Source organism: Camelus dromedarius, chromosome 12 (genome assembly GCF_036321535.1).
Source record: "Camelus dromedarius isolate mCamDro1 chromosome 12, mCamDro1.pat, whole genome shotgun sequence".
Classification (NCBI taxonomy): domain Eukaryota; kingdom Metazoa; phylum Chordata; class Mammalia; order Artiodactyla; family Camelidae; genus Camelus; species Camelus dromedarius.
The window spans coordinates 6,230,106-6,298,029 of NC_087447.1; the positions used below are offsets into that span (position 1 = coordinate 6,230,106).

A 67,924-nucleotide genomic window follows, 5' to 3' on the forward strand; every position below is an offset into this window, starting at 1 on the left:
AAGAGCCCGGCCCAAGGGTTCCGGGCCCACCTGTCACAGGTACTGCCGCGCCCAAGGGGGAGGTGGAAAGAGAAGAGAAGAGCCCAGAGTGAGGATAGCAAGCAGCACGTACCACAGAGCTGTGCCGGGCAGGCCCCAGGACCAGAGCCACCAGAGGCAAGACCGGGCAATCGGCATGGGCAGGAGCTCCAGGAAGGGCATCATGAAGGAGCAGGGAGTCTCCATGACCTCGCAGAGTGCCAGCAGCACTCCGGCACTACCAGGGCTGAGGGGGGCGGCTGTGGCCCTGCCCAGCCCCCGCCTAAGCACACCAGGCCTGTGTGACAGCAATCACAGCACAAGGGTCAAGGCTCAGGGGACTCCGAGGTGACCCTGGACCCATCCAGGATAACTTCAGAAACAAAGTATGGCCAGAACCTTCAAGGACAGCCCACACGATCAACTAGGCCTGGGCTTCAGATAGGCACCCTCCCAGGAAGCAGCCTGTAACGCAGACTGGGCCCAGCTCTGGCCATCCTGCGACCTTCGGGGGTGGGGGCGCCGCTCACACTTCCCAGAACTTGCATGGAACTCTCATCCCTACTAACAACTATCATATTTTCTGACTAATCATCTAATTGCTCTATTTTTATTTTTGGTTTCCCTTTTATCCTTCTACCGTTCTCAGATGTAGCTAATAAACAGAAACGTACCCAGAACATACAGTCAATGCCTGAATCACCATCACACAGGTCAAGAAATGGAAACTGCCATTCCCAGCCCCAAAAGTTCCCACACAGCACACCTGCCTCCCTCCCCAAAGCCAATCACTACCAACTTTTCTTTTTTTCTTCTTAAAAAATTTTTGGGGGAGGTAATTATGTTCATTCACTCCTCTTTTTTTTTTTTTTTTAATGGCAGTACCAGGGATTGAACCCAGGACCTCATGCATGCTAAGCACGTGCTCTACCGCTGAGCTGTACCCTCCCCGCTTCTTTTTCTTTACTATTGAATGTTGGCTCAGATACTGGTGCAGGCGCGCGAGTGTCCCCATCACAGCCCCAGGAACAGAATTGCTGGCTCACAGGGTGGGTCTTTAGTTTTACTGGAAAACACCCAACTGTTTTCTCCAACTGTTTACACCAAATAACACTCCCACCAGCCGGGTATCAGTTCCTGTTGCTCCATTTTATCATCAGCACTTGGTATTGTGAGACTTCAAAATTTTTGCCAGTCTTGTGAGTGTGTAATGGCATGTTTGTGTTTCTGACCACTACTGTGATTGAGCACATTTTGACGTGTTTTCACCATCTGGGTGTTCCTCTATGGCTGCCCTTCAGCTCTTTTTTAGGCACTTTCCTGTTGTGCTGTCTTGACTGCAGTTGTGAATATGCTCTGGACACAGCCCTTCATCATTTACGTGTGCTGCAAATACCCTTCCCCACCTTGGGTCAGTCTCCTTCCTCTCTTTACGGGATCCTTAGATGAACAAAGTTTCTATAATGAAGTTAAATTTACTAACTTTTTCTTAATTTTTCCTTACTGTGAGATCATGAAAATCTTCTCATCCCAGTTCTAATATTCATTATCCATCATCTCTCTCCTTGCCAGACTAGTCCCTCTGAGGAAAATTCTGTAACCGAGTAGGTTTTCAACGATGCTAGCATTGCATCTGATTCTTACAATAACCTCATTTTCCAGGTGGGGAAACAGAGTCTCAGAGAAGCCAACTGACACGACCAAGGAACACAGTACTCTCAGGTACGTGTTTCCATGTCATGTTTTGAGAGTCAGTGTGAGTACTTAGTATTAAGTCCATGGTCGTGACATTCAGCCTCTCTGAGCCTCTAGTTTCCTCACCGATAAAAGAGAAAACAATTACTTGTTATTGCGGAAAAAAAGAAAAAGCTTGCAAAGATCTTAGCAGTGGGCCTGGTTCATACAGGTGTTTGACAAAGAGCACAACGAAAATGTACCAAATTAAAGGGTAACTCACTCAACACTCCACCCCCAGTTATGACGCCCATGTTCTTCCTGCCTCCCTAAGAAAACAGGGCAGACTGCAAGAGTCCTGCCCACTCCTCCCAGAGGCCAGGAGGTACCTGCCAATGATGACTGACAGGCAAATCCCTACCCACATCCAGTCCATCCTCTTCCTGGTAGCTCTGACTCCCACTGACTTTTCCACCAGGTGCTGCCTAGCCCAGCTGTTGACCACACTGACATTTGGAACACCACAGCTCATCTGGATCCCAGGATATGGTCAACCCACATTCTCTCCCACACTATTCAGAGATTGAGACACTCCAAGCACCCGCCTAAGGCCCATGTGGCCAAGGTGGCTGCCCTTTGAGGAGGCTGCCAGTTTCGATCTGCACTGATAAGGAGTGACAAACCTGGTCAGTCCCGGAGAAACAGGCAACTCCCAGCCCACCTGCTTTCCACGCACAAGACCCAGTTATGAAGGCCACTAACTTTATTGATTTAAAAAATTTTACAAGGACAGTGACTGTTCTGCCAAACAGAGGACCAAATGGCATAAAACAGACCAGAGGTGAGGGTGGGTGTGAAGAAAGGGGCCAGGAATCCACTCAGAAAAGCTGGTAATTGCTGACATGAAATTGGCAAGGAGAGAAGGAAAATGCATGCAAGAGTGAGAATTACAAAAAAGTTGAAATGGTGAGGGGAGAGAACTCCCAAAAGACCCTGGAGTACATCGGAGGTGTGGACGACAACAGCAATCTTTTCCTTTGTAAAGACGGAGGAGTAGTCCTCACTTGGCTGCAAACTCTGGAGACTCAATGCTGGGGCTAGGGATCGGGGTCTCCCCAGAGAGCATCACAAGAAGGCGTCGCACCACTCTCGAAGACACCCGAAGCAGTCCCGAGACTGCTTGGCGTTGGCACCGCATGTGTCCTTCAGCCATTCTCGGAAGAGGTCTTCATCTTTCTTTAGAACCAGAAACTGGCCAAGGACCACATAGGCCTGCAAAACAGAGTAAAGGGCGTGCTGCTAAGTGCTCTATGGGACTAAGAACACAAAGGCCACTTCTGTACTATTCAAAGTACATGCACCTAGGAGGCAGGGCAGGCTCTGGCTAGCTCTTCCGATTACCCACCACTGTCAGCCCCCAAAAGATACACTTACTCTCAAACTGCCAGGAAATATGGTAGTCTGCCACCCCCAGGCCTCCCCAGCTGCATGCAGCCTCCCTGCACCTTGTCAAAGCCTCTTTCCTCCAGCTTCTTGCCCAGGACTTCACCAATCCCGGCCAGGCTTCCCACTGGTTTTTCCCCCATGGGCTCTGCCACGAAGTCTCGGTGCTTCTGGGAGGTTGTCATCTTGATCTGGGAATCCCAAGAAAAAGTAGATTAGAGCTGAACACCTAGGAACTTTCAAAGGCCCAGTGGCAACTCACAGTAAGAGGAAACTAGACCCGTCATTATGGAGACTTACTCGATTCCCCCCACTTCACAGATGAGAAAACTGACTAGGGAAGAGTCTTTTTATTACTCTTCAAGACAGAAATGTCTCCCACTTCCTGCGGGAGCTGGCTTTTGGCACCGCCCCAAAGAAAAAACTATCTAGCCCTAACAGGTGGCGAACGCGGGGCAATCCCAGGGTTGGTCAATACCCAGGGCCCGCCCAGAAACTGTCACTCCTCTGTGACCTTGGCTGGGCAAAGGCAGCACTGACTCTGCCTGGCACCGCTAGCCGGCCTGAAAAGCAAAGGGAGTCTCTCCATCCCATCCGCCCCACGGGCTGCACACGGAGAGAAGGCCCTGAGCGCGCACACTCGACGCTCCAGCCCGCGGGGTCCAAGCCTGGGCTCCCGCCGCGCCCCACGCCGCCGGCCCCACCCTCAACGTGCCGTACACCGTCCCCGCCCCCTCCCTGCACCGCTGCGCCCCTCCCCGCGGCCAAGCTCTCTCCGAGGGCGCATCTTCTTGCCCGCCGCAGCGCTTGCGGCCCCTCTCCTCCCCTCCTCCCCGCGCCTCCTCTGGACTCCAGCCTAGGCTCCGCTCCGCGGCTCGCGCTCACCCGCAGCTCCGACTCTCCTAACGGCTTCTCCCGCCACCCGGCTGCTCCCACCGATACCTCAGCCCACTAGAACTTTCTTCCACTTCCGCTTCCGGGTCGCCTCAAGAGCCGCTTTAAAAAAACTACTATGGGCACTTCTAGCCTCATAGAGTCATAGAGATGAGGCACCCCGGACCTCGTGTGCACCCTTAATAGGCACTCCTTTCCGGGCACTTCGCGGGAAGCCTGACTGCCTTCTGTGGCCTCGTTTCTCGGGAAGCATTTCCGGTCTCAGGGAGCAGAGGCCTGGGAGGTGAAAACATTATTGCTCGGCTGAACGGCATCCGGAACTTAAGGACTTAGCCGTGGCCGACCTGGCGGTGGGAAGAGTTAGAGGAACGGACAAGGGGAGAGGCGTGGCCGGGAGGCTTCCGGAAGACCGCCGGAAGTACGCTGTCCGACTCCAGCCGACCCGCGCCGTCCGCATCGCTGTCGGGCTCCTAAGAATTAGGGGGATCCCGAGGTGCCGGAGGCCTGAGTTCCAGCCGACTCCACCGTCGTGACCGCTGCCAAAGTCTTTCTTCTGTGCTTTCATTGGCTCAGGTGCGAAGAGAGTCGTGGACGAGCCGCTTGCATCTTCCAGCCTGGAGAACGGCAGCGCCTGTTGGGGTCTAGGGCCAGAGAGTAAGTGTGGGTTTCTCTTTGAGCGTCTTTCCTCCAGGATAGGGAGGAAGGAGGGCAGGGGTCGGCAACTAGAGATGAGACTTCTGAGTCGTCTTTGGAAACCATTAGTTTTCTGAGTACGCATCAGTCTTGGTCTTCTCAGTACCCAATTCAGAAACATAACAGATGCCAAAGACCAAACCGACCTACCCTGACCTTTAATTAACATATTCCTGATTTGGCTCCCTTAATTGGTTTCTGTGTGTGTTGATAGACTGAGCATCTCTGTTGCGTTACACATGGGATGTACAAGCATGCTGAGGAAGAAACGGTTTATCTCCATCAAGTAGTTGCCGGAATGACGTATTTTTTCTAGGACATATATTTAGTTTTTATGGTTATGCCTGTTCTTAATGATGACGCGAGTTATTTTTAGGTACCATACAGTGTGCTAAGTGCTTTGCTTAGAATTATTTCCTTCTAATAAGAATGTTCTGAGTTGGCTATTTTTCTCTGAAATCTAGAGAAATGAACAGCCAGGAAATAGCCAAGGTAGGATTTCAGAGCCCATGTTCTTAACCAAGACTGTGCCACTTCTCAGTAAAAGACCTCTCTTCGTCTTTAAAAGTCCTGGGTTCTGAGCCTGCCATCCAAGAAACTCAAGAGGAGGAGTTGACAGACTGCATCCCTCACCACCCTGAGACAGGACCCAACATGTCTCAGGCCACCAAGAGGAAGCACGTGGTGAAGGAGGTGCTGGGGGAGCACATGGTGCCCTCTGACCAGCAGCAGATCGTGAGGGTGAGTGGCATTGGGGAAGAGCTTCTCAGCCCCCACCCGCCTTGGACCTCTGGGGTGGGGGTAAGGTGCAGTACAGCTCACCAGGTTTTGGAGCTGGCTGACGAGGCTGACTGGTTCTTGTTCTCTCCTGGCCCAGGTACTCAGGACCCCAGGCAACAATTTGCATGAAGTAGAGACAGCCCAGGGGCAGCGCTTCCTGGTGAGCATGCCCTCCAAATACCGGAAGAACATCTGGATCAAGAGAGGTGAGATAGGCAGCCCTTTGGGGAACAGAACTGTTTCCCATGGTCTTGCCTTTCCCCAACTGCAAGCAGACTGTGCCTTTTCTCCTTTCTACCTGCAGGGGACTTCCTCATAGTTGACCCTATTGAAGAGGGAGAGAAGGTGAAGGCTGAGATCTCCTTTGTGCTCTGCAAAGACCATGTGCGCTCTCTGCAGAAGGACGGGCTCTGGTAAGGTCATTGGCTGCCTGACTTCAAAGGGGTTTACTTCCTCACTGTGGAATTAGGGGAGGGAGGATCATGGCATCCCAGGCAGGGACAGCTGGAAACAGCTTTTTTGCTGAGAGATTTCTCTGTCCTTTGTGACCCCAACTCTTCTCTTGGCACAGGCCTGAGGCCTTCTCCCAAGTGGCTGAGAAACACAGCAACAACAGGAACAGGTGAGGAGCAAGTCATGGGGGAGGGGAGACAGAAAATGGGGCTTCAGGCTTTGGTGTCTTGAGAGGAAGTAGAGCCTTCCTTTCTTCCTACATAGGGTCTCTGGTGAGAGCTTCTAAATATGTGATTATGAGTTGGCTTGAAAGTCAAATCCCCTGGTTTAAAGTTCTGGCTTTGCCAGTTATAACTGAGTGACTTCTAGCAGGTTAATCTCTTAAGCCTGGATTTTATCACCTATAAAATGGGAGCTTTGTGAGGATTAATGTGGCTAATGCTTGTAAAACTGTTTAGTATAGTACCTGGTAAATAATGTGGGTCCATTAACTGTTAGTTGGTCATAGTAGATTCATTATTTTTAGGATCAGTAGCTCTAGCAAACTTTTGAGATAGAGGTGGGAGCTAGTATTTAGCCTGTTTTCCTTGGCCAAGTTTTCCTGCTGTTTTGCCCTGATTCTCTCCCTGTCTGATTCACTAAGTCCTAACTGCTTGGCCATATGGTCTTCCTTTTAGTGAGGCTCCTTGATTGCAGATCTGATTTTCCCAGAGGGCATATAGCTAACTCTGCCCTTTTCCCCCATGCAGACAGACTCAGCCAGAACTCCCAGCTGAGCCACAGTCATCAGGAGAAGAGTCTAGCTCTGAAGATGATTCCGACCTTTTTGTTAACACCAACCGTAGACAGTGTCATGAGAGTGAGGAGGAGAGTGAAGAGGAGGAGGCAGCCTGAGACCCCGGGACCCACTTCTGCTCTTGCTCAGAGACTAGTCTGTGGCTTCTCTGAGCTTGGACATTCCCAGGGTGCTCGACCAACCTTTCCCCCTGGATGGGGACAAGGCAGGGCCCCTCTCTGAACTGACTTTGACATAGGAGAATTAAACCCCTGGTGGGAGGTGACTTATGCTGGTGTTGGAGTGGCTCTTTGGAAGGAGGAGGGACATGTGATAAAGGTAAAAACTGCTCCTGGGTGGAGACCTCATGGGCAGGTGGGCTGAGTGAGCAGGCAACGGGGAATAACTGGAATCTTTCCCAGTTTCCCAGGTTCTCCCTCTCTCACTGGGCATTCAGTAAGTGCCAGGCCCTGTGCCATGCCTCTTTGCATGTATTTAGTAACGGGGAGCAGTCCCACTTCATTGCCTGCTTGCAATTAATACTGATTCAGGCATTCACGACCACAGTGGGTCTTAGTGCCCACCTGCCTCTAAGAGACACTCAGGACGAATTTTGTAGTGTCTCGTACGCTGCTTCCCTGCCTTTCTAGTCACCTGTCACTGCAGGAGTGCCTACCTCCATGCTGCTGTGTACATTCTGGGGTTGGTGGCCTCCTTGTGGCTACTCAGTCTCACTCCTCAGCCCTCTTGCAAATCACATCCCACTTCTCCTGTGAAGCTGGTTATACCTTTGTATGTTCTCCCTCATCTTTGCTGGCATTGACCTTTTAGTCACTGCTCAGACATTGAAGTTTACTTCCTAGCTCGGAGTCTTCTACCCCGGCTTCCGTCATTGTGTTCTGCATCCCATGAATGGGCCTGTCCGACACTGTGGGCCCCTAGTTCCTTGATATCCCATCACTAATGCCCTTGTCCTCTATTCCGGGCCTGTTGCCTACATCCCTAGGCACTCCTGGACCTTTGACATCACTAGAAAGTGTAGCACCATTTGAGTTCAAATACCTGCACAGTCACCACCTCCCCTCCTGGCTTTCTTGCTTCCTTGCTCAACTACCTCCTCTGTAAAAACTCTTTTATCTTCATCCTCCAGCCCTGCCATATTCTCACCACCATTCTCCTATCGTCACTTCCCTTCTGGTGCAGCATTCAATCCCACAGTCTACACCCCACACTCCCTTTCCCCCTTCATTGTATTCATCTAGGAAAAACCTAGCCCTGGCCAACCCAATCATTCCCCTCTGTTCCCAAGTAACTGTTAGAGAAAACAACTAACCTAGCTCACTAGTTTTACCTTAAATTCATAGTTACAAACCTCAGATGGACTCTCAGCACTGCCTAGCAGATCTCCTCTGGGATGTCATATTTGAAAACTGCTGTCTTGTCTCCCAGCTCCCCCTTCCCCTGCTGGATTCTGACCACAGCTCATACTTCATTAAGGAATAGTAGCCATTGGAGGGAACTCTCGCCTCCCAATTACCAGCCCTACAAATGTGCTCATGGGTCCTCCTGTCCTTGTACTGCCCGTGGTAATCCAGGGGGACCGAAGCCTTTCCTCCTGTGCTTTGGAGCCTGTCTCTTTGCTTAAGGACTTTCTGTGAGTTTTGGATTTTTGCCATGCTCTCTGCTGAATGTGATAGCATCAAATGAGCCGTAGAATCTCCCATCTGAAAAACAGAGAAACCTGTCGCTCATCCCACGTCCTTTCCAACTATCACTTAATTTACCTGCTTCTCATTCACTTTTTCTTATGTTTGCTTAGTGTGGTTTTAAATATATACATGTATGTGTATGTGTATATGCGTGTATACATGTGTACAGAGATGTACATGCATACGTATGTGTGCAAAAGTAATCAGATGAAGGGGGAGGGTATAGCTCAGTGCCTAGCATGCACAAGGTCCTGGGTTCAATCCCCGGTACCTCCATTAAATAAATAAATAAACCTAATTATCTCCCCCCAAAAAGAGAACAAAAAATACCCCACTAAAAACTTAAAAAAAAAAAAAAAGCCGAACTTCTTAAAAAATTAATCAGATGAGGTAAAGATACATATGTGGGTATATCTATCTTGAGCTTGTCTGAAGTTTATTTTTTAAGGGAGATGGCTAACATTTTTTTCCTAAAGGGATAGCCTCTTGTCCCTATACCATTTATTGAATGAGTCATTCTTTTGTCACAGATTTTAAATACCTTTTTAAAATAAATGAAATTCCTGCACACATATGGATCTCTTTGGAATCTGGCCCGTTGATCTACGTGCACATATCATGTTTTATAGCAGGGTTGGTATCTCATTCTCCCTCACCCTTGCCCCACTGTTCCTTGAAATTTTCATATTTTCTCTTACATAAGAACTTTAGAATGAACTTGTCAATTTTCAGTTAAGAGTTCTGTTGAGTTTTCCATTGGCATGGTTTTAAACCTCATGGTTTGATTTAGACAGAGGTGATTAACAGTTTTGAATCTTCCTATCCAGGAATGATTTGCATGTGTGCTTTTTTAAGATGTTGTCTTCATATGGTCTTTCACATTTCTAGCTCAGTGTAGTCAGTCTAAAGGTGTTCAGAGTTATTTGTTGCTATGAATGGGCTCTTTTTTTTTTTTTTAATGTGTGTGTGTGTGTGTGTGTGTGTGTGTGTGTATTTTTTTATTATTATCATTTTTTAATGGTGGTACTGGGGATTGAACCCAGGACCTCATGCATGCCAAACATGCACTCTGCCACTGAGCTCTACCCTCCCTGTGAATGCGCTTTTTTGAAATTACATTTCCAACCATCACTGCCGTGTAGGAAAGCTGTCCATCTGTGTGTGCTCACCTATTTGATCTAACTGAGTTCTCATTAATTCTAATAGTTCTCTTGGCTTTCTGGATAGGGTCAAATCATATCCTATTGGTTGCAGTTTTATCCTGTCCTTTACATTTATTTTCCTTGTGAATTATGGAGGCCAGGACCTCTGGTATAATGTGAAATGCACCTGGTTTGTTCCTCTCTTAGAATGATTTTCATGTTTCATCATGAAATAAGATTCTGCTTTAGGTTTCTGGTAGATAAACTTCATTAGGCTGAAGATGTTTCCTTCTATGCCCAACTTCGTGTTTTTTCCCTTTATTCAACATTGATGAATTTTGACATCTATTGAGATAGTCAAAAGATTTCGTTTATATTATTGCAGGGTGTTACTTACATTATTAGGTTTCCTGATGTTGAATCATCTTTGCATTCTGATATAAACTCTGTTTAGTTTTATAGTATACTATTTCTTTAAGATTTTTATATCTATCCCTGGGCCGATTTCATTTTTTAATGATCTCCCTGTCCCATTTTGACAACAGCATTGTGCTAGCCTTGTAGAATGGGTTTGGCAACATTTAATCTTCCTTTGGACTTGAATAATTTATAGAAAAGGAGTTGTTTCTCAAGTTTTCTATCCTTGAGTCAATTTTGGTAATTCATACTTTTTTAGAATAATATATTTTATGTATATTTAAGCTTTTTTGGGTAAAACGTGCATAATATATGTATCATTTGGGACTGCCTTACTTAGGAGTGACAGAAATGTAACTCATACTAGCAGAAGCAAGCAGGGGCTCGTTGGCCTGAGGCCTCAGAGCAGGGCCAGCTCGGTGTCGTCAGGGCCCTCAGTGATTTCCTGGATCGCCTCTGCTCCTCTTGGTTGATAGTCCCTTTCTCCCTGTAGGTTCTTCAGGAAGCTCCAGTTCATACTCAGTCCTTACAGACGGGGTTACTTCTTCAAGGATCCATGCATTTCAGGGAGGACAGACTAGTCTTACTCAGGTCACTTGACCTCTCCTGAGTGACTGCTGTGGCCAGGGCTGAGTAGGGGAATATGGGGAGGCAAGATAACCACCCTGATCCTTGACATGTGCTCTCCGTGGAATAGAGAGGTTCTTTTACCCAAAAAAGGGGGCACGGGGTGAGAGCAGGTAAAACCAACAAACGTTTGTCCTGTGTTCTGGGCATTTTATTTTCTTTGAGTAGCTTTGCAATATGTCCACTTTGTTAGCCTTTTCCTTCTGTTTCTTTGGGGTTATTTGCTCATTCTGACTCCTTGGGTTGTATGTTTAGTTAATTTGTCTTGTTTTTTTAATATATTTAGGGCTTAAAATGTTCCTTTAAGTACTCCTTTGTTTGCCAGTTTATTGGATGTGTCTGTGTGATTTTGGGGGCATTGTATTAGTTTTTTTTTCCCCAGCTCTCTGTGATTTTAATAATCTTTTTTTCTCCCTAAAAACCTTTTAATCTCTGCTTCCTCTCATCAGCCATTTAGCTCCTGTGGGTCATAGCTAGGAATTCTGATGGTGAAAACTTGAGTAGATAAATCCACAGAAAAATTAAAAGGCGGTCAGAGATCTTTCCTTTAAAAGGGAATCAAACACAGATGTTTTTATAATTAAATTCAATTAAGCCCTGGAGAAACAACTCCTTTTCTAGAAATTATTCAAGCCCAAAGAAAAAGATTAAGTGTCTCCGAACCCATTCTACAAGAGTCCTTGTATTCTGCATGCTGTTACCGTTTGTCATTCTCCAACGTTGAATTCCACCTCTACTCTCCCAACTTAGTAGTGGAATCCAGCTGTATATGATTAGAGCTCCCAGAATGAGCTGTGCTCAAGAGCCCTTTTTCCCCAAAGCCGTGGCCAGTCCATGTGATTGATTGACTCCTACTGCAGTTAGGTTTGAGACTTGTGGCCTGTCAAACTCTGCATCTCTGTCACTTTAGGGCCAACCTTTACAGCCAAGTGGTTTCCACCGGAGCTTTCCCCCTGCAGCCCAGCTCACTTTCCTCCCTTGCCATCTGCCACCCATGGCACTCTGAGTGAGCCACAGGGTTTTTCTCCTTTAATCTGTAAATGTGGTGAGATACCGTGACACAGTTTCTCATGTTAAGACATCCTCGCGTTGCTGGAATCAAAAAGTCGTGATGTATTTTTCAATATATTGCTGGATTTGGTTTTCTGACGTTTGGGGGGATTTTGGCATCCAGGCTCATAAGTGAAATGGTTTAAGCTTTTCCTTTCCTGTCTGGTTTTTTTTTTTTTTTTTTTTTTTTGAGGGAGGTAATTAGGTTTATTTATTTATTTATTTATTTAAATGGAGGTACTGGGGATTGAACCCAGGACCTTGTGCATGCTAAGCATGTGCTCTACCACTGAGCTATACCTTCCCCCTCCTGTCTGGTTTTTTGTTTTGCTTTTTGTCAAGGTTATGCTAATCTCATAAAATGAGGTGGAGATGTTCTCTCTCTTTATTTTCATTACAAGTGTCTGTATAAGATTGGAATTTTGCATTTCTAAACCTTTTGGTAAAACTTATAAAACCTGCTGTGCCTGGCATTTTGCCCATGGGTGGGTAGAGTTCTACTTCAGATTTTTATTGATAATAGGTCGCTCAAGTTTCAGTTCTTGAGTCAGTTATATTTTCAAGGATGTATGTATTTTTAAAAATTTTTTAATAGACTTTATTCTTTTAGAGCAGTTTCAGGTTCACAAAAGAATTGAGCAGAAAATACAGAGTTTGCATATAGCCCTCCCGACCCACACATATATACTCCCCTACCCTCAACATCCCTCATCAGTGTGCCATATTTGTTACAATTGATGAACCAACATGGGCACATTATTATCAACCAAAGTCCACAGTTTACATTAGGGTTCACTCTTGATGTACATTCTGTGGGCTTTGACAAATGCATAATGACATACAGCCACCACTATAGTGTCATACAGAATCATTTCATATCATTTTTTTTTACTGCATATATATTTTTAAATTTATGTATATGTACTGTTCGTTGTCTCTAAGAATGTTTAGAGCTTTAGCTTTTTAAATTTAGTTATCAAAGGAATAAAGCCAACCACAAAATAAGAATTAACTCAAAAAATACATACACCCTGCTATTAACAGCAACATTATTTATAATTGCCAAGATATGGAAGCATCCTAAGTGCACATCAGTAGCTGAATAGATAATGGAGATGCAGCATATGTGTATATGTAATGACATGCAACTCACCCATAAAAAAGAGGGATATTTTGTCATTTGCAGCCCTTCACTGTTTTTGTTTTTTCACTTCAAAAACTAGAATTTTATAACTGGCAGAGACATTTCCATTACATCAAAAACAACAAAATGCCTAGAAGTAAACTTAACCAAGGAGGTTACCTATTCTCTGAAAACTGAAATGACACAAAGAAATGGAAAGATTTCTTGTGCTCTTGGATGGAAGAATCAACACTATCAAAATGGCCACGCTACCCAAAGCAATCCACAGATCCAGTGCAACCCCTATCGAAATACTCGCAACGTTCCTCACAGAACTAGAACAAACAATTCCAAAATTTATAAGGAACCACAAAAGACCCTGAACAGCCAAAGCAATCTTTTGTAGGTCTCTTATTTTCTCTTTCTTCTTTTTGTTAGCTTTTCTTAAGGTTTGATGACTAGAAAAGTTCCTGTAACATTTGTAGTAAAGCTGGTTTGGTGGTGCTGAAATCTTTTAGTTTTTGTTTATCTGTGAAGCTTTTGATTTCTCCATCAAGTCTGAATGAGAGCCTTGCTGGATAGAGTATTCTTGGTTGTAAGTTTCTCCCTTGCATCACTTTAAATATATCGTGCCACTCTCTTCTGGCCTGTAGAGTTTCTGCTGAAAAATCAGCTGATAACCTTATGGGAGTTCCCTTGTAGGTCATTCGTTGCTTGTCTCTTGCTAATTTTAATATTTTCTCCTTATCCTTAATTGTTGTCAATTTGATGACTATGTGCCTTGATGTGTTCCTCTTTGGGCTGATTCTGTGTGGTACTCTGCACTTCCAGGACTGGGGTGACTGTTTCCTTTCCCAAGTTGGGGAAGATTATCTCTCCAAAATTTTTCTCAGGTCCTTTCTCTCTCTCTTCTCTTTCTGGGACCCCTATAATGTGAATATTAGAGTGCTAAGGCAGTATATTTTTATATTTTCTTAATGTATCTATGGCACATAGTTATTTGTAGAATTGCCTGGTGTTTGTAGTCTTGGCTGTATTAAAGTACCATCCCCCTTTGTTGTATCTAATATTTTTCATTTGTGCTTTCTCTTTTTTTATCCTGTAGATCCTGGCCGAAGTTCACTTGTTACTCTCTTCACAGCCGCAGCTTTTTGTTGTCATTCCCCATTTTTAGCTTTCTTCTGTTTCATTAATTTCTGCTTACCATATTTCTCCTTTACTTACACTTCCTTTGGGTTCATTCTGTGGTTTTTTTTTTCCCTTACTCTTTTTGTTTGGTCCATAACTCATTAATTTGCAGCTCCCTTACCTCAAACTAGTTAGGGGATTTTCAAATCTGAAGAAAGGGTGAAAGGATTATAAAACAAGTATCTGTATACCCTTCAAAAGGGTCACTCATTTATAACATTTTGCCACATTCTGTTTGTACACACAACACACATAGTTTTTACACTTAGTTGTTACATCTCTTTGACCTCTTTTAATTTAGAACTTACTCCTTAGCCCTTTTTTGGTTTATTTTTTATAAAATGGACTTTTTAACCAGTTCAGGCCATTATAAAATTATAAACATGTCCTGAGTTTGGATTTGTGTGATTGTATTTATATGCTTAGATTTGGGTTAAACAGTTCTATCAAAAATAACCTAGAGCTTTAACTGCAAAGATAACCTAGAGCTTTAACTGCGTGGCCAGGTATAGAGCTGATATTCGCTTATTGCAGATCACAGGGCACGTGAGGCAGGACGTCCAGCTATTGGTGATGCTAGCTTTGATCACCTGGTTAAAGGGATGGCTTCCGTATCATTTCCCTATAGAGGGTACCATTTTCTCTTTGTAATTAGGTAATCTGTGGAATAGCTTACCTTGTAAGGCTAAAATTTCCCTTTATGCAGCTTTGTAAGTTATTTATATGTCGTTAGTTTTTTGAAGTATGTTGAAATACACATAAAATTTACCACCTTAATCATTTGTAAGTGTGCAGTTCAGTAGTAGTAAGTACATTGACATTCTTGTGCAACCAACTGTCTGGTTTTCATACCCATTAACAACTCCCAATTTGCCCTTCCTCCAGGCCCCGACAGCCATCATTCTACTTTGTTACTATGAGTGTGACTAGATACCTCAGATAAGTGAGCTCATACAATATTTGTCTTTTAGTGACTGGCTTGTTTATTTCACTTTGTATGCTGTTCTCAGAGTTCATCCATGTTGTAGCATATGCCATGAAGTTTCAGGCTGAATAATACTCCATGGTGTGTGTATGCCGCATTTTGTTTATCCATTCATCTGTTGATGGACTCTTGGACTCCTTCCACCTTTTACCTGTTGTGACTAATGCTCCTGTGAACATAGGTGTACAATATCTCTGAGACCTTGCTTTTAGTTCTTTTGGATATATACCCAGGAGTGGAATTGCTGGATCACACAGTAATTCTGTTTTTAATTTTTCAGGGAAGCACCACCATACTATTTTCCGTGGTGGCTGCACCAGTATACATTGCCCACCATTGGTGCACAAAGGGTTCCAGTTTCTTCACATCCTTGTCAACACATTATTTTCTGTTTGTTTGATACCCATCCTGATAGATGTGAAGTATCTAGTATTTTAATTATAGTTTAGTTTCGAGTGTTTTCTAGTTTCCATCATGATGCCTTTTTTGGTCCATAAATTATTGTATTTAAATATTTCATTGGTTATTTTTAATGACAGCACCTTCAAACTCACCACAACAAAACAAAAATGAGGACTTGACAGTAACCCAAGCCACCCTCCCATGCTATGCCCACCTCCCAGTTTCTATTCTCCCACCCAAGGTAACCGTCTCCTTGAATTCCATATGCCCTTGTTTTCCTTTCATATGGTTTTCTTGTTATTTTTTTAAATTTATTTAATTTTATTTTAATGGAGTTACTGGGGATTGAACCCAGGACCTCTTGTGTGGTAAGCATGTGCTCTACCACTGAGCTATTTCCCTCCCCCTATAAAGTTATTTTTAATTTTAAGGAAAATGATAACATGCTGAATGGCGTATTTGGGGGCTGACTTATTTAATACTACATTACTGTGGTTCTCCTTATTGCTATAGAATGCTTAGTTCATTTGTTCTGACTCTAATATTTCCTGTGAGACTATATCAAATTTATCCATTCACTTTTCTGATGACCTTTGGGTTCTTCCCATACTTCTATTGTTGTGAACATTCTTGTACATGTCTTTGCACATGTGGGAGGGTCTTTTTGAGACGCTTCCTACTCATAGAACTTCTGTGTCACAGCTTTAGGCAGTGCCAACAGATGTTTCCCGAAGTGGTTGCAACAACTGACATTAACCAGCAGTAGATCCTTAAGGTAGATTTAATGAATTCTTCCTGTAGTCTGTCAATTTTTGCTTAATCTGTTTTGAGTTTATGTTACTAAGTGCAACTTGTTTGAAATGGATCTCTTTTTGTGAATGGAACCCTTTGTTAAGGAATGACTAAAAGACATCCCTTTTATCTTAGTTTGTTTCATTTCATGCTAACATAGCTACCCCAGATTTCTTCTGGTTAGTGTTTTGGCCTGATAATTGTCTTCCATTTTTTCTCCAGTTTTATTGAGAAATAATTGACTTCCATCACTGTATAAAGTTTAAGGAGTACAGCACGATCGTTTGATTTACTTATGTTGTGAAGTGATTTCCTCAGAGTTCAGCTAATCTCCATCTTATATAGACACAACAAAAAGAAAAAAAAGGAAGAAAAGAAAGGGAAAAATTTTTTTCCTAGTGATGAGAACTCTTAGGATTGACTCTCTCAACACCTTCCCTGAGCATCTGTTGCACGGCAGTTAGCTGTCATCATCCTGTTGTACTGTACACCCCCAGCACCTAGACCTGCGCGTGGGTGCCTTCTGACCATCTTCCTCCAGTTTCCTCTTCTCTGACTCCCCGTCTTACATCCTTTTACTTTCAATCTGTGCATGTCTTCATGGTTTAGAAGTGTCTCTAGGAGTATCTGGATTATTATTATTTTTTTAATGAAGGTGCTGGGGATTTAACCTAGGACCCTGTGAATGCTAAGCATACACTGTACCATGAGATGTACCCACCCCCAGCCTCCGTATCTGGATTCTTAAAAATAGAATCACTATTTTTCCTTTAACTGATAATATTTATTAACTCATTGTAATAATTGATATTTTGGGACCCATCTGTCATAATTTTTTAATTTTAATATATTTAATATCCAAAATACTGTCATTTCAACATATAACATTATTAATTAGATATTTAACATTCTCTTTTTTCATTCTAAGTCACTGAAATATGCTATGTATTTTTTAACATTTTTTATTGAGTTATAGTCATTTTACAATGTTGTGTCAAATTCCACCATAGAGCACAATTTTTCAGTTATACATGAATATACATATATTCATTGTCACATTTTTTTCCTCTGTGAGCTACCATAAGATCTTGTATGTATTTCCCTGTGCTATACAGTATAATCTTGTTTATCTATTCTACATTTTGAAATCCCAGTCTGTCCCTTTCCACCCTCCGTCCCCTTGGCAACCACAAGTTTGTATTCTATGTCTATGAGTCTGTTTGTTTTGTATTTATGGGGTTTTTTTGTTGTTGTTTTTTTTTTTTAGATTCCACATATGAGCAATCTCATATGGTATTTTTCTTTCTCTTTCTGGCTTACTTCACTTACAGTGACATTCTCCAGGAGCATCCATGTTGCTGTAAATGGCGTTATGTTGTTGGTTTTTATGGCTGAATAGTATTCCATTGTATAAATATACCAAAATATGGTATATGTTTTAACTTACAGCATACCTCAGTTCAGACACAAAATTTTCATCAGAAATAATTTGATCTATATTTAGATTTTATGAAATTTACAGTTGAAAAATAGATTTACATACCCAAATTATTCTAAACATACCTAGAAGTTTGCTAGTAACTGAATCAAGTACAGACTTTTTTCCTTTAAATACTTATATACACATTTATAAAACTGGCTCATCTTTTTTAGAATAATCGATTTGACTTCGAATTAAAGACATGTCTGCTTGAAAACTATATCCAACTTAAATTCACTAACTCTAATTCAGAAGGGTATTGCAAAATCGAAAAGCCACACTAGATCTATCAATAGCAACAAAAAGTTCTTCAAAATTTTCTTGTAGTTTTTACAGCCAGTTTACATGCACTGTCAATTAAAATCTTCTACATATTGACTTAAATTATAAAAATGTAAAAAAAAATTATAAAAATGTGTAACATCAACATTGACTTATAAAGTTTCCATTTCAATATAAATTGTCATACCTGTTAGCTACCACCTGTCATATTTGAATGACAGTTTCAAATAGATATAAAATTCTAGATTCTAAATTATTTTCCTTATACTTAGAAAATACTACTTCATTGTCTTTTTGCCTCCAGTGTTGCTGTTGAAAAATCTGATGTTGGTATGATTCTTGTTCCTTTGTATGTGATAGACTTTTTCTCTGTGTAAGCTTTACCTCTGATCTTCTTAAAGTTCTATATGATGTACGTAAGCGTGCGTTCTTTCTTTTTTCTCTGTGGCACTCTGGGCTTTTTTGATCCAATGTGCTTCATGTTTGTATTATTCCAGGAAATTTATTGTCCATTATTTCTTGAGATATTTTCTCCCTACATATTTATATTCCTCTCTAGAATTCCTATTATTCACATTAGCACTTTTACTTTTATCTTCCATATCTCAGCTTTTCTTTTACATTTTTTATTTCTTCAGTCCTTCTTAGGTTTTCTCAGTCTGTCCTTCTAATTGACTGATTCCTAAACTGTACCCCTGCAGTTGTATATCCCGTTTAATGTATTCTTTATTTCAGCTCACGCTGAGGTCTCTAGCAGGTTTAAACTACATGGGATCATACTGGACATTCCCTTTGTAGGAAACTCTGGGAACCAGTGTCTAACTCACTCCAGCAATAGCACCCTAGAGGCAAGGCAGCTGGGGTCCTTTGCCATCAACTCCCATTATCAATCTTTGGTGGAGGGCTGCTCCTGGGAGTGTTAGCGTCTGACTGCCCACGTGTGTAGACCAGGCTTTAGTGGCCAGGGAAAGTCTTCAGGCAAAGAGTAGCAGGTGTTGGCCATTGAAATCTGGCCAGCACGCACGAGTCTGTTATGTGCTCGAGAGGATACGTGTGGGATTCTACAGAGTGTTCACCTCTCAGCAGCAGGAAGAAGACCATAAATGCAAAAGCCCTGGGGCCAGTGATACTGGAAGAATATAATTTCCAAAGCTGAGACTAATTCCACGGGGTCTGAAGGCTGTGTGGCTGAGTGTCAGGACTTGGTTTACACCTTCCTTATATTCCTGTTGCAGGACTCCTGAACACTGGTCTCTTGTCTCGTGGCCCAGTACAAAGGCTTTAGTAAAATTATTAAATGTGGAGTATGGTGCCTTCATTGTACAGATTGGTGTAGGGCCTCTTGTATTTGGAGAAAAAGGCCAGCAATTTGTCCTTAGTAGTTGCCCAGGTGTCCCCCAAGGAAGTTCCTTGGCTGGCAAGACCCTGGATTTTGTCTTCATTCAAGGTCCAACCATCTCTGCTTACCTCTGTCTGAGGAGCATGCAAGGCAGTGCGGACAGTTTCCTCAGCAGGAACCACTGTCAGAATATCATCGATGGAAAGGAAAGCTGGGACAGCAGCAGTGCTCACGTGTTGACGTGTGATGCATTGATGACATGCTGCGGGAGAATCCAGAATCCCTGTGGGATGTGTAAAGGCACATTGCCTACCTCGCCTGGTGACGAGGAATAAAGCATTGGCAATGTCCAAGGCTGTCTCCCAAGTGGCAGCAATTTTTTCAGTTATTGTTAGGATAGAATCTGATGACACTACAATATCCACTTCATTACGAACCTTTGCTAGTTCACAATGAGGTGCTAAGCACCAGGAACCTTTGTTACCAGCCAGTCCAGGTTGTTAAGCATGGAGGTCGTGCTGGGCATCACTCATCAGTTTTCATTAATTCTTGTATGAGAAGAGTAGTCTTGGGGTATGCATGCCATATGGTTCAAACTGCACGACCTTGGCCGATGTGAGAGGTGTAATCAGTTCCTGGCTCTGTACTCAGTCAACATTCACAGGAGCTACCAGCAGGGGTCACAATAAGCATGTCCAACTTACAAGTCACCAACTTGCCCTGGGCTGCAACCATCCACCCAGATTATACAATCCAGTAACACAACAGCCTGTCTAACCTAAGGGTCCGAGGGCCCCAGCGGCAAGTGTGACTGATCGGCCACTGGTAACAAGTTCCACAACCCAAGGGAGGATTAACTTACCGAGGTGCTGTCAGTCCCTCAACCCTCCAGCACATACAAACAGGAGTTTGTGCTCAGGAGCACTTGGAGAGTGGTGGGGAGCCTTCTTTCAAAGTACCCAAAGCAGGGCATGGGGGATCTCACTCCGCAGTGTCTGTGAGCCTGTCTTATCAGTCCTGTTTACCATCCATAGCCACACATAGCTTTGCAGGAGGGGGCCTCTGCAAGGAGGTCCTCCCCTTTTTTGGTTTCCCCTTCTGCCCAGGGCTGACAAGTCAGACACATTTTGGCACCCCCACTCCCCCGCTGTCTGTCCCCTCCCCACCCCTACGAGGGAGCATATATTGACACAAGAGGATATTTTGCTTCTCTTAGTGTCCCCTAGAGCAGGTGTACAGAGGAGGGAAAGGGCAGGGGTCTGGAGAAAGGCAGGTAATGCGTGTCTGCGCTGGGCAGGGGCACATTAAGTCTGGAAGGTACGGGGCCTGGAATGCCAAAGGGATTCTATTGAGAGGTTTTGATGAGATGGGAGAATCTGGTGCATCAAGAGTGAGAGAAGGGAAGGTGGGTGTCGTGGGAAGGGCCAGGACCCCGCTGGGCGGGAGCGGAGACCCTGAGTGAGGCTGACTCCGACTTCCCAGGGTGTCGGGGCCTCAGAGACATGGCCATGGGGGAGCGACTCTGACTCGCACCACAGCCCTGTGAGCGAGGACAGCCATCTCCATCCCACACCAAGATGAAGACATTCAGACCAACAGAACATGGGAGTTTATCACCAACAGACAGAACTTCTAGAAGATGAACTTCCAAAAAATGAAAATGACCCAGAGGAGAGATTTGAGAGGAAGAAAGAACAAGGAACAAGTTCATTAATGATGATGTCGAATTTGAGGGTGGTTCTTAAAAAGTCAAGTCAAGGTCCTGGAGAAGAAAAACTGGCTTCCAGGATATGAACTGAGGGGACGGGCACCTTAATTCAGGCAGCTCTGGAGAAGGCAGGGACCCTGCCCTGGCTGGGAAGGGCAGGTTCTGGGTCCCATGGGGATGAACTGGACCATCAGCTGACAAGAGCCACAAGCTGTGTAAGTCTGCTTGAAGGAATTTAGCAGACTGGGCAGGGGTTGGGCACAGCTCAGAGGGACAAAGACTATCTGAGCAAGGAGGGGAACCCTCTTGCCCCTGCTTAGCTTGCAAGCCATGCTTGCTTTGGACAATCCAGTCTTCAGGCTGAGGTTCCTACACCACGCCCAGGAGAAAGGGCCTCCTTGGGGACTGGGCAGGAGGAATAAAGTGACAGGGAGTGGAGAAGGGTTCCTGGGTGGGCCCTGGTGCTTTAGTGAAGGTGCTATATGGGCTGGTGGCAGAAAGGCAGAGGTATGGGTAAATTAAAGCTGGGCACCTGGAGCCCTTTTGAAGGCCACATATCACATGGAAGGGCATGAGCTGGACTCCCATCCCCTCTGCATCTGGCAGTGTCCATGGTTGATGGCTCCTCACCCAACAGACCCTCAGGGACCCAGGCAGCCTGTCTGGCCCTGCTCCTCATCCTCTTGCCCACCACTGCTGATGCTCAGTAAATATTTGTTGAAGAAATGAAAGAATGTTCTCAACTCTGCTTTACCCCAGCCCTGGTCAGAGATCACATGCTCCATTCTGCAGAGAACACTGAGTCAGTAGTAATCCACCTGAGGTCAGATGCCTTGTAAATGGAAAAGCTGTCCTGATGAGTTAGTGCCCCAGCCGACTCACCCCCAGGCCCTCACTGGCCCTCACACCAGGTGGTGCCAGGTGTGGAGGCATCATTGCCCCCAGTTCCCGAGGGCCAAGGGAAGTGCTGCTGGTGGGGCCCCACCTCCTCCATGGGTTCTGCCTGCCCTAGGGGCTCAGGCCTCAAAGATTTGGTGGCTCCCAGCCCCTCCCACCTCCTGGGGGCTGAACTGACTCTTTGCTCCCTCCCAGCCCTTCAGGTGAGCAAGCCCAGCCTGGGAGGGGGCCAGCGTACATGAGGGCAGGAAAGGGCAAGCACAGGGTCTAGGGTCAGAGGCCACGGGGATGGGAGGGAAAGCAGTCGGGTCAACCAGGGAGGCTTTCTGGAGGAGGCACCTAAGAGTCCCTGGACGCCCCTCCTAGTCCTTGGTTCATCATTTACTATCTTAGTCACAGGATCAGGGAGTTAAGAGGCACCCTGGGCCAATCCTGGTCAGTGTGACCCTGATCCACTGTTGCTTTAGACAAAGTCTTGGTCATTTCTGGCTCTGATGATGGCCGACAGCCTCCTAACAGGCCACAGAGGGTGAGGTGTGAGCTTTGACAAGAGCTCAGCCAGGGCTGGCGCTCCCAGGCCAGGGACACTGGACTGCCTGTCCACAACACCGGATGTGCCTTATAGGCTTCCAGGAGAATGTACTGAGATCCCCCAAATCCTAGACACCCCACGGGCACCCTCCATGAGGACTCTGAGAAAGCAGCTCAGTGTGTGGTGACGGGGCTTGGTGGGTCTGCCATGTAAAAACTGTCCGTAAAAGCAGTCGGTTAAGGCAAACTTGCTTACATTTTTCCCACTCTGAGGTTATTTTAATCCATTCTTTTCATTCTTCTTTTTGTCGTTTCATTTTTTTTTTTAAAGAAATCTGTGAACCATCTGGAGTACATTCGGGTGAAGGTGGGGGACAGACGCCAGTTCTGTCCGACTCCCGTGGGAGCCCCTTATCACCTCTCCCTTGACTGAGGGTCTTGCTCGCCCCTCACAGAGTTCGCTCTGAGGGGGATCTCACTTTCCCGGCTGAACTGGACAAGTCTCCTGGGAGGCGCTCCAAGGACCTCCCAGCCTCTCTCTCCACACACACCAAGGTGGTGTAGGAGTGAGGGGCAGGCCTGCGCTGACCACAGTCCCTGCCCCGCCTGTCCTGGCACCTGGGAGAGACCAGGGTAACTGAGTCTCTAAAACACCTTCCACTTCTTACCTGAGCCAGCCTGGCAGAGGATAAGGTGCGACGTTCCAGAGTTGGCCAGGACCAGTGCAACCACACCAGGGGTGGCTGGAAGGCTGCCTTAGAGGATCCAGGCTAGTTCTCTCCCTGCATCTCTGTTATTTGTGTCACTTATGACCAGGTCTCCCATGTCAGAGGCCAGACTCTAAATCGCCTCTGAGGGGGTCTTACTCACCTTTGAATTCCAGGTGAATGAATAAATGACTGAGCTCATTCAATCTTCACAAGATATCCTATGAAGCAGTGGTATTTTGATCATACAAATAGAACTAAAGCTCAGAGAGGTTCGGTGTCTCACCTAAGGTCACACAGCAGACAATGGAGTCTGGCTGAGGGCAGTGTTGCTGATGCTCCTCCTGGCACCCTTCCTCCCAGGTCTAACCCTGGAATCTGCACCATGACCAGGGAGGAAAAAATAAGGAGGGAACTTTATTTAATATTAAAGTTGGGGAGGGGATCAGAAGGGAGGTCAGCTTCACTTGGTAATGGTGTTCCTGTGGAGAGAAGAGGGGCATGAGGCTGGAAAGTGAGTGTGGGCCTCCCCCTCCCCTAGCCCCCGCTGTCCCCCACCACCCCACTCACGCGTTCATGCTCTTGCCGCTGCCGCTGAGCACAATGTACGGCGTCTTCTGGGCCTTTTGCTTCTCCTGGAGCAGAGCCACAGTGCCCAGGGGAGTGTCACTGGAGCTCATCTTCTTCAGAAGCTGCGGGGTTGGGGCCAGTCAGCACGGGCAGGAGCAAGCCCCAGCACCTCAGCCGCCCCCAGTACATCGGAGCCCACCCCCAGGTCCCCTCGGGCACCCACCGCCTCCTCATCCAGCTTCTTCATCCGCCGCTCCGTCTTCATCTTGCCTGAGCCCTTTCCATGGAAGCGGTGGGACAGCTGCCGGAAAGCCTGCGACACGGGGCAAACTGTCAGAGCCGCCCAAGCCCAAATGGGCTGGGGGGGCGGCGGCTCACCCCACCCAGTGCCAGCCTGCAGAGGTGTGGTTAGGAAGGGGACAGAAGGAGGCGACCGACCCTGACACCCTCTGGGGTCCCCAGCACAGTGGGAGAGACAGACAGAGTCAGGGCACCTGGGCTGGGGCTGGAAGGAGGCGGGCAGCGGACCCTGGGAGTGTGCGGGGAAAGGCGCTGGTGGGTGGAAGACAGAAAAGGTGAGAGAGCAGGCCGTCAAGGGGGCAGGCGGGCAAAGGAACCAAGGTGCCCGTCTGGCCCTCCCACCAGGCCTGTGAAGGGGACTGCTGGGCCCACAGAGAAACGGACACCACCCGGCCCTCCAGCCCAGACCCCGTGGTGCAGCTCTGCCTCACGGCCCCACCTCAGAGAGACCCACTCACCTCCTTGGGGGTGAGTTTCCGGCCCGTCTCGTCCACATACTCGATCTTAACATCGGGCTTGTAGCCGTCCTTCTCCTTGAAGTCCTGGGTGAAGCCGCGGTACTCCTCCCGCCGGCTGTACTTGTCATCGATGGCCCTGGCCCGAGACAGACAGGGCCTCAGTGCGAGCCACCGCCCACCCTGCCCGGGCCCCAGGAAGTGCAGCCCCGCCGAAAGCAGACCCCAGCCACGCTCACATCTTGTCCTCGATGCAGTACACGGCCGACGGCAGGGACTTATTGGGCGCCTTCACCCGGGCCACCTTCTGTACCGTCGTCTCCAGCAGCCCTGGGGAGAGGGGGCTGTGAGACTCCAGGCTGCCCACCCCTCAGAGAGGCCTGGCCCAGGGCAGGCCTGACCCCCAGCAGCACAGCGGGCACTGTGGGACCCTCGCATCCATGCTGTGGGAGTGGACGGACATGGGGCCCACTGTGCAGACAAAGGAAACAGAGACTCAAGAGAAGGCAGGCCCTTGTCAAGAACCACTGGCCAACTAAATGGCAGGGCTGGGGTCCTAATGCCAAGGCCTCTCTGTGCCGCAGCCGGGGCTGTTTCTACTCCCCACGTTTCTCCCTGAAGGACACACCAGGCCTCAAAGGGCTGATACTGCATTGTGGGGGTATACGAGCACCAGCATTGAAAATGGAGTGATGCCGCACGGAAAGGCCAGCCGCTACTGTGACAGCCCCAGAACCAGGGCGCCGGAGAGGGAGCAGCTCACAGAATCAGGAATGAGGAAGAGGCAGCAGAGGGACCTGCCTCACCGGCCTGGCCTGCCACAGTACCCAGGCTGTGGCAGGGCCCATGGCTGCCCCGAGTCCCTTACCTTTGTTCTGACACAGGAGCAGGGCAGCTGCCAGCCCTCTATTCACGATGGGCTCCTCGTCCAGGATGGTGGTGGAGGAGGCGGAGAACTGAGGGGCACACAGTGAAGGGGTGGTAAATGGGTCACAGGGGCGCTTTTCACCCCCACTGCCCTCTAGTCTGAGCACCCACCCCCACTGCACACAACTGCGGTCCTTTCCACACACCAGGCCGTGTGCCACGAGACGCCTCATTTAATCCTCATGATAACCCTATGAGGTTTATATGCCTCATTTACACACGGGGCGACCGAGGCTCTGAGACGTGGAGACCCCACGGCTAGGAAGACACCGAGCTGGGGCTGCTGCCCAAACAGCAGGGTCTCCTGCTCTTGAATCCTCCAGCTCCAGCCCAGGTCCCACTGCCTCTCACATCTTGCTGCTGCTTCTCCTCATCCAGGTTGACCGTGCTCCAGCCAATGTTCTCCTCCCCGTCGGATTCCGAGCCACCATTGGCCGAACGCTCCTCATCCCGCTCGAAGTCCTAGTGGACAGAAGACCAGGCTCAGCCCAGGCAGCCCAGCCAGCCTGCCCCACCGAGCACAGAGGCTTGTCCCTGAGGACCAGCCAGGCTGACACTGCTGCCCACAAAGTGTCCCCCGGCAAGAGCAGAGCAGACCAGGGGAGCGTGAGGGGGAGGGCTGCCCGGGGACCCACCATGAGCTCCTCCTGCTCCTCCCGGTTGCCGGCCAGCCCGTAGGTGGGGATCTCCCCCAGGGTGCGGCAGAACTCCGAAGTGGCGTTGAACACGATGGCCCCCTTCCGCTCCGGATCCTCCTCCTCCTCCCAGCCCCGCTGGCGAGACTCCAGCCTCTTCACGATTTCCACCACCTGGGGGAGGGAGCTGCTGTGGGCAAACCCAGAAGTCTCTGGGGTGGAGCCAGAGAGACCCAGGAACCAGAGACCCTCCCTGGTGGCAGTAAGATAAGCCATTCCCACTGCCACAGCTCCGACCAGTCCCTATTTCCTCCCTGACCCCACTCTGCTCTCCGCTCTGTGCCTGCATTGGTCTCACTGGCTCGCTTCTCTGCTCCAAAGCCATCAAGGGCTCCCTACTGCCCTTTGAATATCCAAAATCCCACACAGCCCTTCATGACCAGGCCTGTGCTGACCCTTCTCCAAAGCCCCTCCTCACTCCCACAGCCTCACACGTCTTCCTCCAGGGCCTAGTGCACAGCAAGACAGTGCCTCTCCCACCACTCCTCTGCCATCCACTGGTCACCACACAAACTCCAGTCTCAGAACTCAGCGTAAACATCCCTTCTCCTGGAACTCCTTCCCTGAGGCTGCAGTCAGCTGTTCTATGGAACTTCTACCTGCTTCCAGCACTGAATCCATCACCCACCCACCCTCTGCCTTCTCTCCCATCACAGCTGACGCCCGGCTTGCTCCTACCTCAGGCCACCCTTCTGTGGGCAAGGCTCCAAGGGCCCTCAAAACTCTGCTCCTGACATTACCCCCACCTGACTGCGCTGTCCCCTCTACTGTGTCACTCACATCAGCACACAGGGATGACCTAGGATCTCCTCTCTTTTAAAAACTCCTCTTTCAACACTGCAGCCCAACCTCTCTCCCCCAGACAGCAAACTCTTCAGAAAAGTTTTTAGCCACCATGCCCACTTTTAAGCACCCCTTTTCCTTCCATCTTATTATATTACATTTATTTTTTAATGAACGTCATATACATAAGAGGCTTACTTATAACATATGCATACGTTTTAAAAAGTAACCACCCCCAAACACTCACGTACGCATCACCTGGTTGAGAAACATTATTAACACCCTTTCGGGCCCCAAGTGTCTCCTCCCACATATTTGTGGTCATGATTCACTGGCTTTCCTTTATAGTTTTGCCACATACAGACCTATCCACCAACAGTCTGTTACTTTGTTGTGCATTTTTTAAACATTATGTAATCTGAACCATTCTGTATGATTCCTCTATGATTTGTTTTTTAAAAAAAATAGATAATTTTAAGATTAATTTTGACATGAGTGGCTATAGTTCATCAGTTCTTCACTACAGAATCATCTTCCGTGACACGACCATACACCAATCTAGTTTTCTAGTGCACCAAGGATGGACTTTTCCTGTTACTATAAGTAACACAGCTAAAGCAATCTGATGCCAGATTCCCAGCACGCACGGGTGAACGTTTCTCTGGGGCAGACTCAGAGAGACAAATATCTTCTCCTTTTGGCCCGTCTTTTTACATTCCTCGTCTTTTTACAAAAAACTTAAGGTTTTAATTTCTAGGTAGTTAAATGTTCGTTTTCTTCTTCATGGTTTACGTTTTACATTTATAGCCTAAGGAATCTTTTTCTTGAAATAAGCCGGTCACAAAGAGACAAATACTCCATGATCTCACTGACGGGAGGTCCCTAGGGTAGGCAAGGTCACAGAGACAGACAGTGGAAGGGTGGCTGCTAGAGGCTGAGGGAAGGGAGAACGGGGAGTTAGTGTTCAGTGAGGACAGAGTTTCAGTTTTACAAGATGAAGAGGGTTATGGGGATGGTTGGTGGTGATGGCTGCACAAGATGATATATATTTAGTACCACAGAACCACACTTAAAAATGGTTAAGACAGTAAATCTCATGTGTATTTTAACACAATTTAAAAAAAAAGAATCTTTCTCTACCACAAAACCATAAACATAGTTTTTTTACTTTGTTCTCAAATATTAAAGTTTTACTTTTAAATTCTATCTGTAAATGAATTTTGCATAAGGTATGACGTACAAACCCAATTTCACATTTTTCCAAATAGAGAACCAATTGTCCAAATACCACTTACTGCCCTGAGTACTCTTCACACTGGGAGACCACCTGTCCTGCCTCAGGAGTCTGTTTCTGGGTCCCTCTATTTGATCTTGGCCCCATGAGTTCATTCTTATGACAATATCACACCACCTTAATTACAACTTTATAAAAAGACTTTGTAACCGTTACAGCAAATACCACCACCTAATTATTCCAGTGTCTTGGCTATTTTGGGGTCCTTTGATCTTCCAAGTAAATTTTAGAATCACCTTGCCAGGCTTCACAAAAATCCCTCCTGGATTTTTACTGGAATTGCATTTGATCTATAAATTAATTTGAGGAGACAGACATCTTCACAAAATTAGTCTTATCCATTAACATGGATGTTATAGACTGAACTATGTCCTCCCAAAATTCGTATATTGAAGCCTGCTTCTCCAATGTCACTGTATTTGGAGACAGGGCCTTTAAGGAACTATTAAAGGTCAAATGAGGTCATAAGGGTATGTTGGTGTCCTTGTAAGGAGAGACACTAGGGAGTAACACACAAAGGCCACGTGAGGACACAGAGGGAAGGTGGCCATTGCGAGCCAAGAAGAGAGTCCTCAAGAGAAACCAGACCTGCCAACACCTTGATCTTGGACTTCCAGCCTCCAGAACTGTTAGGATAAATTGCTGTTTTTAAGCCACCCAGTCTGCAGGATTTTGCTGTGGTAGCCCTTGATAACTAAAACAATATGTCTTGTTCAATGCCTTTCAAAAATGGACTATAATTTTTCCAACACAGATCTTGCACATCAATCATTCCTTTTTATATTGTTGCTATACTGATTATTCCTTATTTATATTGCTTTTTATTGCTACTATTTCATTATCTATGTTGCTTTCATAAATAGTGTCTTTTTAAAAATGACATTCCTATCTCTATGTTGCTGGTATACAGAAACACCATGAACTTTTATCTATTAATCTTGTGTCTAGCAACCTTGTTAAAGCCTAGGTCTGGCCCCCATTTCCCACCTGCCCACAGAGCCTGCTGGGAGCATCAGTGACGTCCACACTGTCCGATCCAAAGGGCAGTTCCCGTCTTCCTGTTCTGCAAACTGCCTGAAGCAGGCGTCCCAGCTGCTCTCACCCTCCCCTCCTGACCTGCTTCACACCATCTCCTCTTTACCCTCCTCAATTGCTCTCTGTCTCAGGCTCCTCTCAGAGGCCCCCCCTTCTCTCCTTGATCTACACGAACTCTCCTGATTCCATCTAGTCCTCTGCCTTTGAATCCCATCTACATGCTGACTTCTGTTTCTCTCTCCCCAGAAGTTCAAATCCATACATCTACTGGCTACTCAATATCAATCATTCCAAAAAGGAGGGAACTCAAACCCAACTCAAACAAAACCGAACACTTGATTTTCTTCCCCAAACCCAGCCCTCCCCTCGCCTTTCCCATCTCAGTACCTGGCCCGGCCAGCAGGAAGCTTTTTAAGACTCAGAAGTCACCCTTATCTTTGGATCCACTCACCTCCCACGTGCAAGCACTGTCAATTCCACCCCCAATTATATTCCAACTACAACCATTTCCTCCTGTCTCATGATCACCCTCTCTTGAGTGCATGACCATAGCAGCTTCTTCTAACTGATCTCCTTCCTTCCGCCTGTAACCTGTTTACTCTTTCTTTGTACTGTGGCCAAAATGATCTTTGAAAAAAGAACTCAGATCAAAGCCCTCTGATGGCTAAATCTTTCCCTCGACAGCAAGGCTCTACCTTCCCTGGGCTCTTGACTGCCGGTGCGTCCTGCCCCCTCTCTCCTCTCACCGGCCCCTCCGCTCCCTCCTGAGTGGCCAGGGCTCCGGGCATTCTCTCATCTCTGAGCTGCACCCCGGACACCGCAAGACTCCTTCATTCAGCTCTCAGGTCAGTTATCACCTCCTCCGGTAGGTTTTCCAGCGCCTCAATTTAAAGCAGGAGCACTCCCTCACCCTACTCCCTCTCCATCATCCTTCCGTGTTCAACTGCACATTGGTACCGCTACGCGAGTCATGCTCTTATCTCCTCTTGTCTCCACTGGAACAGAAAGAAGTCCCTTGAGGACAGGGACGTCTGTGCCTCTGGGTGCTACAGTGCAGTGGGTGCTTAATAAACATCTTAATGAACAAGCAGGGACTCTTCCACTGCAGGTGGGGCTCTGTGGAGGTACCTTGCTCCCCACCACACCCAGCAGGCACACCTCTTCCTCCTCAGTCCTGTCATTTCCCCACCTCCTCCCCTCTCCCCTTCTCTCACTAAGGATCTCAGCACCAGCCTGCCGTTTTTCTCTCCATTTCCACTCCTGTCTTCACTCCCGGTGACCTCCTGATCTCACCTCTAAGGACCGTTTTCAACTGCTCCCTCCAGGGGTGATACTCCTGCCCTGATGGATCATCGCCCAATGGCCATGGCCCCTTCAAGGCCTCGCCTCCATGCACACGCATTCACACTGCTCCATCCTGTCTTTCCAGCTCACTTGCTCCATTAAACTCAATCCAATAATTCTTCACCCTCATCGAGGCTTCAGTCCACATCTTCATAGCCTTCCCTCCCCTGAGTATGTCTCTCATCACCAAGCTTGGATTCTACATATCAGCATAGTCCCTCCTTCACAAACACTAACTGCCTTGCCCCTCTCTCCCTAGAGAAGCCAATCTTGATTAACCCCAACTGTCATCTACTAAGTTGACTAGATGGAACAGCTGAACAGATGAGAGAAATCATTATTCCATAAAAGTGCTCACCTGACCCACTTCAGAATCATAACCACTTATCACAAATGGGGAGTCCCCACAAATCTGCAGTGAGCAGTCAACACTGCCCAGCAGGCCTCCTCCCCTCCTTTGGTGTGCCTGGTGTCCACTCTCCAAAAATGTCCCACCCCTCCTCAAACCCTACAGCCCTCCCCCAACCACCTGCCACCTCTGCCACCTTCTCACTGAAAAACAGAAACAGTGAGACAGGAGCTCCACTTGCCAGTTACCTGCACCTGCTGTCCCCTCCCCCACCTTCCCTCCTGAAATCAACACCACCAACATGACCTGGCTTCTCTCGCAGGCCACCCTCCACTTGTACACCAGGTCCCAACCCTGCTTGCTTCTTAAAGACTTGCTCCTGAACATATCTCCTTTCCACCGTGGATTTCTATCTCTCTTTCTCCTGGATCGACATCAAACATACTCCAGAATCTCTATCACTGAAAAAAGCTCCTTCGAGTGTGTGCAACTTGATTAGATACTGATTAAAACAAAATAAAAACTAAAAAGACGTTTTGGGGGATAACTGGGAAACTGTTACATGGATGGCTATTTCACAGCATTTAGGGAATTTTTAAAGCCATAAGGGAACGTCCTTATGTTCAGAGATGAAGTACTTAGGGGTGAAGTCATATGTCAGCAACTTAGATCCAGTGTATCAGAAAAAAAAAGAGAGAAAGACAGAAAGCACTGTGATGAAATACTTACAATTACTGAATCTAAGAGGAGGCATGAAAGTGTTCACTGTAATATTCTTTCAGCTTTTCTGCATGTAAATGACGTGGGGTGTGGGGTGCGGTTCAGATATGTGTAAAACTTTCCTGGGTGATGCCAACATGTGGCCAGGCTGAGAACCACTGGGCCACAAAACCTTTACAGTCCTTTCAGCCATAAACTCTATGGTTCTCGAATACAATTTTTTTAAAATATTAATGCTATTAATCATTAACTATGAAAAAGAAAAACCTCCCTCAACTTGATCCCCTCTCAGCTACTGCCCCATTTCCCCGTCCTCTTTAGAGTGGGAGGGGGGCAAACTGTAGCCCACCGCCTGCTCTTACAAAGTTTTACTGGAACACAGTCACACCCATTGGCTACAACAGCAGAGCACCTGGGTAGCTCTGAGACTGTAAGCCTCAAATATTTACTCTCCGGCTCTTTAACAAAAAGTTTGCCTACTCCTGCTCTAAAGAAGTATCCACCTCCCTCCCTTTTTTTTAAATTGAAGTACAGTCAGTTACACTGTGTCAATTTCTGGTACATAGCAAGTCCCGGCTCTCACTTCCCCAACTCCCATCTCTTTTCAGTCCTCTCCAAGCTACTGTCTCCACCATGGCATGGTCTCCGCCAGGCCAAATCAGCCCTGCCTCTCAGTAGTGTTAGACGCCACCCTCCCTCTCCCTGACGCCCCTCCTTGGCCCTGGGATGCCCCCAGGAGCCTCCTCCTCAGGGGCTGCTCTTCTCTGACTCCTCTGCAGAAGCACCCGCCTCTACTCTACCCAACACGGTGGGCTCCCCGGGGTCCCTGCCGCAGCCCCTCTCTCCAGCCCTACTCTCCCCCTAGTGGGAGGTGAAGGGTTACCAGTGTGGACTCTGGAGTCACGCTGTTCAAATCCCAGCTCTGCCACTTACCAGTCACGTAACCTTGGGCAACTTGCCTAACGCCTCTGTGCCTCAGTTTCCTCATCTGTAAAATGGAGATAACAGAACCTTCCTCATAGGGTGTTGTTGTGAGGATTAAATGAATCAGTATACAAAGCACGTAAGCAGTGCCTGGCACACGTGAGTGCCCTGTGAGGGCCAGTGACGATCATGGCCTCAAGGCCCAGTACTGACTTCTCCACCTCACCTCACCATCCCCTCACTCTGCTCCAGCCTCCCTGCTCCTCAAACACCCTAACGTCATTTCTCAAAAGACATGTGCTGTCCCCACGACCTGAATGTCTGCCTACCTTACCTCCACTCCTGAGTCCGTGCAAGATTAGCTCCTTTGTGTTGCTTCAGTCTCAGCTCAAATGTCACCCCTTGAAAGGTCTTCCCTGAATAACCAATCTAAGAGACCCTCCAGTTACTCTCGCTGGGTTGTCTGTGCAGCTCTAACCACAATCAGAAATTACTCTGTTTGCTTGTGTTCACAAGTTCACTGCTATTTCTGCCCCCATGAAAGGCAGCTCCGTGAGCATAGGGCCCCTGGCAGTCATGTTCCCCAGTGACTCCCCAACCCTAGAAATAGCCTCACTCACAGCAGGCACACAACACGTGGTCCAGAAGGAAAGAAGAGAGGGGAAGACCCAACCATTAAAACAACCCACAGTAAAAACACTGCAGAAACCTAAAAACCTACCAATAACACGATGTGAAACAAAAACAGAGGGTGCAAATTGGAATGTGGGTGCTGCCAACAACAGCAGAGGAGCACGTGTTCCTAAGGACAGATCCCCGCAGACACACCTGTCCCCAAAGGCCACAGCCCCTACTCGCGCCTGTGCCCAGCCCCTGGGGCCCCTTACCTTCTCGCCACTGTCCCGCAGCTGCTGTAGCTGGCGCAGCCGGCGCCCCTTCTCCAGCTGCTTCTGCAGCTCCAGCTCCGCCTCGTCCTCCTCCAGCACCTCTGGGGACCCTGATTGTGGTGCTCCGCCCTCCTCTGGTGGAAACACGGGAGACGCCTGCTCAGATGGTCTCCTTGGCCCCTGGGATCCGTCCCTGCCCCTTCCGCCCACCCTCAGCTGCCTGGGGCCCCCTCACCCTCATCACTGATGTCCATATTCTCCACTCGGGTGTCATCGGACTGCGGGGGCTGTGGCACGGGCTCCTTCTCCTCCTCTTCCTGGGCCTCCTCGTCAGCCTCGGGCACTCGGCGCCGGCCCCGGCCCCGTAGTCTGGATGAAGAGGCCTCTCTGTGAGAAATGACCCTGGGCCGGGCCAGCCCCACACACCGCCCCTGTGTCCAAGCCCACCTGGAGCCGAAGTCCCCATCTTGAGTTTGGTCCCCAAGAGGCAGCAGGTCGTCAGCCCGCACTACCACCTCCTTCTCCTTCTTGCGGATCTTCTTCACCCTCCGCTTGGTCTTTTTAAAGGTCACCTGAAGGGAGGAGAGAGAAGAGATGTGGGGGTGGGAAGAGGGGAAGGCGGACAGCCGCAGTCCACGAGCACGAACACTTTAGTGTCTCTCTGCGCCAGCGCCGTCCCAAGTGCTTCACATACATGAAAAAGACGTGAGGCTGAGCAATTATCATCCCACCAGTGTGATGGGGACAACTGAGGCACAGGGCTGTTAAGTTCCTTGTCCAAAGTCACCCAGCTCCTAAACAGGAGAGCTGGGACTGGAATCCCGGGAGTCTGGCTCCAAGTCCTGCTCTTCACCACTTAGCAGGCAACTCCCTGAGCCAGCTGTCCACCCGCATGTTCAGTCCTCCAAAATGCAACATCCACATATAGCTATAAACTCACCACCTACCAAATGACCACCAATCCTTACAAGAGTCCTCAAGAGGTGGCTCCTGCCACCCCTCTTTCAGATGAAGAACCTCAGGCTCATAGTTAAATGACTCACCCAAGGCACAAGCTGGCTATGTGGCAGAGCCTGGATGGACACCAACTCAGGGCCACCTGGCTCACAGTCTCTGTTCTGTCTACACTGACTGCCTCCCCACAGCACATCCCCACCCAGGGCTTTCAACTACTGTTCAATCCCAAGAGCCAAGCACCACGTGATCACTTGACCTCCTCCTTAGCGCATTCAGGTAGCACGTGACCTCTGAGGGGAGGAAGGATCGTGACACCAATCACAGGGTCTCAGGGCTCACCATCTCCTCAGGCGTGAGGTACTCAGAGGCGAGCCGGGGCCCAGCTGTGCTCAGGGACTGAGCCTGCAGCCGCAGCTTGGCCCGGATCTCTTCCAGTTCCCGTTCCCGGAGGCCATCGGCAGTGCCACCCTGCTCCAAACGGAAGGAATGTGGCCGCTCGCCCTCCAGCTCCTCGTCGTACTTGGACAGGATAGAGCGAGGTTTTTGCTGCAAGGCAAAAGGTCCATGTTGGGACCCAGCTCGGCTCCTGAAATGCCACAGAGTCGCCCCTCCTCACAGCTCCCCCGCCAACACCCTCCGCTCCGGCGCCCACACTGCCCGGCCTGCCTGCGCCAAGTCATCCACGCTCTCGTCCTCTGCGTACGGCAAGTAGTCAGGCTTCTTCTTGCGCAGCTCCACATTCTTCTCCGCCCGCTCCTTATCCAGCAGGTTCACGTTCACCAGCACATCCTCCTCCTCCTGCAGCACTCCTAGGGGCAGGGCAGAGGCAGCAGCCGTTCACATTAGCCCTCAACTCTGCAGCGCCTGTGCCCTCAACCAGGCTGCCCCGGTTCAACCCACCTTTGTCCTTGAGCGTGAGGATCACAGTCTCCCCCTCTCGGAAGGAGTCAATGGCGTGCTCCACAGTGAGGCCCTGCAGGTCCCGAGCACTGTATAGGTCCTAGAAGGGAGGCAGAAGGTCCAGCCAAGTCAGGAGCCCCACCCACCTGGCCCTGGGATCCCCCCAGCACCAAGGACAGAAGCCCCCCAGCTGCTCCAGCTGCCTCACCTGCCGCCTGTGCCCAAACTCCTCCTCCACTAGGGTGCTGACACCAAACTCTTGGTCCATCTCCTCCAGCAGCTTGGCCTATGGGACAGGGAGGGAGGTGACCTATGACGTCAAGCTATCCAAGATCACCAGAAGGCGCGGGGCTTTACCAAGTGGGAATGCAAAAGAACTGGCCTTGCAGGCAAGCTGCTGAGAATCCTGCAGAGGTGCCACTGACCACAAGATCTTACCTCTCTGAGCCCAGTCTCACCTCCCAAGGGTCAGTCTCCTGCCTCACTGGCCAGCCAGGCCACCGGAGGCACTGAGCAACATCCCACCCACCCAGAACCTCACCCTCTTCTCTGCCAAGTCCTTCTCCTTCTGCAGCTGCCGGCTCCTCTCGATCCAGGCTGCAGTGTCATCCAGCCAAGGGTCATCCTCCCCCAGAGTCTTTATCTTCCTGAAGAGAGAAGAGAGAAGAGAGAAGAGAGTGACCTTCTGCAGAGCCAGCTCCTGCTCCCCTACCCCATCTCCAGAGTCCCTGGGCACCTTCTTGGGCCCTCCCCTGGGCTGCCCTGCAGGGACCACTCACCCCAGTTTTTGGTTCAGGAGGCGCTTCTCTTTGGCAGCCGCCAGCTTCTCTCGTAGCTCCTCTCGCTGTCGCAAGGCCATGGGGTTGATGACATCGGCTGTCACGGGCTCCTCCTTGGTGCCCGCCTCTGGAAGGGAGGCCCAGACGTGAGGCTATGCCCGCCCATGGCTGGTGGGGAGAGGAGGGAGCCACTCACACTGCCCTCTTCTGGCTCAGGGAGCCAGAAGGGGCCAGGAGTGGGGGAGAGTCCTTCACCTCCCAATTCCTACATGATCCCACACTCCCATGTCACCCCCACAGCATGACGGGACCCTCCACGCCTTCCAAAGCCCCTCTGATCATACTTAAAAAAAAAAAACAACAAAAAAACTAACAGCAACCACCTGCACAGCCCAGATCAGTCTACAGCACTGTGCACATCTCTTGGCCCACCTAATGCCACCTCACAGTCAGCGTGAGGAGGCGACGACAACTGTTCAAACAAAGAACGAGTTGAGTCCCGGACCCACATCAGCAAAGAGGGCCCCGTGCCTACCAGCCAGCGTGCGCACACACACACACGACTAACTGGTGCTGAACCTGCTCTTGAACCCCACTTTCTTCAAAGACCCCTTCAAATGCTCTCCCTCCCTGTATTCGCAGCCCCACACTTACCCTTCTTGACGGCATTGACCTCCAAGGGTTTCAGCCCCAACTTTGCCCGGAGTTTACTGAGGACGAGAGATACAAGTATTAGGAGCTGTAAAAAAAAAATGGGAGCACGAAATGCATTTTTGGAGAGACCAGGGGTGAAAACAGGATAGGACTAAGTGGTCCCAAGGGTCCCAAACACAGGGCCTGATTCAGGCTGACCAGGACAATGGGAAGGGCGCTGGCCTCCATGAGGCCCGGCCTGCCCCAAACCTGTGAAATGCTCTCTTTTCTCTTGAGCCTTAGTGTCCTCTTCTGTAACTCAAATGGTTGGCTGAAATGATTTATATGGCACTTCCAGTTCCAATCAGAACACTTTACTGTGTGAGAGCCTCCCCAGACAGCTGCCCCAGAAGCTGCCCGTCTCCAAAGGAAAAAACAGAAACCTAAAGGAAATAGTACTTACTTGGTTTCCTCGATGCTGAGTGACGAGGCATCTCCTGAGCTAGTTTTGGAGCTGGCAGCTGGAACAAGAAGAAGCAGAGCTCAGGAGCTGAACATAGGGCAGAGAAGCCACATCCTTGACTCCAGCTGTAGTGCCAAAGATGAGGGCCGCTCACATGCACCTAGGCCTGTGGGGACACCAGCCCGCAGCAGGCTTCCCCCACCCTGAGGCTCCCTCTACCCATGCCCCAGTCTCTGAGAATGGCACCTCTACACACCTTCCTTTCCTGATCCACTTTCCTTTTCTGCCACCTCTCCACTTTCGCACATTCTGTGTTTTCCACCTGCACTGCCCTCTCTGGCTTCACTCTGATTAACAAAATCCTATCCAAATGCAACAATCAAATGCCACTTCCTTCATGGAGTTCTGCTGGATTATTGATCAGAATGAACTGCTCTCCCCTGAACTCCAAAGCATGGTCACAGTCACTTCTGGATCTGTTTCTTCTCACAGGGCAGGGATCGTGTCAGCAGCATGACTGTGTCCTCTGTATAATTCATGCAGTCAAGAAACACACTTATTTGTGCCTGCTTCATGATAGGTTTTGAAGACACAGAGATATAGGAGCATTTGTGACCTCCTCCACTCACCTTACAAATACCAAATAACTTCACTAAACACCACAGACAGCAGCCAGACACGACCAGATGGAGCTCCCCTAGCCAGTTGCCACCATGTACTCTTTCTTCCAGCACACTCACCTCACAAGCTACCTCTCCCCCTTTTATCCCACCTGGACCCTGTATCCCAACCCCTCCAGGAACTCTCCAAGGTCACCAGCCTCCTTTCTAAATCCAATGGATACTTTTCAGCTTTGGTTTTGCCTGATCTCCCATGGTGTGTGACCCTGTTGATCATTCCACAGATCCCATGACACACAGTCAATGGGTTTCCTGCTTTGGGGGATATCCTATCTCCTTTTCTGTAGCATCTGGCTCTACCTACTACTAAAAGATTGTCATTTCTCAGGTTCTACTCCCAACCCTGGCTTCTCACTCCTCACTCTCTCAGGGGACTTCATTTGCCACCTAAATACTCATGACTCCCAAATTCCTCTATCCAGCCCAAATTCTGGGTTTCTCCATGCACATCAAATGCAACAATCTCCCCAAAACTGAATTCATCTTCTCCTTCCCAAAATTTGCTTCTCTTCCAAACGCCTCAATTTCAGTAGACCACAGTACCACCCACCTGGTCACTTAAACCAAAATTCAAAGAGGCATCCTCTATTCTTCTTCTCCTTCCCACCCTCATCCAAATGCTAAGTTCTGTTACTTCCTCCTCCAAAACACCTCTCCCATCTGTCCGCATCTCTCCATCCCGTTGCTGCTGCATTGGTGCAAGGCCACCATCAGCCCTCACCTCACCTCCAGTGTTGACTGTCCTTGACCCAGTTCTCAACACAGTGATCTTTGCAAAACATGAATATGACCACCTCACTCCCCAGCTCAAATTCATAACTCCCCACTATTACCACAAGTAAATTTCTTAACAGGGCCAGCAGGGCCCTTTGTGTTGGATCCCTGCCTATTACAGCGTTCCATCTCTACTATGAACTCTACACAACTTGCCCAATACTGGGTTTCTTCTTGTCTCTGCACATGCTGGTATCACTTCATTCATTCATTCAATGCATTGACTGAGAGCCTATGATACGCCAATTGAGGAAAACAGAGAGTATCTCCATCTTCACGGAACTTTAGCAGAGAAAGACACTCTTTAATCCCACATAGCCGTAGAAAAACCGTTTAATAAATGCTAATGAAGACAGCCTAGGGATGCCTCGACCTGGCGAGCTTGGCCTCAGTACCCAGGGCCCACCACCCCGGGACCTCCCGTCGCCACGCCACCCGCACAGGCCCCACCCCTCACCGGCCTCATAGCCGTCATCTCGCTTCTCCCGCTTCACGCGCCGTTCAGAGGGCTCTGTCTGGCTGCGCTCCCGCCCGTGCGTGCCGCTGCGGGCCTCAGCTTCGGTCCCGCGCCGCCCGCCCCCGCGCTCGCCTCCACGCTCCCGGCTTCGCTTCCGTCTTTCGCCGCCACTGCTACTGCCGCCTCCACTCCGGTGCTTGTGTTTTTTGTGCTCCCGGTGCCGAGGCAGCTGCTCAGTGGTGCCCCCGGTGCTGGCCGCTGCCGTAGTCCCGGCCGCCTCCTTCTCCCCGCGGTGCTTCTTTGACGACCCCATGGTGGTCAGTCCACCCTGAGCCCGGCCGCCGCCGAGCCCCGACGACGCAAAATGGGAACACTTCCGGGTCGCCCGCAGCCGCGGTCGTATTGCCGGAAACCAAGAGAGGCTGCTTCCGTCGTTTGCTTCGGAGGCGGCCCCAAAGGCTCATGGGAAGGCCGGGATCGGAGCCCGACTGCGCATTCGCGGCCGCCTCGGGCAGGGTGGCCGTCTTTGAGCAGGTGGTCCAATTGCGCATGCGCTTCTCAAGGTTCGCGGCCCCGGTCTGAGAAAGACCGCATGATAAGAGCTTTAAGGACCTAGGGGCCACCTAAGCCAGCATCCCCGGAGGTGGAAGCCCCTTCTAGCCTCCCTCCGCCTGCACACCCTCAGCCACCGGAAGCTCGCTGCCTGATTGACTTTGTGTGGGCAGCGCCCACCGCTCCAATAGGCTCCCTCCTAGTGGACTCCCTGCGGTCCTGGCTTCATCAGGTGTTGGACGACGTAGCATGTCTTTCCCTGAGACTCCCAGCTCCACATCCCGGCCTCCTCCCAAACCCTACTAGTACTGCCAGCGAACGGTGACTTCCCATGTTCCCTGGATTGGATTTTTTAACCTGAGCTCTGTAAACTGCTAAGGAGCTCCAGCTGAGCTTCTGCGTGTCTGTGAACCCCTTGAAATTGAATGCAAAATCTGGCACATCCGTGTGTGTGAGCTGCTTTTTTTTTTCATCCTTGAGGAGACGGGCTCTAACTAGAAGTTACTTAACATTAAAAGCTCAGTTTACACAATCCCTCCTGACACCCCCACCTCAGAGTTGCTCGATCTAGCAGCCCATCTGTTATAGTGTGATCAGGCACCCATTTAAAGGTTTGTCCCCCTCCCACGCAGGACTGGGAATTCCCAAAGGCAGAAGCCATTCTGTCCTATAAACTTGAATTTCTAGGACCCAGCATTTCTAGGAGTTGCAGCTGTTGCTCTTAGAGATGCCCCCTCTTCAGGAACAGAGGCAGGGCCTTGTGTGCTGGGAGGGGGCAGCCAGAACAGCCAAAGTTCTTGGGGGATGTGGGGACAAGCTAAGCATGCTGCCTACACACCTGCCACCGCCTACTCCCAACCCGCATCACAGCCTCTTCCCACCACACCAGAAATCCCACACTGTATTTTCCACAAAGCATTTAATTTTTATCTCGTGGACTGGGCTCTGGGTCTGGGCTTTGGGTGGAGTGCCTGTCCGGCTGGCTGCTGGTGGGTTCTGTCTTTAGGGGGCTCTGAGAAGAGTGCACCATTCTTGCCCCCACTGACCCATGGCTCCCTTGAAGATGAAGACACAGATAGAGGCCACTGGGCTATGCAGCTCCCCACCCACCCCTGCCCCCATGCCCAAGGAGACCTGGGCTGTAGGAAGGGAAACGCCAACATCACTGACGTCGTGGGTTCAAATCTGGCTCCTATGCTGTGTGACCCTTGGCAAGTGACTTTTCCTCCTGAGCCTCGTAACCCCTGCTCTGCACCACCATGTGTGAAGTGACCAGTATGGCACCAGCCATGATGGGGGCTTGGTGTGTGGCCGCTCAGGTGGCTGTAGGTTCCCAGACTGGCTCTGCTGCTTATTCATCCTAAGGCCTTGGGCAAGATCCTACCCCTCAGGTCCTTAGTTTCCTCTTTGGAAATAGGGAAAATAACCCCGGCCCAGCCTTCCTTGGGTGGTGGAGGACAGGACCTGGGGAAGGCCCTGCTGACTGCTAAAGCTAGACAGAGTCCTCTAGGTCAGAGAGTGGACGGGGCAAGCCTGAAGCCCAGATCCAGGTGGATCGATGTGGCTGCCCATGGAGTCTTTCCCAGGACAGCAAGACAGCTGGATGAGACCCTGTGGGGCAGAGTGCTGGCGACTCTGCCCTTCCTCCCTATAGTTGGGCCTTACCTGAGTTTCTTGGGGGTACCCTCAGTTTCCCCCTTTCCTGCCTGAGCCAGCAGCTGCTTCTCATCCAGTCCCAGTGCCGACAGCACCTGGGAGAAGCGCCGGGTCACAGTAAGCCGGGCATTGACCTGAAGAGAGAGAAGAGGGGTTCCCTGCTTCACCAGGGCTGCCCAGGTCACGGTGAGGCTCTGATTACTGCAGGGGTCCCAGGGCTTCCAGGTAGGCAGCAACCTGGGGGCCCCAACTCAGGGGATCCACTCCCACCTCATCTCCCTACCCACTCAGCCAGTGAGAAGCTCTGTCCTCAGGGAGGCTGCATGCTTGCCCAGGTGCTCGCCTCACCTGCATGGCCTGCTGGAACAGGTAGGGCCGGGCCTGCACCCTGTGCCGGATGCCTTGCAGCTCTGCCTGGTACTCAGCAAAGCGCTGTCGCTCCTGGCGCCTGTGGGGAGACAGGCCTCTGGGCAGCTAACCATGGACATGAGCCATCCCCCCTCCTGAGCCTACTCAGCCTCACTACCTCCTTCCCGAGCTTTGCAAAACCATTCCCTTCCCGTCCTTTGCTAGGACTCCTCTGAGGCCGAGGGGGTGGGAATTATTTGCCCCATTTTACCCATGACACACCTGAGGCTCAGGAGGGTGGAGGGGCTTGTTCAAGATTGCACAGCTGGGAAGTGAGGGCCTGAGCCCAAGTCTGCAGGCTGTGCTCCTCCCAAGGGAGCTGGGGATGGGGCAGCACTGGCTTCTGAGCAACAGGACATCTGCTTGCACAGACTCTCCCCTCCCCACGTCCACCCCTCACCTGCCTACACTGCGCCCTTGAGGAGGGAGCTGTGGCTGTTGGCTGTGACTCTGGGCAAGGCCCCATTCTGGGCTCTTGGGTTCAGTTTTCTTCCCTGTGCTCTAGCCGGGATTGGACAAGCTTGCCAGCATTGTCCGTGGTTCTTATAATCAGATAGCTTAGAAAACGGGACAGAGGAACTAAAGAAATGTGTTGCAAACAAAAGAACACATCCCAGAAAGATCCAGTTTCCACTGAGGAAGCACAATCCCATTTACAAAAACCCAGGTTGTGCGCTTGTCAGGAATCTCCTCAACAAGCTGCATGTCCTTGCAGGGGCCCTCTGGCCACATCAAACACGGGACTGGGCATCCTGTGCAGCACACGAGAGAGGCCGAGGGGTATGGTGGCAGCACCCCCAGACAGGACAGGAGGGGAGAGGCAGACGAGACTCCGAGACTTGTGCTGGGCACTCTGGCAAGTGTGCTGGGCCCCATGAAAACACACAAGCTTGCTGGGCCAGGCCTCTTATCGATGTGCCAGGGAAGGAACCTTCCTCCATTCAAGAAAAAGATGGCGGTGGTTATAGCTCAGTGGTAGAGTGTGTGCTTAGCAGGCATGAGGTCCTGGGTTCAATCCCCAGTACCTCCATTAAATAAATAAATAAACCTAATTACCTCCCTCAGTCAAAAATTTTTTTTAAAAAAATAAAGAAAAAGATGGACTTGAAAATGAACAGAAGTCACTGCAAAAAGGAGCCTTCACTGTTCCAGAGGGAATTTCCAGCAGATACGAGTAGGGGGAGGGGGAAACATGAGCTGCATTCAGTCTCTGGCTTGCCGTGAGGTCATGCACATTTTTCCTGCTTGGTTCTAGATGCTATTTCTGTTAGAATTGAGAGGAAGCCCATGTCTTGGAACCCAGGCGAGAAAGGAAGCAGTATCTGTGGATGTCAGCCTTGTCCATTATCCCTGAATAAAAGGCAGGCACATTGCCTCCCTATCACAGGGCGATCTTTTTTGTGCCCGCCCTCGTGGGCAGGGAAGAGTCTCCAGTGCAGCTCAAACAGAGCAGAGTTCACACGCTGGAAGAGCTGAGGGACCCCCGTGGGAAATATCTGCTCCCAAGTAGAAAATGAAAGGAGTGTGTTGGAAACACTCCTCTCGCTGACATCTGGAGTCTGACCCTACACTTCCTGCCTTGTGAAAAAACAATGGACTTGAGATCCAGCAGGGAGAAGGCATCTTTCTGGTCACTGACCTAGGATTCCTTTAAACACACTTGACCTCTCAAACCTTGGTTTCCTCATCTGCAAAGTTGAGGGTGCTAAGGCTGAGCCTCAGAGAGCAGACGATCAGAACCCCACTGAGTCCTCAGTGGCCTCACTGCAGGGCAGGAACACTCTTGTCTCTTGGCTGCTTTGACCAAGTGCTTCTCTGCAGATGAAAGGGCTGCCTTGGTGCCATCTGCACCCAGTAGGTGCTCAGTGTCCGTGGCGTCAGTGATCATATTTTATTTACCTGTTTCACTAGCTTGGGGGAAGATGCTGGTGCACTTTATCTGAAGGTTGGGTATTTGAGCACTCTGAGGCAGCATAGCACGGTGGCTGCCTGGCTGCCTGGGTTGGAATTCCAGCTTTGCCCCTCACCTGTGACCTTTGACAGATTCTTTAAGTTCTCTGAGCCTGCATTTCCTCATCTATAAAATGGTGGGAGTGGTGATAATACCTAATTCATGCACCTCTTGTGAGTCTATAAAAGATTTGCTTTTAAATATGAGTTTGCTTTTTTTTTAATGATCAAAATATAGGAAGCAAATGAAACGGATGACTCTTCACCTGTCTGTGAACATGGCTGCCTCCAGGAGCGCGATCCTAGGCAATATTCACACTCTCTGTGGACTGTTTCTGTAATATCTGAATTTTTACAGTAAGCACGCCTGGCCTTTGAAATCAGAAAAGTAAGATTTGAAAGTGTGGTAATGCCTGTAGAGCATTTCAACCTTAAGCCTTGACAGCTGCAGGGATTGTTATTATTATGAATGACCTTAGCCCTGCCCCTTCTCCTCCGTGCCTCAGTGTCTCCATCTGTAAGGTAGTCTGGCCTGCCTGCCTCTGGGCCGGCAGCACTGTGGGAAGGTGAGGGCGGGGTCTCCTTGGTCCTTCAATCTGACACCTGGCACTGCCTCCCTGCCCTCTCTCCACCAGGCTCCCTGCAGCCCCGGGCTTCCTACCTCAGCTCCTCCAGCTTGCGCTGGGCAGCCCCCGGCCCCCGGCTCCCTCTGGGTGCGTAGACTGCCAGGCAGCGAGCCACCTGCTGCTGCACCTGCTGCTCCCGGGCCCTCCGCAGCTCGGCCTGCTGCCGCTCCTCCTGCTGCTGCCGCTCCCAGGCCCACAGCAGGCTTCTTGGGTGGGGAGAGGAGAGGAAGAGGGATGGGAGACTTTTGCAGGGTGCAGGAACCTCGTGGAGGGCCAGGGGCAGGGAGGGGAATGTGGGGACATGAAGGGAGGGCTTGCTGCAGCCCCAAGAGCCAGGATCCTGGGGAATGGGGTTTGTCACGGAAGTCAGACAGGATGGGGGCTGCCTGTGGGGACTCAGCCCTCCAGCATACCTCAAGACCTTTCTCTACTCTTCCTGGAAGTCTCCTGCCTACCCCAGGCAGCGGTGTGCCCCAGCTTGGAACGTCCTCAGCCTTGTGGAGCTCAGTGCACACATCCAGGACCTCACCTGTATCACCACTTATATCGCCTCCTTGAAGGGAGAGGCCAGATCATCTCTGTGACCCCCTTGTCAGGTAGGAGCTAGGATAATGCCTCTTGGTTTGAGGGACAAACAGATGGATGAATGGATAGGCAAGAGAAACAAATGGTCGTGGGATCTACGGGTGGATGAAGGGATGGATGATTGGTGTGGATGGTTGAAGAGACAGCACCTCGATCCACCTGGAACATTCTTCCCCCAGATCTCAAGACCAGCTCCTTCTTGTCCATCAGTCTTTGCTCAAAGGTCATGGAAAGGGAGACCTCAGCACCCCATCTACCTCCCAGGGATTGTCCATCTCTAGCTATCTTGTTCATTTCTTTATTAATTATCCTTCTTCCCAAGTAGAATGTAACCCTCATGAGAGCAGGAAGCCTTGTCTGTCTCCTTCACCACCAATGTATCCCCAGCACCTACAACAGCGCCTGACATAGACAGAAACTCTATATTGGGGAGTTCACACATAATTGAATCACGGTTAAAAGATGGACAGATAGACAAAGGGCTAGATGCAGACATTCACTCAGCCTATATTCATTGAGCACCAACTATGTGCTGGGTCCTGTTAGGGCAAGGGGAGGGGCTATGATCAAAAAGATCTACCACCTTCCCTTGGGGAACCCTCAGTCTGTATATAGGGGTGGATATACAGCCCAGCACCCCAGTGCAATATGATCTGGCAGGACCTCTGAGGGAGGTGAGCACAGAGGAGAGCTTCCTGGAGGGGCACTGGACTTGGGAGTTGAAAGACAAATCTGTCAGCTGGGTGAATGTTGGGGGCAGTCCTGGGAGAGTAGGGAGAGCCCGGGGCATTCTGGTCACTCTGACCAGCTGGTGTGGGAGACAGGAGCCTCCTGACCAAGGAACCCGGGCTTTGTCCCAAGGCCAGGGAAGCATGGAAAGATCTCAAGCAGGGATGACAGGATAAGGTGCTATCAGATTGCTGAATGCCTTCTCACCTACTACTTCTAACAGGTCACCAAGGTCCACTGAACCAGCCTCTAAATACCTTTTAAATAAATCACCCTCTCTTCACTCACATGGCCACCTGATTCAGGCCATTATAGTCCGTCAGCTGACACTGCCAACAGCCCCCACCCCCAGTCATCTTCCCCCTCTGCTCCCACTGTCTCTTGTTCAAGCCCCAAGCAGAGTAATGATCTAACTCTTCTGCCATCATTGCTGTTTTGCCCATCTGTCGTCTTTTCCAGGAGACCTTGAGCTTCTTAGAGCAGAAACCAAGTCTTTTTACCTTTATATCGTGAGAACCTATGAGCAGATACCTGATACATGTTGCAGTAATCACTTAGCTAATAGATTAATGGATGGATAGAAGATGGGAAATTAATGGAAAGTGGCTTGTGTCAATAAATGGCCAAGCAGACGGATGGATGGATGGATGGATGGATGGATGGACAGATGGACAGACGGACGGATGCATGGACAGATGATTGGATGATCAGAAAGACTGGTGAGTGGACAAAGGAAAGAATGAATGAGAGGACGAAAGACTGAGTCTCTTGGGGAACTAGCTCCTTCTCTACTCCCTGCACTTCACTCCCACCCTCCTTCTCCATTTTACCTGGTGGCCTCCTGTCGTTTGTGGAAGGTGCGGTTAGGAAAGTTGGCAAACAGGAAAGTCTCGTCACCTCTCAAGGCCTGGGCCTTCCTACTGCGGCCGGAGCCCTGAACGACTGCCCGTAAAGCCTCCCAGGGCTGCTTCTCGGTGCCTGTCCGCAGAGGGATGAGTCAGGGCGCCCACTCTCTCCTGGCCCATCGGGCAGTCCCACCCCGCACCTAGAGCCCAGGCAGCCCTGTCTGAACACCTGGCCCGGGTCACTGGCTTTGTGGGGAACCCGGGCACGGAGCCCCCGACTCACCACAGTCCAACTCCTGCTGTAACTGCCTCTGCAGCTTCTCCAGGTCCCATGGCCTCTCCAGTTCCTTGGCCCTTGACTTCCTTCTCTGCGGCCCCTGCAGGTTGTTGGAGCTGGAGCTGCTCCCCTCGCACTGCAGCTCACTCTCGTCTGAGGCCATCTCACTGGAATTCCGCCCCTTTCTTCGAGAAGCAGCCCTCTGTCTGTGGGGGGCTCTGGGCTCCCCCTCCTCGGACTCCTCAGTACCTGGGGCTTCTGGCTCAGTGGCCTCCTCAGACCCCAATCCCGAGCCGGACCTCTTCCCGGGTGGCTGCCGGCCACACTCCCCAGGCGGCTCTAGCACTTGGCTCTTCCCCTTGCCAGGAGGGATGGGGATGCAGCTGCAGACGCTGAACTGTCTCCTCTCCAGGTTTGGCACCTCTGTCTTCCAGCAGAAGCCATGGGCCTCCGGGAGGTTGGCCGTGGACTTGGGCCTGGACTTGTGCTGCTGGACCGCTGGAGGCACAGGCAGTGCCTGGTGGCCAGGGGCCGAGGTGGAGCCAGGCTGAAGCGGAGCCCGGCCATCCATGGTAGCACTCTCCCAGGCCCACTGGAAAGGGAAGGAGGGCTTCCGAGGTGGAGAAGGGAGGAGACTGAGGAGGGAGAGGGCAGGGCAGGGTTAGCTTCCAGTGCCAGCCCCCAGGGGGCCTGACCCCCGCATCCCTCCCGCCCCACAGCTGCTTACTCCTCAGCCTCAGCGGAGCCTTGCCCTTTCTTGTTCCGGCCCCTGAGCCTCCGGTCCTTCTTTGCTGTCTCCCCTGCACTCCGAGACCTCTGCTGCTGGCCCTGAATTGCACCATCACTGCTCCCGAGACTATCCTGGGCAAAGACAGGAGAGAAGGCCTGAGCTCTGAGCAGCCTCCTGGACCACCTCACACCTCCCCCAGGGGATCCTCCTCTTCTGAGCACCCTGGCTGGCCCCTCAGGGCCCTTGTTACCACCAAAACTGACTGATCAACCTGAATTATCAGCATTAGAATAGCAACAGCTGCTATTTACTGAGCACCTCCTGGGTTAACTCATTTCACCTCCCCAGGGACCCTATGAGCTAGTTACTCGCTATCACCTCCAACAGGCGGATGAGAAAACTGGGGCTCAGAGAGGTGAAATCACTTGACTAAGGTCATACAGCCAGTAAGTGGAGCCAGGACTTGAACGCGTTGAGTCTGTCCCAAGAGCCCAGATTTGTCACCATTGCACTGTACTGCTTTTGGGCCCTGGATAGCTCCTTTGAATGCCCCATAGGGCCCTGGACTTGCTAAGCCAAGGTGGGAAAAACTCATTATTTTTCTTGAAACCATGATCCTCCTGCAGTGTTTCCAAAATTGCTCCATTAAAAGCCTGGGACATCCCGGGGCATCTTTATCCTCTATCCTTTAGGCCTCCCTATATTCCCTGCCCACCTCAGGCCTCCCTGTCGCTCATCTGGGCCTCAGCTCCAGTCTCATGGCTTCCCAAGGGCTTCTCTCAGCCCTGGCCTCCCCTACCCCAGAGAGCCAGCCTGCCTCTGGGCAGTTGGCAGTGTCCTCCTCCCACCCCCAGAACCTCCCTCACCTGCTCAGCTTGCTGGATGCTTGACAGAAGCTTGAGCAGACCTACAGCCGTCCCTGGAGCCTGGAGCCGTGTGTCTTCCCCTGGTCTCCCCAATGTGGTCCTGACCAACGGTTGATGGGTGTTCAGCATATTGGTGTCCTGCCCCATACTCCACCCCCATCTGCCAGCCTTGGAACTGCCCACCCCACCATCTCTATGGCAACCAGTCCTCAGCCAGTCTCAAGGGCTCCAGCAAAAAGCAGGCCAGGAAGATTAGCTGAGGCCAACTTTCTTGGGTTGGGGGTGGGGGGAGTTCAGCAGGATGCAGAGGAACAGTCCAGGCCTGGGAGTGCAGAGACCCAGGGCCAAGTCCTGCCTCTGATCCTGACTCATGGGACTCCTGCTGACCTCTGCCCTCTGCCCTCACTTGGCCTGTGTTTCTCCATCTGTCAAAGGGATCTCAGGACTCTCCATCTCAAAGGGCCTTCACATTCTATGAAGATTGCCAGGTGGTGCCTGAGGCTTCCCTCTCCCTCCACCTGCCTCCTGGACACCCCTCAGTCTCTTCTGTGGCCAAGGAGGGTTCAAACTGAACTCTCACAAGATCTTGTTCAAACCACTTACACTCCCAGACCTAGACACAGCAGGAAGGGCCAAGAAGTTGAACACTATGCCCAGGAGCAAGACAGCAGGCAAACCAAAGCCTGGAGGAGGTTCTGGAGGAAGTCAGAGTATTCAAATCTTATCTCAAACCTCTAAGCATTGCCAAAAAGCCTTGACCTCATAAATCCGCATGGGATGCCTGGAGCTGACCACTCCGACCAACATACAGGGACATGGTGCTGAGTGGAGGCCCTGGAGAGGAAGTAGCCTGGCGTGGCCTGTCACCAGCTCTTTGATATTGGGCAAGTCACTTCCCAAGACTGGAATCACAGTCTCATCCCAGAGGTTTGTCACAAGGATTAAATGAAATCACAAAGGTAACACAACTTGGTAAATGTTTGTTAAAACTGCTAATGATAACAGACCGTCACTGGGAGGCAGCAGAGCACGATGGTTAAGAGCCCAGAGGAAGCTCTGGGGTTCGAATCCCAGCTCCCCCACTTGTCACGTACCTGCTTGGTGCCTCTGTTTCCTCATGGGCAATGTGGGGAGGGTTATAATAGGGTATACCTCCTAGGGTAAGGATTAGATCAGTTACTACACACATACCCGGCACATTTCCACAACGGCTGTATGAGTTGTTATTAATTAGCCAACAGTGCAGCCCCAATGAGACCAGTCTTGGAAGTAAATCCCAGGAGATGCCCTAGGGGCACGTTTTTCTCAGCACTCTGTTTCTGTGGACCCTCGTCTGCTCACAGACTCCATCCCACTAGCATCTCCGCCGTGAGCAGTCAGTGTAACAGCCTAAATACCCCAGGTGAAGATCTTTTGCCACTGGAAATAGGTCAACTCCATTCTTTCTGGTCGGCTGCCATCCCCACCCATCCACCTCCTCTGCTGAATGTCACCCAGGGGGCCCCAGGTGGAGGGCACGTGTGTAGTCTGTGCTAGTTTCAGACAGCAAGTCCCCTCCAGACCCCAACCCAGTTGATTTCCTGGACAAACTCTGGGCTGCTTTCTTTCTCAGCAGAGGGCAATTCTGGGTTCTTAGGTCAATATTTTCATGAGGTGCGTACAGACCTTCTCTTCTCCAGTCACACTCACTCTTCCAGTGAGCTCATCCAGTTGGGCAGACTTAAAGGCCATCTGTCACCTTCCAGCTCTGCCCAAGTTTACATATCTCAACCCTGACCTCTCCCACTAAGTCCAGACTCACAGCCAATGGCTCATCGACATTTTCACATGGATGATGAGTAAGCATCTCAATTAATCTGACATGTAGAAAATCAGACTCGCTGTCTGTCCTGTCAAAGTCAAGGCCATATCCATCCTTACCGCTGCTCAGACCAAAATCCTGAACCCCCATCTCTCTCATACTCCACACCCCGTGCACTTGCAAACCCTGCTGGTGCCGCTTTCGTGCAGAATCCAGCCACCTCTTCCCTCCCCCACCATTAACAGGCTCCCCCAAACCACTATCGCCTCTCATCTGGGTCTCTGCAGAACCCCTGCACCCATCTTCTGCTCCTGCCCCGATTCTATCCTCTACTCAGCAGTCAGAGTGATCCTCTTACGACCAGAGCCTGTCATGCCTCTTGAAAACCATCTAGCAGACTCCATCTCTTGAAGAGTAAAAGCTGAAATCCTTACCCTGGCCTACTAGGTCCTGCGTGATCCATCTGCCCCATCTACCCACAGGTCCCACCACTGCCCCCTTCATTCACTCTGATACAGCCACATTGCACCTTCAGCTTCCCAGTCAGTCCCACCTCAGGGCCCTTGCACTTGCTGTTTCTGCTTCCTGAAATGCTCTCCCCCCAGAATCCAAAGGACTCACTCTCTCACTTCCTTCAGGTTTTTGCTAAAATGTCACCTGACAAGGCTATCTAAGCAGCAGCATGCCCCTGCTCTATTCCACTTATCAACACTTCACCAATATTCGTTTGTTTATAGCCTGCTCAAGGCCATGGCTCCAGCAATCAACTTCCTCTCTCCTCAGCAAATTTCCACTCTCTTTAGAATCATTTCCAACAGCACAAATGTGCCTTTATTTCTCTCCTGACGCCACTTCTCCTTCCCCAATACCGCCCCATTTCTCTGTTGCCCTTTGCCGCAAAACCTCCTGAAAGAGTTGGCTTTATTTGCCAATGTCAATTTCCCCACCCTGTTCTCTCTTTAACCCGCTCTGTCGGCCTGTTACCCCACCGCCCCCTAAACTTGTTCCCACCCAGATGCCCAATGGCTGCCCCGTTGCTGCCTCAGGGTGTAGTGGATCCTCCTGCTCTGGCCACTCCTTCCCCATCTTTGCTGGCTCTTCCTCCCCTTCCAGGAGAAGACTCAGCATGCAGTACTCTTTGTCCACACTCTCTTGGTGGTCTCATCCATGCTCATGTTTTAAATACTGTCTATTCACAGATGAGTCTCAAATTTACCAGGAGCCCAGACGTCTCTCTCAAACTTGGAACTTGATTCCTCTCTCCCAAACTCCAGTGATCTGCTCCACAGCTCCACCTGGATGTCTCTCTCATAGGAATCTCAAATGTAAAGTGTCCAAAACCAAGCTCTTCACCTTCCCTGCAGCCCTGCCCAGCTTGGTAACAGCATGTTAGTAAAGTGATGTGAACTCAACAGTCTTTCAATGACTGATGGGCATGTCCACTAGCATCTTTTGAAAAACAGAAACACATGCATGGGTATAAAATAAATCTCCGCTGAGAGGGGCTCAGAAAGGGAGGAGGAGCATAGGGACAGGAAGGGACCTAGGGCCTGGCAGGACCTATGCTGAGACTTTCTCACTGGGGCACTTTATGGGTGCCTCAGAGACCCCTCCAGGAACTTTCAATCCAAGCTCCCTTGACAGCGATGGGAAAAGCCTCTCCTGGGGTGGATCTGATGGCTTCCAACTTCAGCTGCAGCTCCTGGCACTGGGCGCTGCCCTGCACCCAGAACACCTTTCTCTGCACTATTCCTCTCCCTGCCCCCAGGAGCTTGCTTGGAAAAACTTCCTGTCAAGCTGGCCCTGGACTGGCCCCCCGCCCTCAGGCCTTCTGACCCTTGAAGTTGGGGGCTTGCCTCACCCTTGATCACGTGCAGCCTACTCCCAATGCCGCCCCCTCACCTGGCTCTGTCACCCGGAGGGCAATGGCTGTCCAGGCCTGTCACCTTTCCATTTCCCTGGGCGCAGTCTGACTCTAGCCCTTGGGTCCTTCCAAATTTCCAGGAACAAAGTTCTACTCTGAGCCCCTCTCAAAGTCTGAGCAGACAGGAAAGCCCAGCCACTGTCACACGCTCCTCTCCCTTGTCCCTCTACCCACGCTCTTTCACGCCCTCCTGGTGGCAGGTGCTGGGGTTGACAGCACCCTGTCTCAGTCTCCCTCCTGTTCTGCCTGCAAGGGGGTCTGACACCTGCTTAGGAACATGGGAGCCCTTGAACTAATGATTTATACTTGGCCTTCAATGCAAAAACTGAGACCTGAAACAGTGGACAATTTTAGTATCTTATGATTTATTTTTTTGGCCCACGGCAGGTAACTAGGTTTCTTTCTTTCTTTCTTTTTTAATGGAGGTACTGGGGATTGAACCCAGGACCTCATGCATGCTAAGCACACCCTCTAACACTGAGTTGTACCCTCCCCATTTACTATCTTGTGATTTTGTGTAATTTCTCAATAAAAATGAGATTTTTTAATTAATAGTATGTTATGCTTATCTTTCCCTGTCGGTACATGCAGAGCCACGTCAGCCTTCACCATCTTCACCGGGTGTCACAGTATGACTGACATGACCTACAAACCCATCTCCTCCTGTCCAACGTGCACACAGCTTCTGCTAGCTTCCCTGGGACACTGCAGCAGTGACATCCTTGGAAATGTGCCTTTGCATGTCAGGTATTTCTGCAAGATAAGTTCCTATAAGCAAACTTGCTGGCTCTAAGCCTTTTGCATTTTGATAATGCCCAATCACTCCCCCGCAAGGCTCAGTCAATATAGATTTCAATCAACAGTGTTTTTTACACCCTCACCAGCAAAGCGTATTACAATTTTTAAAAATCTTTGTTAACCTGATAGGTGAAAAAATATGCCCTTGTTGTTATAACTGGCATTCCCTTCATTATTTGTGAGATTAGTATATTTTCCTATCTTTCTGGGCCATTTGTGCCTCCTCTGTGAATTGCCTGTTCACGTCCTTTGCACATTTCTTTTCTGGTGTTTGGGCCCAGGGAGTTGATTGGATTCCTTGTTTCACAGTGTACAAAAATCATCAGTGGATACAAGGCCACCCTCTTGTTTTGGTTAATTTTTTTCCTCCTTTATCTTTGACCTCCATTCCCATCCTACTTAAATATGAATGAATCTGTGGAATATCTAATCATGTTGAAGCATTTGTGGCTTTAGTATATAGGACTGGTATTCTGCTGTCAGTCTCATTTCAGTTCTTTACTCTTCTGTCTGAATGCTATGTATTTAGAAGCTATCTGTTGCTTCTGACTGCTGCCTAGCGTTCCATAATTTGCCTCTATTACACTTTTACTAATCCATTCTCCCGAGGTTGGATGCCAGGTTGCCCCCAACTTCTATTTCCACAGAGGACGCTGCAGTCAATGCCCTTGTATGTGTCTCTTTGTTCATCTGGATAAGAATTTCTTGGGCTTATTTATCAAGGATGGAGAGTGCAGGGTCTTGGAACAAATGTGTATGTCTTTTCAAATTGCTTGAGAAAGAGGCTCTACCATTTATGCCTGCCACAGTGACGAAGAGTTCTGTCTGCCCACACCCTCAACAGACGTCTGTATCATTCACCTCATGAATTTTTAGTCACCTGATGGTTATAAAATGGTATCTCACTGTAATTCTTTTTTCTGGAAGTTTTAAACTTTTTATTCTTAGATTGCATTTGTCCATCAAGTCACATGTTCTCCTCTCTTATCTGTCTCTTCCCCTTCTTGTCTTCCTCTCTTTTTCCCCCTCTTTCACCTCTCATTTCTCTCCCCTTTTCCTTTTTTCTCAGAATGAGTGTCTGCTTCCTCCAAGTGGAGAAAGAAACACATTCTAATTATCTACTTGAAAGATGATCCTTAGTGACTTCACTTTGTTCACAGTCTGGATTTGAACTTGAATAATCCTGAAGTTCTCCAGACTAGAAAAACCTTATTTCTCTGTATGCTGCCATGTCATTAGAACATTTCCTGGCCTTTTGGGGCTGAAAGCTATGACTTGGGATGGCTTGACCCCACTTCCTACACCAGATGTAAACCAACGTGGAGGAACGTGGTTGTAACATCCATTCGTTCAATGAACCTGTGCTGAGCCCCCGGCGTGTGCTTGGCCCTGATCTAGATGCAGGAGCAGCAGCCGTCAACAGGACAGACACAAATCCTTGCCCTCGGGGAGCTGACATGTGTCGCTCATGGGGGAGATGACATGACACACTGTTGGAGGGAAGCCCTCTCAATGCTGGATGAAGCTGAGAAATCATATAGAAAAAATACACCTCCTGCTTCAGAACCAAGAAGAAGGTACTCCCAAATATCCACAGTGATCTCAAAGGGCATCCGTCTTGAGTGCAGATTTGGATTCCCAATATCTCACTGTAATTTTAATTGAATTGTGCTGATGGCTTCTTTGACCACATTTTCATTATTTTTTTTTTGCCATTTGGATCAATCCTTCCATGAGCTGCTGCTTTCTGTTCATTGCCATTTCTCTGTTGTGCTTCTTGGCTTTTCCTTCTTGACTTGCAAGAGCTGTTTATCTACTAGATGGCAACCAGCTGTCTGTCAACATTATTTCGGAGGCCCTTTGTGGAACAAAAATCCTTAATTTTGGTGTAGTCAGATCCATAAATGTTTTGAATTAGAGTTTGTGTTTTGGACATCCTACGAGGTCCTTCCCCTACCCATTTATTTTATTGTATTAGATCATAGTTTCACATCTGTGTTCAGAGTGAAATGCTCTATACTTTCCTTTTCTGATAGTGTCCTTATCTGGTTTGGGAGTCACATGAGGAAATGGGCAGCCTTTTTTCATTCCCTGTTCTGGAATAACTGGTATAAGGACCATCTTTTCCTTGAAAGTCTGGTGGAACTGCCCTATAAAAGCTCTCCGTCAGGGTTCTTCTGCATTAGAGTCTTAGGTTATCATTTTCCTTACTGGTTATTGATCTACTTAAATTTATGATACTTTAGTGCCAATTTTGACATTTCATATTTTTTCTGGAAAGGTGTTCACTTTGATTGTTTTTATTTTTACTAACATACAATTATTTATAATATTCTTTGATATTTTGACATTTTAAACTTCTCTGGGACCTGGTGGCCATGGGAGGGACTCAGGATTTGTCCTGAGCATGATGGGAACTGTGAGAGGCTATTAGAAGAACCCGTTTTGCTCTTGTTGAAACCCCTGGTCCACCTCAAGAGTATAAAGGGTTGGAGGGTGGATTCTGAAAGGGGAATTTTGTGTTGAATTTGATTCAGAGTCCCAACACTCCCTTCAGGGGCTAGGGCTGGAGGGGCTGCCTTCTAACCCCAAATCTGGGGAGAAGTGCTTCAAGGAGGCCGCCTGGAGAGCTTGAGATGGACTCCCCGAAGTCATGGCAGCCCAGTGGGTCAACGGTACAGGAGACTTCCAGAAAGGCTGTGGAGCCTCACAGAGAACTGGCTGGCACTGTGAGGAATTGTGGCATAGACAGAAAGTCACGACTTCATTTGGGGGCAGAGAGAAGTTTCCTTATGAATTTTAGACAGACATTGGGAGACAAAAATGATCTCTTATTACATCCCATGCATCTTGTTTGGTCAAAGTTGCCATTACAGTAGAGGATTTTGAGAGGGGGTGTGTGTGAGCTGATTTATGTTTTTAAAAGATCCCTCTGGCTGCGGTGTAGAGATTATACTTGAGGGCCAAGGTGGAAAGAGGGTCTGTTGTCCAGGAGAGGGACTGGAGGACTTGGGCCAGGGAGGCAGAGAGGGGGAAGAAAAGGAGAGGTTTGGAGACTGCGCCTGGGCCTGCCACCATTTAGAGGTCAGGGGAGGACAGGGAGACCCAGCCACGGATACCAGACAAGAAAGGCCAGAGGGGAGGACGTGAGCCCAGAGAGTGAGGGCTCCAAGCCAAGTGAAGAAAGTGTTTCAAAGAAGAGGGAGTTGGGAGGGAATAGCTCAAGTGGTAGAGCACATGCTTAGCATGCATGAGGTCCTGGGTTCGATCCCCAGTACCTCTTCTAAAAATAAATAAATAAATAAACCTAATTACCCACCCCCACAAAGAGGAGGGAGTGACCAGTTTGACAAAAGCCTCTCGGTCAAGGCAAGGCTGACAACTAAGTTTGACAGAGCCCCATCTGAAACTTTTCCTTTGGGGCTAAAGTCTAGCAAAAATTTTCTTTCCCCTGAGGAACTTGTAGGCTCTGTTATCGCTGGAGAAAAAAAAAGGTGAAGTTACTACAGCTCCCTTTTTGCTTTGGCTGCCAGGAAGCTCAGAGCCAAATTTGATATTCAATTAACAGAACACTTTACAGGCTTTATTTAATAATAGACCTGCATATTTATATCTTTATGCTCTTGTTCCTGCTCTTCATGTTCTCTTTTAAATTATATTTTCACATTCTTGAGTCTCCATTTCTATTTAAAAATGTTATCTTCCTTGTTCTTATTGGAAGCTACCTCATGTGCATTGGGAATGAGATAGGTATGAGAATTAATCCCATCATTCAGCAGATATATGGAGATGCCTTGCACCAGTTAGGTCCCTTTGGTTTGACAGAACTAAATTAAGCCAAAAAGGATAAAATAAGTAATTGACTTGTTTTACTAAATCATAAAAAGGGTCTGACCTCAATTTTGCCAGAATCAAGGGACTTGAGTCCCTGTGTGTGTGTGTGTCCTACTCTCTTCCTCATTTCATCATTTCTCTCTCTCTGTTGGCTTCATTCTCTTCCATGGGAATGTTGGCTGCAGGCCACATCAGTTTGTTGTCCTTGGACCTTTGTCACCAGAGTAGAGAGAGGATACTTCCTACACATCCAGGTAGCAAAAACCCAGGGAAGGATTCTGACATGTCCTGCCTCGAGTCTCATGGCCATTCCTGGACCAATCACAGGGACCTGGTGGGGAGGGGACTTTGATCAGCAGTCCTGATGGTACCTCCTGGATGGAGTGGAAGGAACAGTTCTCTAAGGACAGAAAATAGTACGGAGGTTCTTCAAAAAATTAAAACTAGAATTACCATATGATCCAACAATTCCACTCCTGGGTATTTATCCAAAGAAAATGAAAACAGTAATTCAAAAAGATATATGCACCACTATGTTCATTGCAACATTATTTATAATAGCAAGATAAGGAAGCAACCTAGTGCCCATTGACACATGAATGGATAAAGGTGTGAGATGCACACCAGAAACTGACACATTGTAACTGACTATACTTCAGTATGTAAAAAAAAAAAAGATGTTTGATGTGTATACACATACACATATGTATAATACCTTATTAGTCATAAAAAAATGAAATCTTGCCATTTGTGACAACACGGATGGACCTGGAGGGCATTACACTCAGTGAAATAAGTCAGACAAAGACTGTATGTTTTCACTTATGTGTGAAATCTACAAAACCAAACAAACAAATCTAACAAAACAGAAACAGATTCACAGATACAGAGAACAAACTCGTGGTTGCCGGTGGGGTTGGGGGGTGAGATGGGCAAAATAGGTGAAGGGGATTAAGAGGTACAAACTGCCAGTTATAAAATAAATAAGTCACAGGGATGTAACATACAGCACAGGGAATATAGTCAATAATATCATAATAGCTTCATATGGTGTGTAATCTATAAAAATATCAAATCACTATGTCGCACACTTAAAACTAATATAATATTGTAAGTCAACCATACTTCAATTTTTAAAAGGAGAAATTTTAATTAATTAAATCAGTTTGAAAAAGGATGGGGATGTGATCTCAGATGTCTTGAAGGAAGAGGGGCAGGGCTGACCAAAACATGCCTGCCACATGCCCACAATGTGCCAGGCACTGTGAGACACCCTGTAGATGCAGCTACAAATAAGATAACCCCCCTGCCCTTGAGATGGTCACAGTCCAGTGGGGGAGGTAAAACATGCACACACGATTACAATCCAGATCAGAGCATGGGCAGAACTTTGGAAGAGGGACAGGCAAAGTTTTGGGGAGTTCAGAGGACAGAGAAAGACTTCTGATTCTGGCCATGAGCAAGTAAGGTGGACTGAAATGATCCTTTTGACATAAACAACTAAGAACCTGGGCAAAGTATAAGAAATAAATACTTTCAGATGTTATAAAATTGGTGGCACAAGACTGAAGTCTCTGAGAAAAGGGAAGCAGATGATGTGAGCCCTACCATCGCTGGGGTCATCTACATCTGCCATCTGCCTAGAGGCACCTGCCCTACTGCAGTGCAGGGAGGTTCACCAGTCTCATGGAGTTAAGGAGACAGAAACCAGAGCCTGGAGAGGCAAAGGGCAGCTAGAATTTGTGGGGTAGAATAAGAGTAGGAACCAATATACAGAAGGAACCCCAAATGCTGCATAGGGGTCCCCATAAGCTGTAAGAGGAACACCAATCTGTGCCTGACATAGGGTGAAACTCCACAAGGCTGGACCAGAACATCATTCAAGAGATGTAAGACCAATAATTCCCAAAGCTCACACAGGACTAGAAATCTTGATAAGAAGATTCTGTCTAGTCAGAGTAGAGAAATCTCATTAGAATACACAGAAAATTCAGTAGAGAAACCAAAAGGGGGTTCCATGCCTAAGAAGAGGGCTTAAATCAGCCCTTACTGAAGGCTATTCTAGACCCACCATAAAAGAGCTTGTAACAAATCTTGAAATTATCAAACTAATCCACAACCAAATTGCCAGGAAAAGTCCAACACTCTTTAAAGGAATTCAATAAAATCCAGACCAGTAACATAAAATTCACAATGTTTGGCATCTAATAAAAAATTAATATACATACAAAGAAGGAGGAAAATCTGGTTAATAACCAGGAGAAAAGATCTGATTTATCTCAATCCTATCAAAATCTCAGCTGCCTTTTGCTGAAGTTGACAAGCTGATCCTAAAATTTACGGAGAAAGTCAAGGGACCCAGAACAGCCAAAGAATCTTGAAAAAGAAGAACAAAGATAGACAAGTTACATTTTCTAATTTTAAAACTTAGTACAGAGCTACCATATAATCTAGACTGTGGTACTAGCATTAGGATAGACATAGAGATCAATGGACTAGAATTGAGAATCCAGAAATAGGAGCCCTTACATTTATGGTCAATTGATTTTAGACAAGGGTGCCAAGACCACTCAGTGGGAAGAGTCTTTTCAACAAACGATGCTGAAACAACTGGGTTTCCATACGCAAAAGAAAGAAGTTGGACCCTTATTTCCCACCGCATACAAAAATTAACTCAAAATGAATCAAATTTCAATGTAAGAGCTAAAACTCTTAGAAAATAAAAACCCACAGGAATGACCTTGGATTAGGCAATGATTTATTAGATATGATACCAAAAGCACAAGTAACAAAAGAAAAAAATTAATTAGATTTCATCAAAATTTAAAACTTTTGTGTTTCAAAGGACACCATAAAGAGTGAAAAGACAATTCACAAAATGGGAGAAAACATTTGCAAATCATGCATCTGATACAGGACTTGTAGCCAAAATATCTAAAGAAGTCTTACAGTTCAACAATAAAAAACCAAATAAGCCAATTTAAAAATGGAAAGAGGATTTGAATTGACATTTCTCCAAAGAATATACATATACCAATAGTCAATAAGCACATGAAAAAGTCCTCAGTATCCTTAGCAATCAGGAAATGCAAAAAACAAAACCAAAAGATAACAAGTGTCAGTGAGGATTTGGAGAAATTGGCACCCTTGTGCATCAATTGTGGGAATGTAAAATGATGCAGCTGCTGTGAAAGACAGTGGAGTGGTTCCTCAAACACACACACACACAGAATTTCCATGTAATCCAGCAATTCCACTTCTGCATATATACCCCAAATAATTAAAAGCAGGGACTGGAATAGACATTTGTACACCCATGTTCATAGCAGCATTATTCACAGCAGTCAAAAGGCGGAAACAACCCATATATCCATGGATAGATGAATAGATAAGTGTGGTATATACATTAATGGAGTATTATTCAACCTTAAAAAGGAAATTCTGTCACAGGCTACAACACCAATGAACCTTGAAGACATTATGCTAAGTGAAATAAGCCAAACACATAAGGATAAATACTGTACAATTCCTCTTGTATGAGATGCCTAGAATGGTCAAAGACACAGAAACAGAAAATAGAATGGTGGTTCCCAGGGGCTGTGGGAAGAGGGGAATGGGGAGTTAGCATTCAATGGGAACGGAGTTTCAGGTTGAGATGATGAAAAAAAATTCTGGACATGGAGAAGTCATGGTTGCACAACAGTGTAAAAGCAATTCATGCCCTAACTGTTCACTTAAAACTGGTTAAAATGGTAAATTTTACATGTATTTTGCCACAATAATAAAAAAAAGAAGGGGGAGGGTATAGCTCAGTGGTAGAGTGTGCGCTTAGTACGCACAAGGTCGTGGGCTCAATCCCCAGTAACTCCAGTAAAAAAATAAATATATACAAGTATATAAAAAATAAATAAACCTTAAAAAAAGAAATGTACTACCTTTAAAAAAAAAGAAAAAGGTAAATGGTGTAAACATTCCAATTAAAAGGAAGAAATGATAAGATTGCATTAGAAAAAGCAAGACCCAGTCATATTCTGCCTACAAAAAAACCCACTCTAAATGTGAAAACATAGATAAGTTTAAATGTAAAAGGATGGAAAAGATAGATCATGTTAACACTAACCCAAGAGCAAAAGGAAAAAGAGGCCACTTTCAGCCAGCCCTCCTGGAGGAAGTGACATTTGAGCTCAGCTTTAAAGACTGTGTAGTATTTGGGACTATGCAGACTGGGAAGGCCTGTGTGGGCAAACTATGCAGACTGGGAAGGCCTGTGTGGGCAAAGGCACTGAGTCAGATCAGTGTGTGTGTGTGTGTGTGTGTGTGTGTGTGTATGTGTGTGTGTGTGTGTGTGTGCATTCAATCTCAAGGAGGCAGGAGCAGTCACAAGATTAAGTCTGGTTAAGTCAGAGTTCACAGAGATGGACCTGCCCCCACGACAGACAAAAACTCAGCACTGGGGACCCGGAGGCAGCGCAGCCAATAGGAGTCTGTTGGGATAATTCAGGTAAGAGATGACTGTGGCCTGGGAGACAGAACAGCATCATTTACTGAAGGCTTAGGAGCAAGGCACTGCTCCAAGTGGTTTTACAACTTAATATTAGTCTAGTGGTTCTTAATCCTGGTTAGAACCACCTGGGGAGCCTTTAATGTACATGGGTGCCCTGGCCTCCCATCTAGTTAAATCAGAATCTCTGGAGATGGGCTCTGGGCATCGTTCACCTTCAAAGCTCACCAGTGATTCCAATCCTCGGTCAGAGGTGAGACCTCTGCCCTCATCAAAGGTCAGATACATGGGGCCAGGAACTGGGTTTGTTCACAGCCTAAGGCCAGCCTGGTGTGAAATCAGATTTCTGTAAATATCTCTGTAAACAACAATCCTGTTACGATGCCCATTTTATAATAAGGAAACTGAGGCATGGAGAGCTCAGGTTATCCATTCAAAGCCACGAGGCTGATAAGGGGTGATGCGAGAACCGAAATACACACGAGGAGGATGCCCTGGGCCCAAACCCTTCCCGGGGTGCACTACTCCCTCCAGTGTGATAGGGAGGAGGATCCCGCAGGGAGATGGGACCAGGTAAGTGATAAAGTGGGGCCTCTGGAGGAGGAATGGAGGCCCAGGCCCCGACCTCATCATCAGTCCCCCTACCCAAAACGGACAGGCGTCCCAGACAAAGGTGGTGGGAGGGGGCAGGGAACCCACAGGGCAGAAACAAAACTCAAAGAACTTAGTGGAAGGGGAAAGTGAAACCAACCCTGGCAGGGGTGGAAGAGACTCTGTGGCTGGAAACAAGGGCAGCACCCCTGCCCCTCACAGGAACAAGTGCGGGGCGGGGCTGAAATGGCCAGGTCCCCCCCCCCAACCCACCCACTGGCTGCTGCTTCTACACACTGGCCTCCTCCAAGTTCCCAGAACCTCCAGCACACTGTTGCCCCGTCCCTCTCCCCAACCTTGCTTTCTTTTCCTTTATAGCTCTTACACCCTGGCATTGGGGGATTGCTCATTTGTTTATCATCTGCCTGTTACCTGCTCCCCAGATAGAATGGAAGCCCCACAGGGGCAGGTCATCCTTTGCGCGCTCCTCCCCAGAGCCCAGAAGAGCGCCTGGCAGAGGAGGTGCTCAGGAAATATGTGTTGAGTGGACAAGGACGCTGCAGGGCCACTGTTTACCTGTACTTATAGGACACTATCTAGAAGGCTCAATCCGTTTAGCCCATTTCAAAGACAACTGACAATATTTTTTGGTTTTGCTTTAAACCTGGGTGCATAGACTTAGCAGTCCATCTCTTTGGTTTGGGGCACTCCAGGCATCCTAAAAAGGATGGGCACCAGGGTCCTAAAAAGTCTCCCTTTAAAATGAGCTCTCCCCTTCAGCCCATCCCCAATCCCATCCCTGCTCCCCACAGCGCCCACTCTTATGTCTATAGAATGTCCTTCCACTCTGCTTTCCATGCGTTTATTTCCATACACGTCAGTTACAGGAGGTACCATTTATTGGGTGCTTACAATGTGCCAGGCACTGTGCTAAGTATTTTATGTGTCATATCTCATTTAATCATCATGTCCCTGAAGGAGATTCTATTACTGTCCCCACTTTACAGAGGAGGAAACTGAAGCAGAGAGCTTAATTCAATTACCCAAGGTTGCAGAGTAAGTGGCAGAAATATACAGGATTGCTGTGCTTGTCTGTGTTTTTACTTTCCATAAATACTGCTGTGCTATAGATCTGGCTCTGCATTTTTCTGTTTTTCACGTGACACAATGAGTTTAAGCTTTGCCCACATTGTTATCTGCCATGCTGTGCCCTAGTCACAGAGAACTTGGCAACCTCCAACTCTTTGCCACTTCAAGCCATACCTAGGACATGGCTATTTGTGAGAGGTTTTACCCAGGAGTGGGACTGCCAGGGGGCACTTAGCTGCCAAATTGCCCTTTCAAACATGCCCACTAGTTTACGCTCCCACCAGAAGCACCAGACTTCTGTGCACCCATCTCCCTGCCAGCCATCAGTTTTATCTAACTTTCTATTCTTGCCCATCTGATGGGTGTCAATGTGGGAGCTTGTGTTTTCCTTTGTAGCTTTCTTTTTTTGTTTCTACATTTTTTTCTTTTTGTTTTTTCTTTCTTTTTTTACTTTCTCTTTGTAGCTTTTTGATTCCTGGGGTGGGTACAGACACCTTAGCTCTTACTCCATTTCTAAAACTGACATTTGAACACACACATGCACACAAAATAGGAAGGAGGTGATTTCAGAGTAAAGATAGCTCTGGTAATGGGAGGTGGGGGTCACACGGGTCCTGCCCCGCTCCCCAATTACAAGGAGCCCCTCAAGAGAGTCCAGAGCGACCCGCCATTCTCACCAAACACTCTGTCCAAAGACAGGAGGGACCATGCCCCAGTGGAGCACCTGAGCCACAGGTGCCATTCTCCCACCGCCATGCCCAAATTTTTTTAAGAGAGGGAACTTGGTCCTCTTCATGTCCTGCAGACAAGCTTACCACTTTGGATCTCGAGGCTCCCCAATGGGTAGAGAATAAAAAATGAAAATCATCTGGTCCCCAAAGCTCTGCAGCTGGGGTACTGACAGGCTGCCCCCTCCCAACGCCCAGTGGTAACCACAGTGCAGGGCAGACCCACCTTCCTCGACTCAGGCCAGACCCAACCAGGAGCACTATCTCCCTGGACCTCCTGCCCTCTGACTCAGAAGGGTGCATTCCTAACACTTGTCAAAGGCTGGGTCAGGCCCTTCTCCATGGCCTGTAAGGTTCTGCAGCAGAAACTGGCCAGACCACGTTTCCCAGCCTCCCTTGGGTGGGGCCCTGTGACAGGTCCAAAGGGATGTAAACAGAGGCAATGGGGCCACTTCCAGTCTTGGCCCAAAAAAACCTCCCTGGGCTCTGAGACGTCCCCTTCCACAATGACCTTGAAAGCCACGAATGGATGATGAAGGAGCCTGGGCCCTGAAGTCCCTCTTGGAGAAGCACTGTCTACTGATCAGATAAATCCCACTATGAACCTCATGTGGACGAGAAATAAATTTCCATTGTATCTGAACCTATGTTTTGAGTTTGTTACATTAGCCCTCTGCCCTAACTAACAGCTGTAACTAGTATGTATAATATATATAATAGATAATGACTAGCCCCATTTTACAGATGAGAGAAATGAGAGAAGACAGAGAACTTGTTCAATGCTAATAGGTGGAGAAGCCAGGATCTGAATCCAGGGCCTGGTTCTGGAGGTTCCACTCATAAGCACTCGGCCAAGGCTGAGCCAACAGGCTGAGAATGGAGAGGCCCAGGCCAGTGGCTCCTGAGAACCTCACTCCCTGCTGCACCTCCTGGACGAAAGAAGGCTGCTCCCTGGACCCTGCCTCCTCACCTTTCCCAATTGTCACCCAGGCTTGTCACTCTGAACTCTCTCGGTGCAGAATCTCACCTTTTGGACAGATCCCAGCAACAGGCTCCCAGGGGCACCTCCTCTCCCAGCCTGACTCCTCACGCCGCTCGGCAAGCCTTCAGCTCTGCGGACCCCACGTGCCCACCTTCCTTGGGACTGTGCCCAACCTGCTGCTGGAGAAAACCGTTCCCTGTCCAGGGCCGCCGGGGACCACCTCCCATTCACGGTCCTTGCCAGCCAGGGCTCTCTGTCACAAGTGACAGAAACCCAACTGGCTTGGAGGGGGAAAATTTTTTTTATTGGCTCACGTGACTAAGAAGTCCAAGGTACACAGGCTTCAGGGTTCAGGTATTCAGATGTCATAAGTCTGGGCCTCTGAGCCTCCTGGCTCTGCTGTGCTGGCTCTGTTCTCAGCAGGATCACCCCGTGGGGTGGGAAGCAGCTTCTAGCAGCCACCAGCCTGCATTCCACCAGCCCTGCTGCCCCAGTGTGGCCACTGTCATCCTCAACCTGGACTCCTGAGAGAGTTCCCTGCTGCTGCCAGCGCCACGGGGAAGCCCAACATCTTGTCAAAACCCTTTCCCAAAGGTACCACCTAAAGCCCCAGGGCTCAGGTGTGTTGGCCCACTGGGGGTCACGACCCCGCCTCCACATGCACTGTGACCAGAGTGTGTCTGACTGGCCAGGCTGGTAGTTCCCTCCCCTCAACCCTGGGGAGTGCGGTCAGCTGCACACACCCCAGGCTGAGTAGAGATGGTTCCCTAAAAGAAAGCAGAGGCTTTCTTTTCTCATACCCAGAGTGGGTGCAGATGAGAAGCAAGCAGAACCCATGTGCCCCCAGGCTCCAGCTGCCCCGACCCATCCAGGCCTGCCACCCTGCCTCCTCCTTCCCAGAGAAGTCAGACACTGTCAGATAAAAACCAAATATCTCAATCACCTGCCAAAACCCACTCACAGCCCTTTCCCACCTTCGGTTGGGGTGGGCCTCAGGCAACCCGCCTCACTCCATCAGTTCCCTCCCTTGCTACAAGCTTGCATTTCTGCCATCTTAAAAATCAAAGCCAGCACCCATTCCTCCGTCCTCACTCAGCCACTGCCCTCTCTCACCTCCACTTCATAGTCCTCAGTGTTGCTCAGCTCCGAGTTTCTCACCTCCAGCTCCCCCTGCCTCGCCAATGACCACCAAGCCACTGAGGCACCGGACAGCTGACCTCCCCCTCTCCCAGATGCCCCCTGGTGGGCACCACATTGGCTCCTGGGGGGCCCTGGGGCTGGCTGCCCTTCAGTCTCCTTTGGTGGTCTGCTCAGATCCCCCTCTCTCCCCTACTCCCAAGGTCATACACCTGTCTTATCTCCCTGCATCCAAGTAAGTGCGCAGCCCACACCTGCCCTCAGTGGCCTCACAGGCACTCCAAATTCGTCACAGCCAAACCCGGGATCTTCCTAATCCTGCTCTTCCTCCTACGTTTCCAGTGCTGAAAAGAACCCCCACTCCATCCCAGAGAAACCTGAGAGTCCCTGAGGATCCCCTCCCTCTCAGCCCCACATCCAGTCAGTCATCAGTGCTTGAGTCTACGGTCAACCCAGACCTCCAGGCCGCCCCCTCCCGCCCACATCACCAAGCTGCTGCTCCCTGAAGACACACGTCTGCCTTGTGCACGTTGTAGCTCCAGGGTCTGCTCTGGGTCACTGCCTGGACACAAGCTGCCTTCAAGGCCCTCCACAACCTCACCTACCTCTGCTGTCACTGCCCCTTCCCACATGCCCTTCTAGGCAACTTGCCTGAGCTCTAGTTTTCAAGACCTGTTCCCATCACCTGCCCCATCTGTCCCTGTGCAGCAGCCCACAGTGGGCAGAATGGTCTCCGTCAGAGAGAGGGAAAGAAGCCACTCAGAGAAGGATAGGAACCTACCTAGGGTCACATAACACAATGAGACAAGTTGTTTCCCAGTATAACCAGCACATACTGGCTCAGACCCCCCACCACTCTGCCTACCTTCCTTCTATTAGCACCCCTGGTCCTGCCCTGGCAGAAACATGGCCTCCAACCCCTCCCTCCACTCAGCTACTGCCCAGCCCACTGGTGCTCCTGGCCCCAGCCCAGTGTTGGGAAGGAGGTAGATGGATGAGAAGGAGGCCACAAAGCCCTGGACAGAGGCTGCGATAGGTACTGGCATTTCCTTTTGTTATTATTATTTTTTTAATAAATTTAAGAACAACTTTATCTTCCCTCTTCCCCCCAGAACAACTAAAACCAACTAAAAGGGGGTATGGCCTGGGGGGCAGAGGGCGCTAGGAGTCATAATCCTCTTCATCTTCTGCGTCAGGTGCTGAGGGGCCTGGGGGCGCTGGGGGCAGAGGCAGAGTTGAGGTGAAGGGCATGAACGGTGTCGGGGGGCTGCAGGGTGGAAAAAAGGAAAAGATCAAGCCACTCTCTGGTGCCCATTCCTGCCCACTGAGCCCCACCCAGTTCCACACACGGGCAGCCCTGGAACCCACCACCCTCTGTACCAAGAGGGAGCTAAGCCCAGAGCAGGTCACACAGCCCTGCCCAGGGGATGGGGCCTTCTGAGAGCAGTCTCCAGCCTTTAAGCCCTCCTCAGTTCCCCCTCTCCCAGCCCGCAAATCTGCCACAACCAACAGAACCAAGTGGCCAAGGAGGCCAGGAGGGACAAGTCAGCCTTGGGAAGTTGTCTGGCCCCCTCCGGGCGCCACTGAGCTGCCTACCTCTGAAAGTGGGCCGGGGCATGACTGGCCTGGGGTGGGGCCTGTGGTGTCTCCTCTTCCCCATCAGTATCTGTATCCTCAGACTCATCCTGGGAACAAGGCAGGGATCGGAGATGACCAGAAAGACATGGACCCAGCACTAGAGTGCAGGGACAGAAGATGGACCTTCATGGCCCCAATTTACAGAGAAACCAGTACAAAAAGGTTACAGGTGAGGACAGGACCAGGCCTCCAAACAGCTCAGCCTTGCCTGATGCAAGACTGCCCTCTTCACCCTGCAGGGCAGGACAGAGGGCTGGATCCTCACTTACCTCCTGCTCCGAGTCTGTCCCCGACAGCTTCTTGTCCTTGCCTTTGCTTCCCATCCCACCATTTTTCCGGCTGCTGCCGCCTGGCTTCCGGCCCCTTCAGGAAGGTACATTCCATCTGTCCAGAGGTCTCCACTGTCCTTCACCACACCCCAGCCACCCCCAACCCCAGGGGCCTTGGCCTTCTCCACCTGGACACTGGACCCTGGCTCCCCACCTGCGGGCACCCTTGTCCCCATCCATGTGGTTGTCTTCCCCGTCCCCCTGCATGTCAGGCACGGATGCCACCAGATCCTTCAAGAAGTCAAACTGCTGCTCCAGCTCAATGCACTGTTTCCTAAAAGAGGTGGGGAGAGGATGGTACTCAGGTGGGCAC

At 49.1% G+C, this 67,924-nt stretch overlaps 5 protein-coding genes across 8 annotated transcripts in view; 1 reads left to right on the forward strand and 4 right to left on the reverse strand.

Moving 5' to 3' along the window:
• Positions 1–2,437: 2,437 nt before the first annotated feature.
• On the reverse strand, positions 2,438–4,172 carry BANF1 (BAF nuclear assembly factor 1). The gene is made up of 3 exons (XM_031448104.2): positions 4,021–4,172; positions 3,198–3,326; positions 2,438–2,964 (listed from the first exon to the last, which is right to left on the reverse strand). Exons 2-3 carry the CDS (start codon positions 3,318–3,320, stop codon positions 2,818–2,820), a joined length of 270 nt encoding a protein of 89 aa, XP_031303964.1. The 5' UTR covers positions 3,321–3,326; positions 4,021–4,172; the 3' UTR covers positions 2,438–2,817.
• A 154-nt stretch (positions 4,173–4,326) lies between these two features.
• EIF1AD (eukaryotic translation initiation factor 1A domain containing) lies at positions 4,327–7,020 on the forward strand. Of its 2 annotated transcripts, none has more exons than XM_031448103.2 (6): positions 4,327–4,683; positions 5,187–5,463; positions 5,600–5,708; positions 5,807–5,915; positions 6,074–6,124; positions 6,705–7,020. In XM_031448103.2, exons 2-6 carry the CDS (start codon positions 5,377–5,379, stop codon positions 6,847–6,849), a joined length of 501 nt encoding a protein of 166 aa, XP_031303963.1. In that variant the 5' UTR covers positions 4,327–4,683; positions 5,187–5,376; the 3' UTR covers positions 6,850–7,020. The 2 variants fall into 2 exon arrangements, with proteins under 2 accessions (XP_031303963.1, XP_010994268.1); XM_010995966.3 differs by having other exon boundaries at positions 5,291–5,463.
• Positions 7,021–23,506: 16,486 nt separating this feature from the next.
• SART1 (spliceosome associated factor 1, recruiter of U4/U6.U5 tri-snRNP) lies at positions 23,507–39,413 on the reverse strand. Its single transcript, XM_010995967.3, has 20 exons — positions 39,036–39,413; positions 37,125–37,182; positions 36,683–36,738; positions 36,029–36,155; positions 35,791–35,896; positions 35,458–35,535; positions 35,250–35,349; positions 35,016–35,158; positions 34,689–34,895; positions 33,840–33,964; positions 33,628–33,761; positions 33,393–33,526; positions 25,997–26,170; positions 25,713–25,823; positions 25,303–25,390; positions 24,674–24,764; positions 24,438–24,573; positions 23,903–23,992; positions 23,680–23,801; positions 23,507–23,591 (listed from the first exon to the last, which is right to left on the reverse strand). Exons 1-20 carry the CDS (start codon positions 39,346–39,348, stop codon positions 23,573–23,575), a joined length of 2,412 nt encoding a protein of 803 aa, XP_010994269.2. The 5' UTR covers positions 39,349–39,413; the 3' UTR covers positions 23,507–23,572.
• A 69-nt stretch (positions 39,414–39,482) lies between these two features.
• On the reverse strand, positions 39,483–48,422 carry TSGA10IP (testis specific 10 interacting protein). Of its 3 annotated transcripts, none has more exons than XM_031448583.2 (8): positions 48,260–48,422; positions 47,391–47,524; positions 46,670–47,298; positions 46,372–46,519; positions 44,263–44,433; positions 41,592–41,691; positions 41,253–41,377; positions 39,483–39,613 (listed from the first exon to the last, which is right to left on the reverse strand). In XM_031448583.2, the coding sequence occupies exons 1-8, from the start codon at positions 48,404–48,406 to the stop codon at positions 39,496–39,498; spliced, it is 1,572 nt and encodes a 523-aa protein (XP_031304443.1). In that variant the 5' UTR covers positions 48,407–48,422; the 3' UTR covers positions 39,483–39,495. The 3 variants fall into 3 exon arrangements, with proteins under 3 accessions (XP_031304443.1, XP_064348179.1, XP_031304442.1); XM_064492109.1 differs by lacking the exon at positions 39,483–39,613 and adding an exon at positions 40,243–40,639; XM_031448582.2 differs by lacking the exon at positions 39,483–39,613 and adding an exon at positions 40,243–40,643.
• An 18,267-nt stretch (positions 48,423–66,689) lies between these two features.
• Positions 66,690–67,924, reverse strand: part of DRAP1 (DR1 associated protein 1) — a 2,132-nt gene continuing 897 nt past the window's right edge. The window contains exons 4-7 of the mRNA XM_010995968.3: positions 67,766–67,885; positions 67,552–67,645; positions 67,241–67,329; positions 66,690–66,911 (exon numbers count right to left, since the gene is read on the reverse strand). Of these exons, the coding sequence (XP_010994270.1) occupies positions 66,806–66,911; positions 67,241–67,329; positions 67,552–67,645; positions 67,766–67,885 (409 nt within the window). The 3' untranslated portion in view covers positions 66,690–66,805. The remainder of the gene's footprint in view (positions 66,912–67,240; positions 67,330–67,551; positions 67,646–67,765; positions 67,886–67,924) is intronic.

Coding starts and splice junctions, on each gene's coding strand:
- BANF1 (XM_031448104.2), bottom strand. CDS start 3,320: ATGACAACCTCCCAGAAGCACCGAGACTTCGTGGCAGAGCCCATGGGG. Junction 2,965..3,197: donor AGGAAAGAGGCTTTGACAAG/GTGCAGGGAGGC, acceptor TCTGTTTTGCAG/GCCTATGTGGTCCTTGGCCA.
- EIF1AD (XM_031448103.2), top strand. CDS start 5,377: ATGTCTCAGGCCACCAAGAGGAAGCACGTGGTGAAGGAGGTGCTGGGG. Junction 5,464..5,599: donor ACCAGCAGCAGATCGTGAGG/GTGAGTGGCATT, acceptor CTCCTGGCCCAG/GTACTCAGGACCCCAGGCAA. Junction 5,709..5,806: donor GAACATCTGGATCAAGAGAG/GTGAGATAGGCA, acceptor TTCTACCTGCAG/GGGACTTCCTCATAGTTGAC.
- SART1 (XM_010995967.3), bottom strand. CDS start 39,348: ATGGGGTCGTCAAAGAAGCACCGCGGGGAGAAGGAGGCGGCCGGGACT. Junction 37,183..39,035: donor AGATGACGGCTATGAGGCCG/GTGAGGGGTGGG, acceptor TTCTTGTTCCAG/CTGCCAGCTCCAAAACTAGC. Junction 25,391..25,712: donor AGGAGAAGCAGCAGCAAGAT/GTGAGAGGCAGT, acceptor TGTGCCCCTCAG/TTCTCCGCCTCCTCCACCAC.
- TSGA10IP (XM_064492109.1), bottom strand. CDS start 48,406: ATGGGGCAGGACACCAATATGCTGAACACCCATCAACCGTTGGTCAGG. Junction 47,299..47,390: donor GGCTCCGCTGAGGCTGAGGA/GTAAGCAGCTGT, acceptor CTCCCTCCTCAG/TCTCCTCCCTTCTCCACCTC. Junction 41,378..41,591: donor TGTTCCAGCAGGCCATGCAG/GTGAGGCGAGCA, acceptor CTCTCTCTTCAG/GTCAATGCCCGGCTTACTGT.